Here is a 72,089-nt window from a genome sequence, read left to right on the forward strand (position 1 = left end):
CCGGATCCCGCTTAGACTCGCCGAGTCCCTCCTTGGACTCGCCGAGTCAACCCCTAAACTTAGGGTTTTCTTTCCTTTCTTGGTCTTCAAAACTTTGGGTGTTACAACTCTCCCCCACTTAAACTAAACTTCGTCCTCGAAGTTTGCTATGGCCCACCGCCTGTGATCTGCCTCCAATAACTCACCAATTAATCCAACACCAGCTGCCTACCTTCGCTGGCCTCCCGCTCGGTCATTCCGGCTAACACAAATCCTTGCGAATAATAGACTCGGGTCACCCTGACTCTGAACATCCTGGGAACACAACTTACTTACCGACAATCCTTCTGGTACTCACCGAGTACTGCACTGAACCTATAGGGGTTCACCCCTTCTTTCCTTGCACAATTCCTTGCCTTCCCAAGGCAAAGCTCCATAACCAACTATTTCTTCTGTCACTGTGAAAGCCCTATCCTTCACCAACTCCATCACCCCCGCTAATCCCGGTACGGGTCATCACCGTCAGTAACCACTGACACTCATCTCTGCCAAAACTTGGTGCCGAGCACCCCTCGATTCAACTAACTGAATCCCACCATACACTGCTTACCCGCAGTACTACTGACTGAAAATTCTGCTATTCCTTGTCTGCCTTCCGGATGAACTGAGACCACCCTGGTCCCTACCAACCTATCAATGTTTGGATTACCGGCTCCCACCGGTAGCTGACCCAACGCAACTACTAGTCGCTCCCAGCGACTTTCGAAGAAACTTCGACCACCTAAAACTGCTCAATCTATCCTGCCCTACAGGCTCTACAATTTCCCTGGGATCACCGATCCCCTATCTTGACACTAAGGTCCTTACCAGGTCCCACCTGTGTTGCTAAAACTCACGGGCCTCGCCCACGGGTCTCACCCAACTATATCCTGGAGCGGCCTCTCCCAAAGTCTCACCTTTCTAGGGCTATACAGGCAAACTCCCTATCATTCACATCCACTACCCATTCCTGATCCCTATCTGATCACTAGGAGGTAGGGGCCTCGCCCCAACTCTGCTAACGAAGCTACTAAGGAATGCTACGGCTTACCCGTAGTCTTGCAACACTTCCACCACTGACTGGTAATATAAAGGCCCCCATGTGCCATTAGCTCCCAAGATCCTCATTCCGACTCCCTCGAGCCCTTCGGGCGATCCACAACCTGAATTCCCAACCACATACTAACCATTACCATCACACGCACTAGCTGATGGGGAGTTTCTCAAACTCCCAACCCTGAAATCCTCAATCCATCAAATGCTGAACTACTTCTTTTCCTTCTAGGAGGTCGCACACTCATTCTGGATCTACGTGCTCCTACCTTTGCACACTCGGAGGATTCTCCCCCACTTCGATCCTGCTTACCCCTTGTTGCTCAATACTCAAAAGAATTCCTTGCTACCATTTCATAATCAAACTGTTGAGGGACCCATGCTTACCATAGCTAGGGATCTAACCAACCCATTTCTAACACTATACAACCCCGATCTAGCGAGACATACCAAGTCCCTCCCAAGCATGCTACAGTTACTGCATCCTATGTAGCCTTCTCCAATAGGGTACATCCCCTTACTACCATTCGAATATCCAAGGTATGCAGATGACATATAACTCGATCACAATCAACCACTCGAAAAAATAAAATACTCATACCGATAATGATGCAGAACCATAACAATATAATCATGCACAAATAAAAGAACTGAAAACGGAAATCGCATACTTGCAACGTCCGGTGCTGATCGCGCCTCTAAGGTAGTCATCCGAAGAGCTCTGCCTCCTACCGTAGGCGCCTCTGCACGGCCCTGACGGCCGTCTGTGATCCTCAAAGTTGCAGGGACAGGTGCCATCACCCGCCCTGCTGAAAACAAACTGGGGCACTGGGCCTTCTTGTGACCCCGCTGATGGCAATGAAAACATAACAAGTCTGATCCCTGTGCGGTGGTAACAGTAGAATCCCTGCTGAAATGACCAGTCCGACCGCACTTGAAACAGCCAGACTCACCACCGCTACCACTCCTGCACGCGCCCCCGTGCGCCCTGCCACATTTCCCGCACCGACTGCGGTCCTGATAATCCCTCGATCTCGAATCCGATCCCTTGGACCTTTTGCCCGAACCTGCAGCTACCTGAACCTCATCCGACTTCCTCTTCCGGATCGGCTCCAAATCAATTTCCCTCTCTCTAGCCCGAGAAATCATATCTTCCAGCGTCTTACAGCTGGAACTGCTCACGAACTCCCTGATGTCATCCCTCAACATCTCATGGCATCGGGCTTTCTTCATCTCCTCATCCGCGACGTACTGCGGTACAAGAAGAGCCCTCTCCCTGAGCTTGACGGTGATCTCCGCCACAGTCTCTGTGGTATGCGTCAAATCCTGAAACTCCCGTGCCAACTGCTGCACCTCAATAATCGGCGAAAACTCCGCCCTGAACCTGGGCGAGAAATCGCTCCAAGTCATCGCGTCCAACGCGACATCATCCCCCAAAGCATGACCAATCTCCTCCCACCAATCCCTCGCTCTGTCCCTCAGAAGACAGGAAGCGAGTATGACCTTGTCCCCCTCAGGACACCGGCTCATACGGAATGCGTTGGCAACATCAGCCAACCATCTGCTTCTAGCGATGGGGTCCCTAGCCCCATGATAATCTGGTGCCCCGCAAGCCCTGAACTCTCGAAATGTCAAGGTACGCGCTCCCATCAAAGCCATCATCTCAGTACAGAAGGCTCCCAGCCTCTCATCCAAAATCTCCAATATACCCTCCTTGACCATGCCAAAGGTCACAGAAGTCTGATTCAAAATATTGTGCGTAACCTCGGCGGATATCAACTCCCTCATTCGCTCCTCGAGCTGCTCGGCCCCTGAACCCGAGCCTGATCCCTCTCCGGCGCCTGATCCGCCCGCTGGTCTCTCTCACAATGTCACCATGCTGACAATATACCACAACCACTATCAGAATACTCATCACTGATGCGAGACCAAACACACCCTACCAGGTTCCCGGTCTTGTCTCGACCTTTCCCAAATCGAGTACTGATCCTCTACTTTCAGTAGTACGGGCCCATACTACCTTCCACATCTATCCGTACTTTCCTCCGAAATTGCTTTGACTCCACCAGGTCCCTTATCCACTACTACTGCTCCTAGCACTATCTCATCCTAGGCTGGCCCTAAGGAAACCTCTGACTCAACTCAAACCCGTCCTCAGCTGCTGAAGGCCTCCTCGCGATGCCAGTTAGCCATCACCTGGATACCATCACATGTGACGAGGCTCAGATAATCCTTCGAGTAAAAGACTCGTCCCTACAATGGTTAGACTCAGACGAGAGCTGCGCAATAGGGCCAAATCCAGCACTCTGAGATTATTCAACCCTGATCACATGTGACGTGGCGTATCCATTTAATGGCTAACTCCCATCACTCAGAATCCCATAATGCACAAAGCAAGCAGCATTCAGACAAGGGAAAATCTAACCATAACATACTCAAACAATCATATCCACAAGGCAAGAAACTGAACTAGCATGCAACACAAGATCATAGACTCACACAAACTCATAAACTCAGGCATAACCTAAACAGGCTATCCTACTACTGTCTAATCAACACTACTATGCAGCTCAAAAGCACAAATAACAGGCACATAAGGCATCATCCCTAGATCCTTAGTCCTATTCTAGCATGCTGTTCTATCAACTGATAATCATAACATAAGCTTGTATGGGTATTTTGGGGTACTTACTTGAGCTCGGTTGATTGCATGCACCACACCCTTTTTCTCTTTTCAAAGTTCTTTTCTTTCTGAATTATTTTTGCCTTTCTAAAACTGTTTTCTTTCCCAAAACTCTCTTTTTACAAAACTGTCTTTTCATTTTGAAAACTTCTATACCAATTCCTCAGTTTGAGTTCAGACACACCCGAGAGCATGTCCGAATCCCTCAAACCAAAGCTCTGATACCAACTTGTAACGTCCCAAAATTTCAGACTAAAAATTTCTTTTAAGAAAACATTACTTTAAGCAAATTCATCATTTCAAAACATAAACAAATTATTAGTTTCCAAAATACATGTTCGTTATTAGAGTAAACATCCCCAGGCTGTCTAAACTATGGTGTGTGCCATGCGATCACCCTAAGCTCTTCCCTCCGCTACCGGAAGTACCTGAAACCTAAACTGAAAACCATAAGCACGAAGCTCAGTGAGTTCCCCACCCTACCACATACCATGCAAGCATATAACATACAACATTCAGCTAGGAGTTACGGGCCTCGCCCACACTCGTGAAGATACGGGCCCTGCCCACACTTCACTAGCCGGGAGATACGGGCCTCGCCCACACTCGTGAAGATACGAGCCCTGCCCACACTTCGCTAGCTGGGAGATATGGGCCTCACCCACACTCTACTATCTGGGAGACACGGTCCTAGCCCACACTCCTCTCTCGGAGAGATACGGGCCTTGCCCACGGTCAACCGCTAACTCATAATATACAAGTATATACAATCATATACTAATCAGCTAGGAGATACGGGCCTCGCCCACACTCATGGAGGTACGGGCCTCGCCCACACTCTGCTATCTATGAGATACGGGCCTTGCCCACACTCAACTACTATCACAAATATCATAACATAACATATTATCATACATATCTGGGGTGTCCGATCTACCCTTCGGTCCTAACGACTGAACTTGGAGACTATTCCCCCTCCTACTACCACTATCACATATAACATAACTGCCAGCATATAAACATATCATCACATACTGTCAGACATTTCTGGGGCGTCTGACTATCCTCCGGTCCTAACAACCGAACTCTACTGATGAGTCATGGAACCCCATCCATGCTCCTACTGATAGTGAGATACGGGCCCAACCCACACTCACTCTTTCCCTAACTTGGGCCTCACCCCTGATCTGCTGCTAATGAGATGCGGAACACCATCCACACTCTGCAATTGGTGAGACACAGGACCTCGCCCACACTCACCTCCCTACAAGGCACATACAAGTATCACGCAGACAACAAGTATAAACTATCACATAACCATTCCTTGGGCACCCGCCCTCTGTCATTGGACCTCATCCCGAATATCATACTAGCATATTGTGCCTAGGGTTAACCCCCGGGTCTTCTACTCATAACTACATGGGCCGACATTGTGGCCGTAGACCCATTCATACAAAGGGAAACTCACCTGCACTGGCTGAACTGGTTGATGAACCCACTAGCTGCTGCTCGGCAACTCTCTGAACTCCTGCTCCACTCGCTCCCCGAGCTACCAATGTCAAAGCAACACTAAGTCTAACTGACCCCCGAAAGACAACCAAATCAACTATGGTCAAGGTCAAAGTCCTGGTCAAAGTCAACCTTCCAGGTCAACCCTACTCGCCGAGTCACCCTATTGACTCGCCGAGTTCATATGTTCAGAGTCCTTCTATTCGCGACTCGACTCGTCGAGTCAGTCCATGACTCGCCGAGTCTACCGATTTCCCAGTCCTGACCTGTCCAACTCACCGAGTCTCCATTCGACTCACTGATTCGGCTCTCAACTTGAAGGGTTTGGGGTTTTCACGACCTGACTCGTCGAGTCCAAGAACAGAATCGCCGAGTCCAAGACAACCTTCAATAGACTCGCCGAGTTGTTCATCCAACTCGCCGAGTTCCTGCCCAACTTCATCTGACTCGACGAGCTGTTCATCCCACTCGTCGAGTTTCTCCAAATCTTCATGCTACTCGCCGAGTCCACTCAAAGGACTCGCCGAGTCCATTCAGATCTCCATACATGCAGAGGACTTTTGAGTCATGCATGGACTCCAAACTGTAGATCTACCCTTCCCAATCCCATTCCTCACGTAAAGTTGCAAACTTTACGTGTAGAGAAGGAGATCTAGGCAAAATACACCACAAACTAGGGTTTAAGGCAAGGAGGCTCCATAATCAACTCAAGGGCTGCTACTTTATGCTTCTCAAGACCATAATATGCTTAGATCTGAAGTAGCTACTTCAGATCTGGCTTCTAACTCAAAATAATAACATTATGGCTAAAAAGCCCCAACAACCACACATAGATCTAGGTGCAAAAAGGGTCCAGGAACTAGTTTATTACCTCCAAATGCTCAGAATGAACTCATAATCCCTGATCTATGGTCCCTTCTTGCTCCTCCAAGTTCCTTCTTCCTTCTCCAAGCTTTAATGCACCTTCCAAGGCAACAAATGGCTCAAATAGAGGATATGACGGCTAGGGTTTAATGTTCTGGGTGAAAGAGGCAGTAAAGGAACCCTAGGGGAGAGAATGAGGTGCTTAAATAGGCTCCAAGTCCCGAATTTAGGGTTTTCCTTGCACAGACCAGACTCGTCGAGTCCACTTGGCCGAGTCGCCGAGTTGGTCACTTACACCTCGACCCGGATCCCGCTCGGACTCGCCGAGTCCCTCCTTGGACTCGCCGAGTCGACCCCTAAACTTAGGGTTTTCTTTCCTTTCTTGGTCTTCAAAACTTTGGGTGTTACAAATTCCATAGCTGCTATGGTTCATTCATCGGGTACTAAATCCATAGCTACCATTGTAGATACTAAGTCCATAGCTACCAACGTTTATCTAACAGTACTAAATCTATAGCTACCAACGTTCATCTATACGGTACTAAATCAATAGCTACCAAGGTTCGTCTTTCGCCTCATCCTCAAACTCATCCGTCATCACACACCAACTAATTCGTCTACCCATGTTCTACCCAACATATATGTAGATATAACATACATATATAGTTTAACTCATTTAAAACCTATATAAAACATCCATTCCACACTTATCTCAAATAAACAACAATATATAAACACATAACACGTATTTCGTTGCAAATACTTAATATTTATGTGTTAGAAGAAAGTGACCACACACTCACCCAAAACATATACTTAATACATTCAAACAATACTTGTATTAAAATCGTGTTTATGAAAGTGACTATACACTCACACATATAAACAACTTTATATTATACACATAGCATGTGTTTCATAGCAAATACTTAATATTTATGTGTTTGAAGAAAGTGAACACACACTCACCCAAAACATATATACTTAATACATTCAAACAATACTTGTATTAAAATCGTGTTTATGAAAGTGACTATACACTCACACATATAAACAACTTTATATTATACACATAACACGTATTTCATAGCAAATACTTAATATTTATGTGTTAGAAGAAAGTGACCACACACTCACTTGATTAGAAGATGATCGAACAGCGCTACGGCTCTTAAAATAATCTTTTGCGACGAAACCGGGATGTTTCTTCCAAAACCGGGCTTCTCGCAGGCAGAGCTTCGGCTTGAAAACTATTTTTCTCGGGATCTTCGGGCTTCGGGACTTTCTTCGTGTCTCGGGGTTGATACCGGGGCTTCGGGATATTTCTTGCACAAAAAACGAGGTAAAACAGGAGAGAGAGAGATAGATAGAGAGAGAGAGAAGAGAAAATGAGCACAAAGGCTGGTTGTCCTCGCATGCTTTATATAGGGCCTGAACCCTCGCATTACGCTGGACGTAACGCTCAGTACGCGGGGCGTATCGGAGCACTAAAGTCCGAGGTGGTTCATGCACCGGGGTACGCTAGGCGTACTTCGGATAAGATCAATGACTCATTCGGATATCTATCCGATTTAAAGATTAATTAATAAATATTAATTATTTAAAAACTTCAGAAATTCATATCTTCCTCATACGAACTCCGTTTTCGACGTTCTTTATATCCACGCGTAGGTGAGACTACTCTCTACAACTTTCGTTAAGACTCCGTCGGCTAATTTTGAATTTATTTTTATTATTTACTTTTAGTAGGCCGGGACAAGAAAATTCCGTTATAAATTCATAACTTCTTCATCTGACGTCCGTTTTCGTCTTTCTTTTTACCGTTGCACTACTATCAACAAGATCTTCGATTCTCGTTTAGATTGTTTTGGCCAAAAAAAACCGCTCGATCTCAAATCGAGTATTCGGGCTGCATACCGCTAAGTCAAAACTTAGAAAAACCATAACTTCTTTATACGAAGTCAGATTTTGACATTCTTTTTATGCACGCTCACGGTTTAACGAAATCTACGACTTTCGTTTAGATCGCTAAGGCTAAATATCGCTCTAACGTAAATTCACTATTTACGTCGCGTTGTGTCGTGCCGGTTCTGTCGCGAAACTTTGACATGTTATAACTTCTTCGTTATAACTCGGATTTCGGCATTCTTTATATGTACGAAATCCTTGTAACATATACTACAACTTAGTTAAGATTATTCATTATAAATAATCTTCTATCAAAAAATCATTTTTGACGCTTATCGTCTCTAAATTGACTAGCCCTGATCTACGGACGTTACAATAAATATATGGTAACACCGAATGGAAAATGGAGGATAAGGGTATAACAGGAATAAAGATATATTATTTTAGTGTTTGAATGTAAATTAATATCTTAATATGATGGTTGAATTACAACATTTTTAACTTTAAATTGAAATCATAACTAAAGGTTATTGATATTGTTGGATGGATTTTTTTTAAATGTTAAGTATGATTTTAAGGTTTAGGGGCAGAAATGTAATTTTATTTGGGATAAAATAAAGAAGGAAGATTCGAATTTACCTTTTGAAGGTATCAATAAACTCCTAAATTTATGTGATTTATTTTAATTTGATTACAATTAGATGCATGAAACCTTTAAGTAAAGAAACATAAGGGTAAAAGGGTAATTCGACTTAGGAAACTAGAAAAGCATTGGGCTGGAAAAACAATTCAACAATAGATATTGAGATGACATGTGTACTAAAATGATTCTTTTTGCATGATACTTCCATTTTTCTCCGAAGGCTAAATCATTAATTTAGTATGGACAATGTTCATCAGAAGGGTAAATCAGTAATTTAATTTAAAAATGGATCAAATCGGTTGTTGCTACTATTTCTGTTTGTTTGATTATCTCGACTTGGTTACTGTTTCTAACCTTATTGTCGACTATACTAACTTCATATTATATCATTTTTAGGAATGTACTTTTAAAATACATTGTTATATCATTTTTAAGAGTAACCTGTTGTGATTTTTTCATGTTTTAAATGTCACTTTTAATTTATCTTTTATTCACTATTAAGTGGATAGATTTTATAAACAATTTAATCTAGAAAAGGTTAAACTATAATTATTCTAATTTGTATATATTTCTATACAGTAAATACAACCATTCAAAGATTGCTTTCTATGACTAACAAAATTATGTTTCTATTTTTGAAATCTCATAAAACATTACATAAGGTTTTTTGGCTTAACACATTACATCATTCACTCTTGATTAAGTCAAACAAAACAACAATGTATAACTTTTCATATTAAATGCTTAACCTATTAACTTTGACTCGATCCTCAACAACCTCTATAAACTACAATAGCTGTGGTTTTATTTTACAAATTATAGCAACATACTTACCATGAAGAAAAAACTTTAATTTTAAAATAAAACTTAGTTTTTTAACGGTAACAACAATATAAAACACTTGATATCAACATGTAACATCCGGATTCCCATGTATAATATTTTAGTCCTTTATTTTTGGAAGTTGTGAGGAGACTCGGTGAGTTGGTGTTTAAACTCGCCGAGTATGGTCACGGATTCGTATCCGGGTTCACAGCCGGACTTGGCGAGTCCATGAGTGGACTCGGTGAGTCCATACTGTTTAATAAATCCCTAATTTCTTGGGTTTGGGAGCTATTTAAAGGCCCTTAGGGCCGTCATTTGCGGCTACCAAACCCCAGAGAGAAACCCTAAGAGATCTAGAGCGTTTGTGAGGAAGGAGAGGTCATTCTTGATCCTTTTGTTGGTGTATTTGAAAGTAGGAGGTGACCAAGGCAAGATGAGGCTGAAGGAGGTGCGATTTTGGTGAATTCTGAGTTCATAGAGATCATATTGAGGTATTTGTTCGGACCTTCTTCAGTTTTGGTGTTGATTCTTAGAGTTAGGGTTTTCTAACCCCTTTAGAGGATGGATAAGTGGAGCAATTGGTACCTTCTCGGGTCTATGCTTTGGATCTGGACCCAAAGAGGTCCAGAGACCTTAACCCTTGGAGCTTTATGAGTTATTTTGGGAGCCATGAGCTTGGAATGCCATTTTTGGGGCTAAATCACCAAGTTAGACCATTTAGATGTTATATGAGTGTCAAGGTCTGAACTTTTCGTGATTATCATGCTTGGGAAGGCCATATCTATGAATTTGAGGAACAGATCTGACCTCATGAGGTCTATGGAGTTTGTGCATGGCATGAACTCGCTGAGTCCAAAGATCAGACTCGGCGAGTAGGATGAGGGTTTCCCGTAAATCACTCAGTGAGTAGACTTACCGAGTTGGGGAAATAACTCGGTGAGTCAGGGAGAGTTAGGGGACTGGAGTTCAAGGCGGAACTCGCCGAGTTGTTCTTGAGACTCGGCGAGTTGAGTCGGGGTGGCCCTGTGATTCATGCCAGGTGTAACTCGTCGAGTAAGGGGAAGGACTCGACGTGCCAAGAGAGGGACTAAGAGAGTCAGTGGACACGTGTAGACTCGCCGAGTCGCCCAAGTGCACTCGACGAGTCGGGTCAAAGTTTGACCGTTGACTTTTGTTGACTTTTAGGGTTTGGTCAACAGTGAGGCCTTTAAGCCAAGAGAGGGGTAAAATGGTCTTTTACCCTTCTGAGGGTGTTAAGAAAGGTTTGAGTATAGTTCTATTTATGAGAGTATTTACTTTTGTGATTAGGCGGAGGCTAGATCACAGTTCTACCGAGTCAAAGACTTACCGAGACACCTGAGGTGAGTCTTCTCACTATACATTACCTAGAGTGGTATCTATGTGCAGACTGGAGGGTCTTATATGTTACGTATGAGATTATGTGCTATGTGATATATGTATGTTGTATGATGATATAGACCGGACCGGAGGGTCCAACGAGCTATGAGCGGACCAGAGGGTCCAACGAGCTATGGTTTGGAGGGTTCCGCTGAGACACATCGACCGGAGGGTCGTACAGTAGCCTCGAGTGGCGTATGTGTTGTATGTGGTATTTTGGGAAACTCACTAAGCATTTATGCTTACAGTTGTTGTGTTATGTGTTTCAGGTACTAGCAAGGACCGTGGAAAGGCGCCGTCGTGATTCATACACACTAGAGAGAGAGATTTTGATTTTGTGATCTTGGGATATTTTTTGTTTCAAAAACTAATATTGGAAATATTTGAGAATGTTTTTACCTGAATTTGGTTGATGAAAAATGAAAATTTTGTTTTGAAATTTACGTTGTTACACAACATCCTTGACTACCGGTTTCTCTGAATATTAATACATGAACCATATCAAAAGTAGACTAAGAAGTTAGAATCTAAATTATGAATTATCTTATTTCCTTGAATATCAAATTTACGGTATTATAGACAAATTTTTTATTTGATTCTTAAGCTTTATATGTGGTCGTATTTATATGGTAGAATCAAATTGCATAATTACAATTAACATTTTTTATTAAACTTTATATGTAGGTATGAAACAATTATAAATATATTTTTGAAGGAAAATTGTTCAAAATAATTCGCATAATCTAAATATATGTTAATTTAGTTTATTTCCTACACTTTCCTATAACATTGGACTTTATTTGTCATGTTATATTCAAAAGATGAGTTATTAGAACAGGCACCTTAGGCGTTTGACGAAATGTCTCAAAGAATTTGACAAAAGTTCTTTACGCTCACCTCACAACCTTGTATAAATTTTGGTTTTATTTTTTTCTAGATTTTTAGCATCATGTGTTTTTGTTGTTTGCAACTTTGTAGTGTTGCATGCTTTTTTTTGTCTCGTCCTTAGGTTTTTATATCTCTGAGGCTTCATTTTTTATATGTAATGTAAATTATCGATTCAATCTATTGCATTTTGTTATGACTTTTATCAACATGATAAGATTATAATAAATTGTCCATTTCTTGATCTTTTAGAAAAAGATGTTCTAACCGGATTACCATCTATGATTGTGGTCTTCTATTTTGTTGATTAAGCGTTCTATGATTTGGCTAGGATGAGTTTTACGGATGTTTGGCCTGATAACTGTTCCTGTCATCAAAAAAATACATCCAACAAAAAAGTGAATGACGATTTTTTAAATTAATACATTTATCTAACTTTAAAGGATCTTTTTTCAACTTTGATGACATGTAACAGAGTTTTGGTTGAAAATTTCAATTTTTCGGCATATAACGGGTTATGACTTAAATATTGATATTAGATATTTGAGCAATCATGTTTTCTTCGGTTCTTAAATTATTTTGCAGAAAGTGGTCTAATTTGGTATTATTGATCTCACAAAAGGCAAGTGTCATGTCTCTTTTAGCGTATCCATTGAGTTTAAAAGTTTGTTGTCTATATTTGTTTTTAAAAACATGTTAAATCTTGATTTAATGAAAACAAATCACCAGGTAGTAAAGGTGCAAAAAGAGCAAAGTGTTAAATATAGGATGTTCATGGCTATGTCAAACCAAGATAAAATTCTAAAGTAACAAATGATAAATTCAAAAGGTAAGTACTTCTAATGCAAAATATATATTATGTTTCCCAAATAAATAACCAAAAACTAACATCTTCCCCAAATAAATTACATTTTAACTAACATCAATAAATTATGATTACACTGTCTTGATTTTTAATTATACATTATAGGGAGCCGGTTAATATATAGTTAATATTTTTGTATTCGTATCGATTTTGAACTACAAAAGCTATATTCAAATAATAAAAATGAAATGGAACATATACGATGGTAATAATGCGAAAATAACCTTCAAATTTGGTCTGATACAAAAAATTGTCTAAAACTTATTTCTAAAAGTAACAAGAAATAACAACGAACTTTCAAAAAGAAATGAGAAATTGCAATGAATTTTTCAAAACTATCAAGAATGTATAATATAGGATGATAATAATGCTAAAAAACACCGAGTTTGGTCCGATGCGAAAAAAATAATTTTATATGAAAGTAAGATTGCGGTAATACTAAAATAACCTATATGTTTTTTATCTGATGCAAAAGTGGTTGAAACATACTTCTAAACCGACAAGAAACAGCAATGAACTTTTAATTCATCCTGGATAACCATTTAATAGCTATATCTAAAAGATATGAATACTCAGCAGTTAAGACCACATACCTTACTCAAACGTCCACATATGTCTTGAAGTAAACATTCTTTTTTCCATTATTTTATTATTATCATAAAATAAATAAAAAAAAAGATATCCTCATGTGTTTAAATTGTTTAATTTGTATCATAATAACAAGTAAGTTGTGTGTTAATTATGTATTTTGACATTTTCAATGAGTCACGAACAATAATTAAATCGAGCAAACATAACTATTTTTATATTTATTTGTTAGAGTTTCTTTATATTTAATATTGTGGGGGGTTTATGTGGTTCATTTCGAATGAACATAAATAAACTGCTATTTTTCGAAATAAACAATTATATTTCGCAATATAGCCATAAAATAACAATGTATTTTAAAAGTACGTCGTCAAATGCTGGATTATACTTGTGTAGACCCGTTTTCGCGCATGGTAAGCTATATGTAGTTGTTTCCCGTGTCACAAGTAAAAATGGTCTGAAGTTACTTTGTGACGAAGACGATCGTTCAACTAATAAAAAAAATATTGTCTACAAAGAAGTTTTTCAACAATTATATATATTTACCGATTTCAATGTATTTTTTATACATTTCAATAATACCACTAACCCTGTTTTTTTTTTTAATTATTTTGCAATATCTATATACATTTATATTTTATTTATACGTTCCCCCGCATTTAACACGGATCATAATCTAGTTCTTACTGATAACTCATTCTTTAAGTTCAAAAATGAAATAATTATATCTTCTTATCTTTGTTAGTTTTATGGAAACTAATTAAACTTTGGTTTAAAATACTATGATTTTGCTATGTTTATTGCTATAAAGTTTATCGTCGTTTTAAAAATCTTTCAGTTTATATAATTTAATTCATTACACGTTAAAGTCTAAGAGATTTTTTTTTTTCTGAATCGTCCTAGATATTTGAATCCTCATGAGTAACCCTAGTCGAGATTGATACAAATGTTACAGTCTAATTTTTAGAATTTGATGATGACAAACTTTGTAATAATCCGAACTTGTAAATTCTAACAAATCTATAAGTTCGAACAACATCGTATCTCAACCTAAGTAGCTGATTTAGAGTGTGCCTTAACTTCATATTAAGTAATTTATGATATACATTTGTTTGATAGAAAGCTACAACTTAATTTGTTTCATTATACAATATTTAAGTAGGAAAAGCCAGGTTTTGAGTTCGATTAACCCTAGCTTCCTAATGAATAGCATAAGTACTCTACAAGAGATGAAATCCACCAAAATGATGATATCGAAATCGTGAATAATGACATGAAAAATGAAATGAAATTGTATAAGTCAAAGATACAAGTTGAAGTTTTAATCATTAGACTTGAATTGGAAAAATAAATAAGCCAAACATATTGTAATGAAATCCAGTTATATATCCTTCCAACACTTTGAACTTTCTCAAACAAACACCCTTATTTTTTTGCGGCAAGTCATTGTAGGAAGGTGTAGTAGAAATATATGAAAGAACATTAGACAAATAGAAAGAAGTTGAGACATGATGTGTTGCACATAGGGTCTTTAAAACAAAGTTGTCCCATTATCAAAACGTTTGTTTCTTAGATAAAACAGCTACAACAATCTTTATAGAATGCTTGAACCAAACCATGCATGAACTTTACCTTAGCAACAACAAGGAAACACAGTAGCAGAGGGAGAAGAAAAGAGAGTAAAATCGTTTTTTGATGAGTAAAAATAGTTACAGGGAAGTTGTATTTATATAATAAAATTTGTAACTAGTCTTGTTGAATCAAACGTAACTGATCGAAAATGGAACAAAATACTGAAACAAAAATTTGTATTTAATTCCATTTTTAATTAAAACTAAAAATGTTATCAAATTTTCATAAAAAATACTAGAACTTTTTTTATTAAGCACGTACAAAAGAGAGTTTGGTGTTGTTTGCTCTTGTAATCTTTAGAAATCTTTATACATATAAATACATTTTCTTTTCACTCCAACAAATACGAGACAAATTTAAACCCATTCAATCACTTAAACATCTTTTTCAATCACCACTCATAGAACTGTTTTGAACGTTCTATATATCAAAAGGACGATGATACAAATGAGAACACAAATACATAACTATTTAGCTATTTTTAGATTATGCAAGGTCCATAATTTATGTTCAAAATGGACAAAACTTTTTTTTTCCAAGGGTAAATGCCTCTCTAGATGTGAAGTTAGCAAACTTTTCTTCCTCTCGGAAATTATGTTACAATTTGAGTAGAGTTTAGAGTTAGCAAAAACGGACCATGATATATTAGCATGTTAAAACTTAAAACATATGAGGCTAGATTAGGTGGATATGTGAACGTTATTTTGTTATTGTTTTGTATTTTATGTTACATCTAATCTACACATGTATTTATTTTTTTAACTAAAAATGTTAGTTACATCCACTTGACTCTTTTAAATAGGAAAGATTCCACCATTCCAATTAACTTTTCAAACACGCGGGTGTGTCACTGATTCTCACTTCTAGTCAAATCTATATGTTGAAATGCGTTGAATAAATTCTACATATGTATTTATGTCTATGTATATATAGAGCGATCGATACACTCCTCAGCATTCGTGCTTTCTTCTTTTATTGCATGAGCTTACAGGAGACAAAAAGGGCAGTGATGAAGCTCGCTTTCTTCTTCTTCTTCACTCTCTATACTCTTCTTGGAGCTTACAATGCTCGTCATTTACATGGTATTCAATTAATTGACTCATTTTTCGAATTCATAGCTTCATTACTTAATTAACCTCTATAGCTAGCTAGTTTCTGTATTAATTGTGGTGGTTTTGCTAATTTGTTCTCAGATGGATGTGTATACCATAGCTTTAATGGACGACCACCTGCTAAGACGTCGGAGATAATTCAGATGGTAACCGGTGAAGAAGAACCCCAGTCACCACCACCTCCTCCACTTTCATCGTCACAGGAACAGACCAATTACAGCCGAGACAATCTGGAAGGACGCCCTTCACCTAAAATACCACCGTCTGATGGCCAAACGATTTACGGCGGAGATAACCCAGAAGCAAGATTACCGTCAGAAGGCCAGACTGTATACGGCGGTGACAAACTGGAAGGATCACCTTCACCTGTAGGACCATTGCCTGAAGGCCAGACAAATCATGGTAGAACTAACCCAAAAGCACCACCGCCACCAAAAGTAGCACCGTCTCGGGGTCAATCGACTTACGGCGGAGAGAATCCAAACTCAAACAGTCCGACCATATATGGTGGAGCCAAGAAGAGGCTAGCAGGTATATATGTATACGATCTTTTACGTTTATATCAAATTATTAGTTTAAAATTTTCGACCAACTAACAATAAAAATCCTAATGAATTTGTAAACTTTATCATTTCCACAGATTTTCTAGCTCAAATAATTCCGTCATACGATGAGATTGTATACGGCCGGGATTATCTAAACGCTCGGCCATCACCTAAAGGAGGACCGAGTGAGGGTGACGCGGTTTACGGTAGAGATAACCCGAAAGCACCACCACCACCGGTAGCGCCGTGTCGGGGAGCTCCGCCGTCATTAAAACCAGATAGTGCAAAGGACCGGTCAACATACGGCCGTGATGACCCAACAACACCACCGATTCCGGACCCAAATGATCCAGAAAACCAAGGAATGTATGGTAGAGTTGCCCCGAGTGTACCAACCCCTCCACAACCAGCTGACCCAACACGGCCGATGTTAGTCGATGGCGGGAGGCGGGAGGAATGGAAATTCGCTTCGAGCTCTGGCGTTTAGTTGTGACATTCAAATAAAACAAGATGATCAGTTGCTCTCTATTGCCTCTTTACACCACTAGAATATTTAATAATTGGTGCTGACGTGGAATTTAATTATTTGACAGATGTAACCTTTTATTTTTATTTTTTTGTGTATTTGACTAAAATAGTTTTGTTAAACAAAATAGAATAATAGAATAATAGAATATATGTTCGTATTCGTTTCTTTATAAATTTAATAGAGACACGAATTAAAGGGCGACTATGTAACGTCGCTTCAAAATTTTAATAGAGACACGATTTCAAGGGGAGATTATTATGTAACGTGTAATACGTATGGATATGAATAAAGGGACGGCTATGTAAAGTCTAATATGTATCGATATGAAAACTCAGAAAAGATTTATACCTATCGAATAGTTTTGAGAATTTGACTTATCACGATAATTATTTTTTTGTTTTCTTCGTCTAGGTAATTTAGTATTTTTTAAATATTTAGGTAAATTTTTTTGGAAGTGTATGACCAGGGTCGAAGCCAGGATTTAAGAATAACGGGGGTTGCGCATAGATCCATAGGGCCACTAATGGATACTTTAATTTTTGAAGTTGCTATGGCCTAAGTTTAGTACATAATCGTCTAATCTTTTCATGTTGGTTACTTGGATAGTTGGATAGCTTAAGATTGAATGTCGTTTTCCTGGATTACGAATCAAAAAATCTAATTTTACCCCTCCTATATCTGGAATATCACTTTATTCTGGTTCAATATTATTGTACTCTTCCATGTTAGTATTCATATGAGGTTGTGGGTGTGCATTATGAATATCCTATTTAGTATTATTACTAACCGAATGCAGTTGAGGCTCACATGTATCCTCTATTCGTTTGAAAAAAGAATCGATGGTTCTTTTCTTGCTCGTAATTTACCCTATAATTATAATAAACCAAATTATCAAATTATAATTAAATTATTATTTACAAGTATTATTAAATAGCATATGCAATAAGAAATAAAATTTACCTTTTTAATTAAAGAATTGAAATCGTTTCAGTGTAGACGAAAACAATCCGTTAACTGAAAGCTAACCAATTCGACGAATAAAAATAGCTACGCTTAGACTCTTAATAATCGTCTATTAACCCACACTATTTATAAATAAATGGTGGTAATATAGCTATAACAAATGGGGATAATATAACTACTACGGATTGATATAAATGGGATATTAATCAAAATAGTCAATTAAAAATAAAATAAATTGGGTGATACAGTCGTTTTAAATAATTAAAGTGAAACTGGGCCTTAAGTTTAGACAATTCTCATACCAACTTCATTAACAAAATGTTTTTTAATATATGATAATTGTTTTTTTAAATAATTGGAAGGGGCTAAGTGTTATTAACTATTCAATGTGGGCCAAAGTTTAATGATCAGTAACTCTTTTTATCGACAATATTGCTACAATTTTAAAAGTGATTGGGGGTGGCCAAGCATCCGGCAGCCCCCCTATTCACTCCGCCTCTATGTATGACCATTATAATCGGTTATAACAAATTATAGTCAGTCATAATGGTCACGTATGAATATGGCCGGTCCAGACTGTGATCGACCCGGGCGACCGCCCATGGCCCACGCCTCTAGTGGGCCCAAAATTTCTAGGCATGTAGTGTATATATGTAAATTTGAGTTATGTATATGTTTTTAGGGCCCAATGTTGGCCTAAACTCAATTTAGCCCAACAAAACAAATTACTTTGCTTCTATTTGAATGTGTATGTGGGAATGGGAAAGACCGAAGGAGACAAGAATTAGCCAATTAGAGCGTCTTATGAATCATTAATCGAATCGACATACTCGATAACTTAATCGACATCTCCACCTTGACATCATGAATCGACATACCTCTGAAAACAGATTCAAGAATTAATCAAATGAGTCGCACGCATCTTTCCAACTCACTCTGTTCCCTCTTACAGTCACAATCGACTTCCCCGCTTCTAATCCCTATTTCTCTCAAACTCTCACAATTTCATTATGATTCGTACTCTCGATTCTTTATGTTGATTTCAAATCCTTGCGACTTGCGTGATATTAGATAAGAATTTGAGAAGGTATGATTTTTCTTTCAGATTTTTCGTTTCTCAAAGCTTATAGGCTTGTGTATCATTTTTTTCCTGATTTTTTCTGGTCATTCTATGTTATATCAGATTTCTGAAGTTGATTTATTTAGAAAATTTTGATAATCAATGTTTTAGGTTTAAGAATTTCCACTCAATTAGGTATTATGTTTCTAGATATTTGTATATAATTTTATAAAGAGAAGTTTTATGTTCCAATTTTTCTACTGTTTTTCTTATGACTTTATTTTTTCAGAGTTCCGAATTTTCTAATATTGTAATTAGAGGAGCTGTTTATCAGATTTTTTATTTTATTTTAGTTATCATTTTTATGACTTTTGTTACATAGTGGTTTTATTTAACAGCTTGCATTTGTAGATGCATCTCTACAACTGTATAAAGAAGTTAGAAGTTTTCAAGAACTTAAAATTACCTAAGGTCAATAGGCATCTATAGAGAGAAGTTTACTTTGAAGTTGTTCAAAGCTGGCTAAAGTTATTGAAGAATCACTTTAGGTGAATATTATGTATAGATGTACAAAGAAAGATATTGGCAATATTATGTTCTGTATAGAGAAAAAAATGCTAGATTAAATTGATCTTATTAGTTTTGTATCTAATAAAGCTAGAAATTTATTGTAATTTGTAAATATTAGTGGTGTTTTTGTAAATACTATGACTATATTTATGGTTTGGATGATATTATTGATTATTATTATAAATGATATTTTTTTTCAAAATTTTATCATATTTGGCATTGAGATATTTGACACTCGAGGCCTTTTTTCTTATCGCCCCGGGCCCAATATGTGTTCAAACCGCCTTGTATATGAACACTTCCAATAAAATTTTTACCTAGATCTACACAAAAAACAAACTTACCAAGATGTGAACAAAAAGATAATTACCCTAGAATTCAATTTGCTTTTTTGTACTTCTAAATTTAACATAAATGCTAAATATTTTTAATACCATACTATTTTAGTAAATATCTTTTTAAAATACATTATTTTGGCAAAAAAAAAACCCTTCAAATTTGACGGAAAAAAACACATCGTTATTTTATAGAATTTTATTATTTAAGATATTCAATATATAAAAATTAAAATTTAGTAGATAATAAAAGTAAAAGAGATGGAGACCAATAACATTAAATAGAACGGCCATCTTCAATGAAATTTGCTCCACGTATTACATGAATTTAAAATACAAAAAATAAAAGTATCTTTTATCTACATCGACAACATTACTTTTGTCTTTTATATATATATATATATATATATATATATATATATATATATATATATATATATATATATATATATGTTACAAAAATCGAACCCCAACATGTCGTGGTGAATTTAAATGCTCATAAATGGTCATAAATATTGTCTCAAGGAAATTTAACTGAACATATTAATATTGCAAATATTATGATCGGCCGTTTTAATAAAGAGTGAAATTGAGTTAAAAGGGTAATTACCTTTTTGTTTTGTTCACATGCGGTAACTTCGTTTTTTTTACACAATTAAGTAATGAACTTGTTGGTGTGTGTACATATGACCATTATGATCGGTTGTAACTTGCTACAACCGGTCATAATGGTCGCATGTGAACACTTCTAAAAAGTTCGTTACTTATATGTGTACATAAAAAAAAAGATATCCAGATATGAACAAAACGAAAATGTAATTATCCTGATAAGTCAATTCTCTTAATAGTTTTGATTTTTATGCTATTTTATGGTTAAACTCAAGTTCTGATAATGATTAGAATTTTTGATAGTTGAATTGTTTGATTAGACCAAGCGGAGTGGCTCAACATGTTGGTCAGCATTTGCTCGGCGTACACTGTCCCTCAATGTCAGCATGTCGAAGAAAGAGGAAGCAAACGACAATGCATTGCAGAGGATATATATATATATATATATATATATATATATATATATATATATATATATATCCTCTGTTCTAATAAAACAATACTTTGTGTCAGGTGTCATTTTCTCAGCCCTTCCGAATGTTTTTTTCCCGCTCAAATTTACAAAGTGAAATTATGATTTTACCCCTCTGCTCCTTTACACTCTTTTACACTCTGATTATCATAAAATCACGTCCAAAAATAATCACGGACTTTTAATGATTCAATTTCAAATCCTGAGTAACTGGTATCCCAAATAATCAGGGATTTTGTTTCCTTTCTAAATTCCATTTGAGAACGATGTAACATACAATAAATACTTAATCTTCTTAAAATTTAAAATCCATTGGCTAGGGCTTCAAGCTGCATATATCTAATGCATACTCGCTATGTATTTCATATACATCTCCATCGAAACCATCTCCCTCACCTTTGTCTCTCTCATCCCAATACACTCATCCGGTTCTCACATCTTTGTAAGTGTTCCTGTCACTTACACTCTGTTTTGCCCTAACCACTTCATACATAAACTCTAGCAAGCAACAACAGCAGTAATCCTCTTCTTGATTACAAAAATGAGAGGTCCAATATGAGGGGGTATGTTTCTCCCTGTAATGCCAACAATCATTTTATTTTCTTTATTGGTGTCAACAATCGTTCCTATCACGTCGAACCAACGGTCGGTCGAATTCGATTAAGGAACTAACGCCCTTATCAAAACCGCCGGAAATTAACATTGTTGTTGTTCCCGAAGACGATGACGTCGTTGGTGAACAGAACTTCGACAAGAATAATGGAAGAGGTTCGTGGTCTAATTTATTGCCAGAGCTCTTAGGTGAGATAATCATACGAGTGGAAACGAGTGATGACGGGTGGCCGCTCCGTCGGAATCTGATTGCTTGTGGATGTGTTTGTAAAAGTTGGAGAGAAGTTACGAGAGATATCGTAAAGCCTCCTATTCACAGCGGGAAGATCACATTCCTTTCTTTGTCTTAAGAAGGTACGATATGGCTGTATATTATCTGATTTTATTTGTTTCAAGCTATATACCTTAATTTTTATGTCGTTGATTCCACAGAGGCTTGAATCAATGAATTAAATGTAGTTAGTTTATTTTTTTCAATTTTTTGTTAAATTGCTTTAGATTCTTATGTTTAGACAGATGATTATCTGGTTTGTTATGGAGAAGCTTTTGATTAGCTCACACAACTGAAAGCAAGCCGCAGAAGTCAAAAGTCCATAAATTCAATTCTATTGTGATAATGATTAGGAACAGTTTGATAGATGCTCACCTGTGGTCATGGTTGCCAATTTTGACTTGGTCTTATTTTGAGGTATTCTCCAGTAACCACGTCGTTCATTATAATATTGCTTACTTCATCGTCGAATCCACATGGTAAATTAGGGAATATATGCCTAATGATGCTTCGTATATAATTTTTGCAAATTGTTACCTTCTAGGTTTCCATTATTCACTTATTACGCTATAATAGATCCTTGAAATTTATCAATGTTGTTAATAGATGAACATGCTTGACTTATCTAACGAATTTCCATGTCTTTGCAGCCTGGTTCAGGTGATTCTCCAATTCAATGCCTGATTAAAAAAAACAAGAAGAACTCAGTGTTTTACCTCTATCTTGCTGCTACTCCATGTAAGCATCATTGATAACTTTATTCTGTTTGTTAATCATGTATTATACAACCAGACATGCCAGAAAATATATTTCTGGTAACTTGTAATTGAAGTATTAATCATTTGGATTCCATTTTTGCAGCATTTACAAACAAGGGTAAGTTTCTTTTAGCTGTAAGAAGATATAGACATGGTGCTCACATGGAATACATAATATCACTTAATCTAGATGATTCATCTCAAGGAAGTAATGCTTATGTTGGCAAATTAAGGTAAGTGACTATTTCTTTTTTTGTACTTAATGAGCTTAATGGGTTAAGCACTTAATCTATACACCTATGCATTGATGCTTCTTTATGACATAATGACTATTTTACCCTTCATAGGTCAGATTTTCTTGGCACAAACTTCACAATATATGACAGCCAACCACGACATAATGGTGCAAAACACTTAAGTAGCAAATTCGTGAGTCAAATTGCAAGCAAACAAATAAGCCTACAAGTTCCATGAAGCAACTTTGAGATTGAAGAAACTTCGTACAAATTTAATCTTTTGAAATCAAGGGGTTCAAGAAGAATAATGTGTTCTCTAACATCCACATCAACATCACCAGATCAACAAATCAACAGTATGACTCTGGTCAAACTCAAATCCTTTTGAGAAACAAAGCTCCAAGGTGGCATGAACATTGGCAGTGTTGGTGCTTGAATTTCCATGGGTGGGTGACAGTTGAATAGGTTAAGAATTTTCAGTTGGTGGAAACATTGGACCCGAGTCAACCAGGTGGGAAAGGTGATGGTGAAACGGTTTTGCTTCAGTTTGGAAAAGTTGGTGTTGATATGTTCACCATGGATTATAACTATAAATAAATAGTTCAAAGTTTTCAAAGTATAATGTTTTAATAAAAAAATTTAGAGAATAAAATAATTGTTTGCATATAGTTTTTTTGTCATATATTTGAGTAGTCATTATGATTCCAAATTACAAAGTGTTCTTTTTGTTATTTTTCTTTTTTCTTTTTAATCTGTGGTTTCCACGGGTTTTAAACCGTGTGTGTGTATATATATATATATATATATATATCAAGGTTGTAAAAAGCGTTCGACATTAGCTAGTCGATGGACTGGGGATAAGTGATTAATCAGTTGGGGGGGGGGGGGTTAATCGAGGATCATTAATTGCTAATTTGTTGATTTTAAAAAATTAAATATGACTATTATCATATAAAAGTTGTAAATACCACTATTACCATAACAAAATTGATTAATATGATTATTACAACTCTAATCATATCACAAATAGTTTCTGTTTACATATAACTTCTTCAAGGTGTTAAAATTTCATCTGGTTCTATTATTTTACTCATTATGTATATAGGAATTAATCGTTAAACGCCCTCTAATCGGTCGACTAGCGCCTACGGATTAATCGAAGATTAATTGGGACTTAGTCGAGATTTTTATAACACTAGTTAAAATATGATCTAGAACAATGAAAAGATAAATTAAATGACTAATCTTACTAAATTAATTGAATAAGATGATCTACAACCTTCAGATCTTCAGGAATTGATGAAAAAGTGCAGAAATCACATCCAAAAGTCGTCTTTGGTCGTTTGTGAACGTCTAGGGTTTAAACTGATTAAATAGGGAGTCTTTATATACGAGCCAACAACAAAAACACAATTTTTCAAAAACATGATAGTGTTTTAAGGAAAAACACAATCGTGTTCTTGCACAAAAGTAATGTTTTAAAAACTGGTTTGAACCGGCCGGTCGAAACAGTTGGACCGGGAATCGAGAGAGGGAGCGGTTCAACTATCATCGGGTTTACATTGATTTCTGAACCGGATTGAACCGGCCGGTTTTAGAAAAAACCGGTTGGACCGGTCAAAATAAACCGGTTAAACCGAATAAAAACAAATGAAAAAGAATCATTTACATAATAAACTTTGGTGATTTTTTTCAAATCTATTTAGTTATCTCTAAATAAAAACATATGGTAAATGTTATAAATTCTTTTGATATGTTTGTATTCATCAAAAACTATATTTCGTTTCGGTATTATATATTTTTTTTACATATATGGATTGATTAAAACACTAAAACTTATGGTTATGTGTTATTTTAATGTATTTGGATTCATCTACAACTTATTTTAATGTGTATTTTTAATATTTGAACTTGTAAACATCAAATTTATAATTTCTACATGTATGTATGAGTAGGAAAATAGAAAAAAAAACATGAAAAATATAAAAACCGGTTCATCCGGCGGTCAGTGGCGAATCTAGAACAAAATATCACGTGGTTCCTAAATTTAGTGAAGCCGATGAAAAAATCAACACTTGTGGAGGTCGGGTCGGGTCGTGTATGATTCAATGAAATATAACTGAAAAAACCGATCAGCCACCATCGATTAAAATTAAAAAAAAAAAAACGATTAAAATATAACTGAAAAAACTAAATGATTTGATGAAAAACTAGTTGATTATTAGTACATTGATACCTTATTCTTTGATAAAAACTATATATTATATTTAACCCTATATATTTAACAACATAATTGCCCATTGTAACTTATTTTTTCTCCTTTTAAAATGGTTTTTTAGGATATTTGTTAGCTTATTTTATTTCCTTATTTTTATTAGTTTATTTTAGATTTTTAGCGCACGGTTTTGGAGCTTATCGCAATTGTGGATTAGAGTGAAGACGGACTTGTGGGCTCTCGAGGCGCTATTGGACTTGGCAGATCCATAAAAGGAGATTTGGGCTTAAAAAGATAAAGGCTTGGATGAAGTGGGCTTGTGAAGATGGATCATGGATAATTAATTTGGACTTGAAGCATCCATATTTGAAGCTAAATGATGATCGGTTGGTTTAAATCACATGGATATGGAGGGGACCAAAGGAATCTTTGGTGGTGGAAGGGTGGAGTGGAGGAATGAGGAGCCAATAGCATTACAACAACACTTGCGCGGGTGGAATTTTCGTCGCACGGGTACCCGTGCAACTGCCCAGTTTGGGCATTTTGGTCATTTGGCTTGCCATTACCTTGGGGGATCAGATCTATCAGCTACATTCTCGATTTTTCACCATTGGAGACCTGGTGGAGGCAATTTTGGAGCTTGAAGACTCATTTTTTTTTTTATCTTTCCAAGATATTGGTAGTTTCTTTATGCAATTAGACTTTTGTGATTGTTTTTCTATTGCTATGAGTGACTAAACTCTCTATATTGGTTAACTTTGGTTAAAACCTTTGAATGTTTGTGGGTTTTTTAAGGATTCATGCTAGATTATCAATTATCATATGTTTATGGTTCTAGATCATATTTCTTATGCTTGTTTAATGCTTTGATCATGAGCTTGGCATTTGAATGAGCTATTGTTAGTTTATTTCTTTGGTTTTGCATTGAATCATTGAATTAACTTAGAACAAGGGCTTTATGATGGTAAAAATCATCTCTAGTTTATGAATCGTAACTCCTTTATGGATGTGTAAGCATTGACACCCTCTAGGAATTGGGGATTCCTTATTTCTTAAGGCTAATTAACTTCTTGGGTTTAATTGCTTCAATTAAACCCTTGATGTTGATTAAGAATGTGTGTTGTGGGCTTCCCCAACCTCCATACTACCTAAGAGGAATCTTGGCATATCATGCTTCATGATTGCTATAACCAATTTGGGATGAATGAGAAGCTTCATGTTGAATCCTAATGATAAACACACAAATGTTCACTGTGTTGAATTGCCTTAGTTAACCAACTCTCTCCAATATTTGAGCATCTCACTATCTTGCTTAATTGCAAGTTTTTAGTTATTCAAGTCTTTTAGTTTTCAAGTAATCAAACACCCCCTTTTTAGTTTAATATTAGTTAGTTAGTTTATTTACGATAGTTCTTTTAGATTGCATTGATGATTGAATACAACCATTTCCCCGAGGATCGATACCCCTTTTTACCATTATATTACGTTTTATTTGCAAGCAAAAGGGTGTAATTTGCTTGGTAGGGTTGACATCCCATCAATATTTTTGTAAAAAACAAACTCAAGGTAGGTCCTCTACTTTTTCTAAAGTAGTTCCTAATTTTTGTGATACATATATTATAAATGAAACTGAAAGTTTAGGTAGGTCCTAGGACCTACCTTCTTCCTTCTTAGACACGCCCCTGCCGGCGGTCGAACCGGTTAAACCATTTGAACCAGGAACCGGTCACCATACCGGTTCAACTAAAAAACCGGTTTTTAAAACATTGCACAAAAGTCCCAAAAATCCCCGTTTTTCGCGTTTAACGAAGTGCGATGCTATTTTGGACACTTTTCTCAAACACACAATCATGCTTTATGGAAAATCAAAAGCCTGATCACGTATATCCTTTCGAACTCTTGAAAATTGATTTTGAGCTTAAAAAGGTTGCATAAGAGAAGCACGATCAAAAACACGATTGTGTAAACTCAAAAATACACGTTTCATACGCAAACTCTTCAGTTTCAGCAAATCTAATCCAACTTCCAGCTTCCTCAGGTGTTTTAGCTCATTTAACTTCCAAATATACATCCGACTGCTTCTAAAGTACCGCTCCACTTGAAATATCTAAAAATGACATAAAAACATGAGTAGTACGTGAATTTTGACAAAATACATGAGTTGAACATCATTTAAACTAATTCACACACAAATGCCTAAAATATGATACAAAATGCAAATAAAAACTATTATAACAAATGCATACAATGACATCTATCAGGTCGTGACTATTCTGTTATGGAGCTGCCACGATGTGGCCAGTGGGTGGTTACGACATGATAGTTAGTTGTTGACTTTCATCATTGACTTTTTGACCCTCAAGTTGACTTTTGGTCAACTTGAGGGTTTTTAGGGTGTAGAATTAAAGGGTACTTTTATATTGTTGGTTAAGTGATTCTTAGTACCAGTCTTCACTGTCATAGAGCTGTTGTGTTTGTTTGTTGTTTGCGATGTGAGTCTTCTCACTATATTACGTATGTCATAGTGGTGTGCATGCTCGACTAGCTGAGTCTTATTTGTTGATTGTTTTTATGTGTATTTATCGAGTTGCTGATAAATCTAGGACCGTTGATAGTCCACATGGTTGCTGATAACCGATAGGGTTGTTGTGACTTGTGAGACCACATGACTGCTAATAGTCCCATGGTTGCTGATAACACATGTTGTTTATTATGCTATGTTGTATGTGACATTTTGGGACTCACTAAGATTCGTGCTTACAAATGTAGATTTAAATGTGTTTCAAGAGCTTGAGATAATCGTGGAAATGTGAATGCTTAGTTATACACACACTCATCAACAGTTTTTGTGATTCTGCATTTTATGATGCTCTGATTTTTAGGATGACTGTATTTTGATGCATATGGAAACAATGTTTTTTACTTAATCTAAAAATGAAATATATGGTTGTGAAAAATGGGACGTTATATATCAACTTGTTTTCAAGATCAAAAAACAAAAAGAAATTCTAAAATGCAAAATAAATGAATTTTTTTGAATTTTAAAAATATTAATTTCTTCATTTTAAAAAAAAATAGAAAAAAAGTTTACATTTTTTAAATATATGTGAAATATTCTAACAGAATTTTACATATATATTTCTAGTAGAATATATAACATATTTTAACAATTCTAATAGAATATTAAAATAATCTAACAATTCTACAAGAATCTTAGAATATTATATAATTCTATTTGAATATTTATAATATAATATGTAATAGAATATTAAAATATTCTAAAAATTCTAAAATTTTCCATACAAGGTAATTGTGTTTTATTTTTTAATAAAAAGTAATGAACATAATACCTTTTTTACGAATTTTTCTATTTGTTTTGTTTTTTAGAATTTTTTTTTTTAATTTTCAAAATGAATAAATAAGATTTCGTCATCATGTCTCACAAAATCTCATGGTCTCATTTAAACTCATATATGTATATATATATATATATATATATATATATATATATATATATATATATATATATATATATATATATATATATATATATATATATATATATATATATATATAATTTTCATTGTTTTTGTTTTGATATTTAAAATTTTGTAATTTTACAGCTTTTTGTTTAGTTTTCTTTTCCAGATTTCCAATTGCTTTGAACAATAAAATTAACGATTAAATATATATTTAATTGAAGTCATTTCATAAAAAATATTTGAGGAGACCAAATTTTGGTAAAAATAAAAATTATAATATGGACTTGTTGAAGTCGGACAAATCCATGAGAACATAGAAGAAAATTTTGATGAATGGCAATATATATTAGCAAAAAAAAAATCTATAAATTTCTGGCATTTTTATTTTTTGGTTTGTTTTTTTTTCCCATTGCATAAATTTCTAAATAGCAATAAAATGCAGGGAAAATGACCTTTGAGGGTAATAAAGTATTCGTCTTGTATTCATTAGGTCCCTTATCTTTTTTTTTTTGTCTTTATTATACCATTGAACTTATAATCCCTGTTCACCAAAACCACCGCGACCGGTTATCACCTGTTTTACCGGTTACCACATTTAATTAGAGATGACATGTCTTATTACGTGGAATTAGAACACATTTAATTACCGTTTCTCTTTCACCCGTTTGTCCTTACAGTTAGGGTTCGTTTTAATTGAGGGAAGAAAAAGTTCAATCGAAGCATACGGTTAGGAAATTGAAGAGAAGTGGTGAATGCGAGTGTTATAGTGAAGAAGATGGCCTCTGATTCCAAACAAAGTGAGTATTTAACAGTTTATATACATTATAATGGTTTATTCGCACGAAAACCATTAGTGTACTTGAACGCTGTTGTTGTTTCAATCTGTGATGTCGATTTTGGTGCAATGGATTTCAAAGACTTTAACTTGTTCATTGCAAAGTTGATTGAAGGCAGTTGTGATAATGTATATTATTGCACTAGAAATGAACCATTGGCAGAGGGTATTAGGAGAATTAGGAATGATGCTGACTACTTTGAGTTTATTGAAACGGGTTATAGTGATGAAGCCGGTCTAAGAATGAATGTGTATATAGACCACGAAAATGAACCTGTACTTGATTGGGCTGATATGGAAGTAATGGAAGATGATGAAGGGCATTATTCTAAGGAAGACCTGGATGATGATAAAGATTCACAACTTTCTGATGATGTTCCATATGAGCATGAAGCAGATGATTACATTCCTTCTCTTGACAAGACTATTGGTGATGAATTCTTACATCGGGTGTCAGGTATGTGTAAGGATATAGATGATGAGGCTGAAACTGATGAGGTTGAAACCAAGAATGGAGATGACAAACCAGTGTACCCTATCCATAATGAGAACCAGAAATGGGACAAAATGGTGCCAATTCTAGGTATGAGATTCTCTAACCCCATGGAATTGAAAAATTGTTTGACTAACTATGCAGTGAAGAATGGGTACAACCTTTATTTTGAGAAAAATGATAGTCAGAGGTTATTAGTGAGATGTTGTAAAGAGAACAAGAACCCCTCTTGTCCTTTTAGACCGTGGGCTTCCTGAATGAGCAGTGAAAGGTCTTTCCAAATTAAGTCATTAGTTGATGAACATAACTGTTCAAGAGTCTTCAAACTTGGTTCCATTGTAACATTTAAATGGATTGGAATGCATTTTAAGAATCAACTTGTGAAGAACCCTAAAATGAGCATAAGGAAAATGAAGGCCAAAGTGAGTACAAAGTTTAACTTGATTGTTAGTGTCACTCAATGTAGAAATGCTAGGAGATATGCTTTGGATGAGATAGAGGGTAGTTTGATAGAACATTATGGTAAAGTATGGAGTTATGGAGAAGAAATAATGAGGACAAATCCTGGTTCAACAGTAAAGATAGATGTGAATGTCATGCCTGATTCCACAACCTACTTTTCTAAAATGTATGTTTGTTTTAAGGGTGTGAAGGATGGTTGGATTGCAGCATGTAGGAGGGTAATAGGGGTAGATGGTTGTTTTTTAAAGGGTATATGTAGAGGCCAACTGTTAGCAGCTATGGGTAGGGATGCAAACAACCACATCTTCCCTATTGCATGGGCTGTGGTGGAAGTTGAAAATAAGGAAACATGGAAGTGGTTTCTTGACCTCCTTCTGGATGACATTGAAATGGGAATTGGTCATGGATTGACCCTCATATCAGACCAACACAAGGTATATTTCTGTTTTGTTTTGTTTAAGTTGAATGTTTTTGTTATGTCATCTATTTCATGCTTTCTTTCAGGGATTAATAGAGGTTGTCAAAGAAAGGGTTCCAGCAGCAGAGCATAGACAATGTGCTAGGCACATCTATGCTAACTTCAAGAAAAGATTCAAAGGTGAACAATATAGGAAGTTGTTTTGGGCAGCAGCTGCTAGTACTACTCAACCAAAATTTGAGGCAGAAATGAATTCCATAAAAAAATTGACCCTTTGGCTTATGAACACCTCATGGAAAGGGACCCTAAAAGTTGGTGCAGGGCATTCTTTGAAGTGGACAGGGCTTGTGATGCTTATGAGAATGGCATATCAGAAAGTTTCAACTCTGTTATTGATCTTGCTAGGAAAAGGCCACTCATCACCATGTTGGAAGAGATAAGGATTTATGCAATGGAGAGGATGTATAAAATGTTGCAAGAGGGACAAAGTTGGGGGAATTTAAAAATATGTCCATCTATAAGGTTGAAGATATCAAAGCTAAAGAAACAGCAAAGGTATGATATAACTTCTATTATATTAATATTATATGTCTCATATATAAGATTAATAGAACTTCTTATTTTTTTGGGCAGATTTTGGGGTGTTATACCATCTGGGATACAACAATATGAAGTTAGGATTGGAAATGATGGATATGCTGTGGACCTTAACAACAACACATGTGGATGTAGATCTTGGCAAGTATCAGGTATCCCATGTGTGCATGCAGTGGCAGCCATTTCATACCTTAACAGGAATGCAGAGGATTATGTTGCACCATGGTTCCATACAACCATGTTCTTTACTTGTTACAACCATACCATTAACCCACTTAATGGTAGTTCCATGTGGCCTGAAGCTCCCTACATGAAGCCATTGCCTCCTCAAAAAAGAAGGTTACCAGGAAGGCCAACCCTTAAAAGGAAAAAAGATCAATCTGAGATGGAAAGCAAGGGGAAAACAAGGCATACTATCTCAAAAGCAGGTTCAGTTAATAGATGCACTATTCGTAGAGAAAGGGGCCACAATAGATCAACATGTCCTACTAGACCAGCAGATGTAGCATCCACTTCAAGGCCAAAAAACAAGAAACCTAAAAAATGTAAAAAAGAGAAAGGTATGCTATTAAAACAATATAATTTAAATGGAACATCCAACTCATTAGCTACATATTTGTATAGCAGGTAAAGTGGAACCAGTTCAAGTGGATCCAGTTCAAGCAGATCCAGTGGATCCAGTTCAAGTACCAGCTCCACAGGTTGATCCAGTTCAAGCAGATCTAGTGGATCCAGTTCAAGTACCAGCTCCACAGGTTGATCCAGTTCAAGCAGATCCAGTAGATCCAATTCAAGTACCAGCTCCACATGTTGAACCAGTTCAAGAAGATCCAGTGGATCCACTTCAAGTACCAGCTCCACATGTTGAACCAGTTCAAGCAGATCCAATGGATCCAGTTGATGTACCAGCTCCACATGTTGAACCAGTTCAAGTAGATGATCCACATCCAGATGTTGATGTCCCTGCTCAACCAGTTGCAACTAGACAGAGGATACGAAAATACTCAGAAAGAATTACCAAGATAGGGTTGAGGAGGAAGGTTTTGAAGAAATAAGGAAGCACTGGACACAACCCAATGGTGTTGGAATGATTTTATTTGGAAAGACAAACTTTTAGTCTTATAAATATGTAATTGGGAAAAATTTAAGAATCATGGCACATGGCACATCTTTTGACATATTAGGACAACTGTGGGCACAACTTTTGTAATAGTGCACATGCTGATGGAATATTACAACTTTGTCTTTTATCTATATGCTTTGGTGTACGGTTATTTGCATATAGATTGTTTAATCTTATATTATCTATCATAAATCAAGTAAATTTAGTATTACTACATTAAGCAAAGTTTGGTGTTGTTGTTGTTGTTAATCTGGACCATATTACCCTTGGATCACATCAACACATTGACAATTGATTACTGCCAAATTTAATATGGACCATTTTACCCTTGGATCACATCAAGACATTAACAATTGATTAATGCCAAGATTTAGTCTTAATACATTAAGAAATGTTTGATGTATCCAATGTGGTTAATCTGGACCATTTTACCCTTGGATCACATCAACACATTGACAATTGATTACTGCCAAATTTAATATGGACCATTTTACCCTTGGATCACATCAAGACATTAACAATTGATTAATGCCAAGATTTAGTCTTAATACATTAAGAAATGTTTGATGTATCCAATGTGGTTAATCTGGACCATTTTACCCTTGGATCACATCAACACAATAACAATTGACTGCCAAATTTAATCTGGACCATTTTACTCATGCATCATGTCCAATTCATTAACCTTTTAAACAAATTAATACTTCTTGGAAAGCACTCAAAACATCAAACTATCATTAATAAAAAAGATTTAGTCATAATACATCAAACAAATTACAACATTAAGGATTACATTTAGTCTTTGAATACAGCTAAACTAAGGGTTAAATTAAGGGCTAAACTACTTCTTAAACACAAACAACAGAAACAACACAATCATCACAACTTTATGAGTAAATAGCTTCCATTTGAGTTTTTCAAACTCTTGTCTAACAACCAAATTTTCTTGTTCCATCTTCATCTTACATATGCTGATCTCGTTTTCCAATATAGAAACTTTGAGGGTTAAATTGCACGGTTCTTTTTTGTCCTTCCCAGAATTGACTTCATTTTCAGGGGTTTCAGGCTCCATTCCCAGAACTTGCATTTTGGTCCTTCATTCTTGAAAAAAGTAACAAATTGGTTAAAGAAAGAAGATTAAACGAAAAGTAAAAAACAATTGCTTTACCATGGAGTTAGGGCACAATCTAAATTTTTTTCCTGGATTGTCTTTAGTTCGTGAAGTTCGTACACGAGATGGCAACCCACAGTAACAAGGGTTTTCAGGTTGAAATTCAACATTTCGTTTGGAAGAAATAGAAGAAGAAGAAGAAGACATGTCGATCTAGGGCAAGAACGGGCAAGAACGATGCAGTACTGTAACTTTGCAATTATTAAGCCCAATTTATGGCACATAATGCCACGTAATATCCACATAAGTAGTAACCTACAACAACCGGTATCAAGGGTTTTGGTGAACAGAGATTATAAGTTCAATGGTATAATAAAGACAAAAAAAAGATAAGGGACCTAATGAATACAAGACGAATACTTTATTACCCTCAAATGTTATTTTCCCTAAAATGCAGATACTTATTCACTTATTGGAGTAAGGTAATTAGGCCCAATACATTCATTCCACCCGGCCGAATACATTCCATATTAATGCCGCGTCAACGATTTCATTATAACAAATTTTCGAACTATAAAAATACATTTGTAACTATCTATGCTCCCCCTACCCCACCCCCAAACCACCACCGGCGCCCATCGGAACACTGTCTACGGATGATCCAGATTTCTGCAAACCGTAAGTCTATCTCTAAATCTCTCTCTCAATACCTTTCATTCATTGTTCGAAGAAGCGATTCTCAAATCTAATATCATGATTTGATTTTCGGTTCGCATGATATAATCATGCTCGTTATCCATCTCTCAATGTTTTAATTTTATTTTCCAATCATTGATCCATCAGTTATCGTTAGGGTTTTTTCTACACGATTTTTTTTTATTTGTGATTGGGACTACGTGTAGTTCGGTTATTGTTTCGTCAACCATGCAACGCATTTATGATTTCTTATTGTTTGTTGAATGGGTGATGTTGAGTGACGTGTGATGTGGTTAACTGTCTTCATTACACAATTTGTTGATTCAATTAAAAGAATTCGAGTCTATTACATGAAATCTGGTTGTTTCAGTTTACAGTTTCGATTAGGCGTAAAATTCTAATGGACAGTGTTTGAATCTGTGATTTTGTTTACCAATTCGAGTGTATTAATTGATGTTGTGCGTTTGGTTTAAATCGTTATTTCTGTCCCTGTGGTATATGTGCTTTTATCTGTGCATTTAGACTGTGTTAGTTTCTGATTCTTAATTGAGACAAGATACGATCAAATTTTATACTCTCAGCATTCTGTTTCATATCTGATTTTCATTTTTATTCGTATTTTTGGTGATATTGCAACCTTCAACAGGAAGATAGATAGAATGGGAATATACCTAAGCACGCCTAAAACTGACAAGCTTTCTCAGGATGGTGAGAATGATAACCTGAAATATGGGGTGTCATCCATGCAGGGTTGGCGTACATCAATGGAAGATGCTGTAAGTAGCTAGTATGCACTATGATGTTCTAGTTATGTAAAACTATTCTTCATGTTGGACTATTGGAGATCATAAAGTCTCTAAGATGATGGAATGTTTTGGATACTCAAATGTCATTCTGTATTTTTTGGGCAATGTAAAATTTGTTTATTCATATGGATCACTCAGAATTTTGTCTGCCTTCTTGGTATGAGGTGTTCGGTAGCATGCTGCTTATCTTGATTTGGACTGTTCAACATCTTTCTTTGGTGTTTATGATGGCCATGGAGGTATGACTACAAGCTTTAACACCCATGTATACTTATTTTATAATTCTTGATTTGATAACATCTTTACTACATTAACAGAGTTGTAGTATACTAGTATTTCAACGAATCTAATCATTGTGTTGTTTTTTTTGGGAAATTTCTGTACTAAGCCTTGTAGTTTGCAGGTCAGTCTGTCTCTAAGTTCTGTGCAAAGTATCTTCACCAACAACTGATGAAACATGAAGCTTATTCTAGTGGTGATATTGGAACTGCTGCCCAAAAAGCTTTCCTCAGGTTACCTATTTTTTTTGTAATATCAATAGCTGTTACACTTACACTGTTACACATCATGTCTATATATGAAAACAAGTTTGCATCTTTATGTAGAATGGATGAGATGATGTGTGGGCAACGTGGCTGGAGAGAGTTATCTGTTTTGGGAGACAAAAAAGATCAATTAAGCGGGAGGATGGAAGGGTTAATTTGTTCACCTAAAAGTGGTGAAGCAAAAAGTCAACATGATGATTGGCCTGTTGAGGAGGTACTTTAAAAGTTCAGATACTGAATCCATTAAAACCAACATGTTATTATAATCTTAAAATATTTAACCATGGTAGATAAATTTTACTGTTTTTATAGTATGTTGCTATTATAGGTCATATATTGTTTTTCTAATGATTCAGGGGCCACACTCTAACTATGAAGGGCCACAATGTGGTAGCACTGCTTGTGTGGCAATCATCCGTAACAACCAACTTGTTGTAGCTAATTCTGGTGATTCTCGTTGTGTGATATCTCGTAAGGGTCAGGTAATTAATTTATATATTTGTATTTTTTTTAAATATATGAATCATGGAACTTGTGGATAAGCATGGGTTTAATCTTATATACAGGCATATAATTTGTCAAAAGACCATAAGCCTGATCTTGATGCTGAAAAAGAAAGGATATCAAAAGCTGGTGGTTTTATTCATTGTGGTCGAGTTAATGGGACTCTAAACTTAACTAGGGCTATTGGTACTTTTCATACGTCGATTTTTATTTTTTATAATTATTTCCTAAAAGAGTAATTGTATGATTGTATCCTGTATTGGTCTTTGTGGTTCTTACTTCATCATATGTTCAGGGGACATGGAACTGAAGAAGGATAAATCACTGCCTGCTGAAAAACAAATTCTTACTGCTAATCCTGATATAAACATAGTGCGTAAAAGCATTTTAAATGCTTTTTTTTTTATCTAATATTCCTTATTTACATTTTTTCTGGAATTTTATAAGTTGCTTGTTGATTTCCTTTGATTAGGTTGAGCTTTGTGAGGATGATGATTTTCTTGTTATTGCTTGTGATGGAATATGGTAAGTTTTTCAATCTTGCTTTTGGTCATTATATAATGCGCTAGAATGAGATTACAGTTTTAACTAAATATGACTGGCTTACATTATATGTCATGTGACTGGAGATATATCTAATCTAAGATAAATTACAAAAATGGTACATGTGTTTTTTAATTTTAACCGTGTTTAGTTCAAAAATTGAAACCTTTTTCTGTTTTGGTCCCTGGAACCTTGAAATAAGGACAAATTTTGAAAACCCATTTTAACTTTGGACTAAACATGGTAAAAATTAGAAAGCACAAGGACCATTTTTGTAATTTACTCTAGAATGCTGAGATTTTTTTTTTCTCTTTTTACAGGGATTGCATGTCAAGCCAACAACTAGTGGATTTTGTACGCGAGCAAATAAAATCTGTACGTCCATTTCTACCTCACACTTGACAGTTTATTATTGATCCTACAATCTTGTGGGGCCCCTCTGTTACACAGGACAAAACAGAATAGAACATGACAGTCTTGTATTGTGTTTGACATGTATTAGACTGATGTCACCCAAACAGGATTCGTTTTGCTCTTGATTTGTTTGTGCAAAAGACGTAAATGCCCTCTTCATCAAAATTTGCCTTAAAAAGCTTGACCAGTCCCGTCCCTTGCAAAAGACGTAAATACCATTTTCATGATGATTATCGAAGATAGCATTAGACTCTCGTGAAAAAAGACGGAAACGCCCTCATGAATCTTGATAATGGTAAACCTAACAAGACTAAATTGATACACAGGAAAGTAAGCTATCGGTGGTGTGTGAGAAGGTATTCGACAGGTGTCTGGCACCTACCTCTGGTGGTGAAGGATGTGACAACATGACAATGGTTTTGGTGCAGTTTAAAACTTGCCCAAAGCCCGGCCCGGGTCCATCTACTTCTCAACAGACGTCCCCTGATCAAGACTCTGTCTCATCTGACTGCAAAGACAAACCTGGTTCAAACTAGCGGTAATACTTTTTTTTTTTTTTAATTCATCACAACCGTTTCATAGAAATACATAATATTCTTTTATATCCATAGGAAACATCGCTCTATTCATGTACAAATTGTTTTCTTCTTATTGAATTGGCCCATGGTATTTGAGACACCATTTGTTGATTTGAATTTTGCTCATGATAATCACAGATAATGTGACAGCCTCGAGTTCAAATTCTACGCTTGTATTTCACAAAATGGTTGTTGCTAGATGTGTTTGCTAGCATATATATTTTGCATCTAGTTGAGTACTAATTGACCCAAGAGAATCATGTTTGCTACCAGCCATATTGACAATAAAAAAAAAACAAATAAAAACCCCAAGCCAGAGTAGATAGCTAGTAGGAGTTGGATGCAAAATGCAATCAACAATCAAATACATGACTAGAGAACAGTTGGCAAATGGGTACATGTGAAACTGTTGCTCAACATGAAACCTTCTTCAATCAACAAATCGAAAAACTGTGAATTGATGTGTGCACTGGTACCATGAAGATTGGTGCCAAAACATGACCAAGGTTTTACTATCATAGAAAAGCTTACTTACAACATACAATGAAAGAAAAAAGGAAACTATATATAAGAAACAAGTAGGGTAAAACATATCTAAGAAATGACTAAACTACTCATAAACTTGAGAGCAGTATAATATTAAAGCCATTACATTTTGCCATTTTTTCGGTTTAACCGCAATATTTTATTCCTGGTCGATGAAAACTACCCATTTTTCAAAGAAATTCCCACTACGTCAATGGTGACCCCTATTAGTTATATGAGTTTTCATATACCTACATATATACCTACTTGACATCATACAAAAACAGACCATGCATATCCCATTAGAATGGAGTAGGGGCAATGCATAAATCAACAGTCAAGTCTCCTTGGATGGTAGATCGATTGTGTCACTAAGATGATCTCCGACATGTGCACAACGTAAACCTACAAAAGGGCAACGAGGAGTAAGTGATAGAGAGCAGTGCAACAATACATTAATAATCAAGTAACATAAGTGCAAGAAATCGTCATCAACAAATAAAAATCAAAAAACAAAGACATACAAGGTGGAGAGACTATTCATCAACACTAATGTTTGACTTCCAAACCTTCCTATATGAGGTCATGTCCTTGGTAAAAACAAGTTTCTTCATGTCAAACCTCACATTATCCCCTTATTTCCTTCTCAGACGTTCTCTCTTCCTTCTAACCATCGATCCTAAATGACTCTACCCTCCTTATTGTCACCGAAGGTAACCTTCTTATGACATGTCCAAACCATCTCAAACATCCTTCCCTCAGTTAATGAGTTCTTTATAACTCCATTCGGTATCCTATCCAGCAAAGTTCAACCACAAGTCCACCTTACTATCCTCACACTTGACATCATTTGTACTTCTAAAATAACATCTAACTTTCTAAAAATGATTATTATTTACCTACATTGTATGTGTATAACCTCCTAAACTAGCAAATGAGAATTCAACTCAGGAGATATGTTCTTTCATTAAGTACACATGATGTCATGTAGATAAACGATAAGTCATACAAGTTTTAACATATGCTAAACCGAAAATAGGTGGGCATAGTGGTTGTAGTTGAAATTTATTTTTAAATGTGTAACTTTCATTGACTGAAATAAAATATAGTGACTAAAAGGAAAAATGGTCTTGATATAGTGACTTTTATGTACATTGCCCTAAACTTATATAGCTAAATAAATGCTAAACTTAAAACTATGCAAAATATACCATAAACCATGCAAAATTTATGCTAATAGTTTTAATGGATGGAAGAAGTTAAAGTTTCTTAATGTTTCTAGTTTTATATGTTATGTGAGGTTGTGCATGATTCGGTCAAAACTCAATAAATTGGTTTAAACAAGACAATGTTTAACAAAATTTGAGCCTTTCATATATTTGTTGATACGTTGTTTTGCAAAAATAAATAAATAAATAAAAGAACTATGTTGGGTTTGAAGGAGGTGTTGTTTATTGTGTGTAAGTTGTGTTTGTTAATGCTGATGCATAAAAGATGTTAGATTTTGGTGTGAAAGCTTTTCTTGATTTGATTGAAAAATGATCTTGCAATGTAATGTGGCCATGACTTCCTATCACGGGGGGAAGCCGCATCACCCTCATATGTTGCCTTTTGTTGACCAGCTCTTTATGTTTGCTAAACACATTCCCCCTTCTTTTTTTTCTTTGTCGAACCAACACTAAAAATATAAAAAGTTGATACAGTTTTCTTCGGTATTGCTTCTTTCCAAAGTGACAAGTCATATATTAAGATACAGTTTCATCATTTACCTTTATTTGATCCTAAATTGTGTTTAGGGCTTGATGAATTTGGGAATTTGTTATAAATGTAAAACACGTATAATATCATTATTTGGTAATGATATTTAACAAATAATATGTTGATAATTTCATAAAATCTTAACCTAGTTGTTATTATTTATGAGCTTGGGTTAAGATTTGCAGTTAGAGTATATATCTATAAATATGTATTGTATTTGTGTATGAAGTTGTTTATATAAAATATGAACATTGATGCCTAAATTGGAGTTATAGTTTTGGTGTCTTGGCGATATAACAAACAGTTAGTGATTATTATTATATTATACACTAGTAAAGTGATGTTAACATGAACATGAAATAAAATCACATATCGGAAGTATGTTGCTATATGTGAAAGTATAGTATATGGTTTCCACCTGAAAAAAAAAAAAAAAAAGAAACGTTTTTAATAAAATTATCATTTTTTCGCAATATACGATTCTTTTTCAAAAAAAAAAAATAATAAATAAATAAATAAATCAGAACCATTAGAAATTTCATTTCATATCAAAAATTTGTCTCACATTGTGCCCTTTATAAGTTATATTATGATTATATTTTGCAAAGAATAAACAAGATAACTTTTAAACCTCCATCAATTCAATGCTTTTATGATGTTTTCTGATAATAATGTTCATTGATCAATAAATTAATGGGTTTATTACCGTTTCACAAAGGAAATCAAGGGGTATTTTGGTCGTTTACATGGATTTGATTATCGTATGATCTATTTGACAACAAAATTCCATAAAATTGTTTATCCAAAATAAAAAGATATAATATTCAAACTTTAGCATTTCCAAAATATTGTTAATGTTCGGTTAATATTTGAACAATGCTTTATCATCTAGTGATGTACCTTAAATGGGTTTGACATGATCGTCTAGTAGAAGTGCACATAAAAACTATATATCAAAGTTCAAAACCGGATTTGACCCAACCGGATTAGATACTCTTATCCACGAGATCCTAACTGGATGATGAATCCTGACCCAAAAATTGGATTGACACCCGAATCGTAAACCAGTTTATCGAGAATCCAAATCCAAAATCATACCCAAAATTGAATTCAACCCGGATCGGATTCTATGTGACATCATTTGAACCGGATCAATTAAAATCCAGATTGGATTTGTCAAAAACGCACCTCTAGCATCTTGACCTACGACTTACCATTTTTAACAGAAAGAAACAATAACAAGCTAGATGAAAAAGCATATACGATTACTTGTTAATTGTTACACCTTATCTTTTAACAAAATATATGGCAATACAAATATACATCAGTACGCTACTTCAAACCACCAATCACGAATAGACACGTCATCCTTAAGCATCTCTAATCTGACCACGATGGTCGATGGATAATGACCTCCCAAGTCCCAAGCAGCCTATCTCTCTCTATTATACTTGAATATATAAATGGAATGCCTCTATTATGTCTCTATATACATTGAAAAGATGCTTTGTCTTCTCCATTGATGACCATTTCTTCACTCAACAATCGACTTCCTTCACACACGATTACAAAATTCATATGGCGACTTTTAACACGTGGCAAGTTTGATCTCTATTTCATAGTTTCCCATACACATTTCACATACGCGCGTACCAACTATTAATTATATATATAGATCGATCTACAGAGCTTGATTTCGTATCTATTTCACAAAGGACTAATTTGATTTCCTTTGAAGTTAGCTTAGCTTTACAATAGATATAATAAAGTGCTAATGGCGTCTGTGGCTGGAGTTATCAACGGTTGCGTTTCATCTTCCACTTCATCTTCATCGTCGTGGGGAAAACTGAAGAAATCTCACGAGAAGATGACGACGACGACGAGTGCTGGTAAGAGGTTTCGAGTTAGCTGTGCTTTTACGAATTCTCTAGCTTCAGATCCATATAAAATATTGAGGATTCATCCTGGTGCTTCTGAATCTGAGATCAAAAAAGCTTTCAGACAGCTTGCTTTGAAGGTATTAATTACTTTCTTCTACTAGTGATTGCAGAACCTTCCGATTGATAGATCTTCCTCTTCCTAATTTTTTGAAGGCAGTAGTTTATTGATCGAATAGATGCTAATTTTAGTTTATCAATTGCACTGATCACACAAAAATACTATCACAACTCAAGGATTTAAAATTGGAGTTGCCGTTTTTTTCGGTGCAGATTTTAGTATGATTTTCGCTCAATTAAATTATGAATCTTTTCAAATTGCTATTCTCTTTGATCGAAACTCTTATTGTTCTAGTATCATCCGGACGTTTGCAAAGGAAGCGATTGTGGAATCCAATTTCAAGAAATTAACGAAGCATATGATGTAAGTTTACTCTTGATTCCACACTTTATTAAACATTGAAAATTAGAAATATGTACTGTTGTTTCAAAAACTCTGCAATATAACCCATACAATTTGAAACTATAAATATGAAAAATCAAATCAGAAAGTTCAAAATGTTTTGCACCCAATTTCTCAATCTAGTTTTATTTTATATAAGTTTCTGTTAAATAAAAATGGTAACAAATTATTGCAGAAATACTAGTAATCGAATATGGATATCAGAAGGCATATTCTTATCATTATCTCATATGCTAAAATTATTGCACATTTCAGTTATCAACTTATCATTTTGAAATTTGTCTTGAAATGATTGTATTACCTTAGAAATTTTAGTTATGTACATTTTTTAGGAACGTATTTTCAAATAAATATTTAAGAGATCGTTCTTTTATTTGGTATCTACGTTTCAAGATACATTACAAGCTTATATATTTATAATCAAATAAGCAACATATAAAGTATATATTATTTCTTTTATAATGATCATGTCTTTTAGTCCATTTAAACATATATTTTAAGTTTAAGTTTATAATAAAAAAAAAAGGACTTATTATTCGAAATTTTATTTATTGATTATCAGGTCCTTTATTTAATGTCAATAGTTTGAAATGTGTTATAAATTCGTAATCAAATAATTAAGTTGTAATTTAATTTTTTTATTTCGTTACCAGTTTTTGTTTGACATGATCAATAATTTACTTTGTTCAAATATTCGATTAAAAATGTTAAAACAACACTAATGGCTTTTTTTTTTGGTTTATTTCACCTTTTATAAATAATAAAAATGGCAGATGTAACATTAACAATTTATTTTGTCCAAGGATTTTTTTAACAATCAAGACAATAGACATAGTACTTTCTTTTTTCACCTTTTAGTGATTGTCAATTGATATGATTGATTAAAACATGATAAATAAGTTTTTGTTCAAGTTTTTAATTCTATATATTTTTATGTTTTTTTGAGATATTTAACCTAACAGTGCATACAATTTTTCTTTTTAAAAAAATAGTCCATATAATAGAAAATCATAGAAATGGTCAAAACAAATTACAAAAACGATCCTCTAATATACCAAAAAGTCCCTATGCAGAATTGTATTTTACAGATATGGTCGTTTTGTTTTACAAATTTACAGAAATGGTCCTTGCCTATTAGTAAATTTATAGAAATGGTTCTTATGTTTCATAAAACTGCAGAAATGGTTTCTGCCTATTATCAAATTTACATTATTGGTCCCTATGTTTCACAAAATTATAAAAACATGCCCTGCTTTTTGCAAAAAATACAAAAATAGTCCTTAACCATAAGCAAATATACATAAATTGTCCTGACATTTTATAAAATCATAGAAATCGTTACTTTCTAATAACTAATTTATAGAAATGGTCTATATATAAGATATCATTTGAAAATTTATGCTGAGAATATAAGATTGAGTAAATTACTGAAATCGTCCTTATGGTTTGGTCAAAATTACACGTTTTGTCCCTACTTTTGATCGTCCGGATCGTCCCTGATGTTTGATTTTGTTGTGTTTTTCGTCCCCATAGTTTGGTCAAATTTGTACATTTGGTCCCTAATTTTATGTATGTAAAGGACGAAAAACGCAATAAAATCAAACCATATGGATGATCCAAATGCAAAAAAATGGTTATAGACCAAACTAACCAAACCATAAGGACGATTTTAGTAACTTACGCTATAAGATTAATAAGCTCATGGCAACATGTATGTCATCCCATTAGTTTAAACTATGATAGACAACAATATCGTTTTTTGTATTTTAATAATATTTTACATATGAGCAGATAGTAATGAGTAATTTAAAGGGTGAAATGAGTGTAGAAGAAACACAGGATGAACCGTTAGATGAGACGATGAGAGGAATGGAGGACCCTGATTGGGACATGTGGGAGGAATGGATGGGTTGGGAAGGAGCGGGTATTCGTGATTACTCCTCACACATTAACCCTTATATCTAATTTTTTTCAATTCATCTCCCTAAAGTTATTTCCTTTCACATTATTTCTTCTCGTGTAAGGGAACCTAAATGTGCATGTATATATTTAGAAAACAATTGTAAATTTTGCTATATTCATTATGATAATATATATACATGTGTAATTATAATTCCTAGATACATTGTTGGTTTTGTGTACAAAAAATGGTGTACGGTTGGAATGATTGGAGCCACTTTTGGATATATTAAAATCTAATGTGATATATTAATTTTCATGTGTGTTTTTGGCATTGTATTAGACCATCTTTAACTCATTTCTATTTTTCCCCCATAAATGGAATAAAAAATGGAATAAATAGTGTTTCATTTCCAATCCTATTCCATTTTCTACCTTATTTTTTATTCCAAAAAGTATATTCCTAGAATATTTATTTTTTATAACTTATATATATTGTCAAATACACACCTCTACTAATTAAACTCTATATTTATGATTAATTAATATAAATTAGTATATAACATGATATTATAAATATTAAATATTGCATTTAAATTATAGTTAGTAGATAAAATAAACTAGAAATGTATAAAATAAAAATGAGAGAAAATAAAATTGGCAACCAAACTTCACATCTATTTTTAGAGATATGAATAGTATTCCCTCATATTCATATCTCCAAAAATTGAGGTAAAAATGGGGTAGAATTGGAGAAGAATGGGGGAATAAATAGAGTTTGGGGGTGGGTTGGAGATGCCTTATGTGATGATGAAAATACAAGTTTTGATATATGAATTGAAATATTTTGATGGGTTTCATTTATTATTACATTTATCGTAACAATTTAACTTATTTATGAAGTTCAGAGATTGAGGGTGGGTATTTTATACTGTCATAAGACATAAATTGTTTGTTTAAGGGTATATCTTGAGGATACAAAAATAAATTCAAGAAACAATATTATATCTAATGAGATCTGCTCTCATTATGTACAAAACAATATAAGACATGTGTATTATGTATTATAGGCTTTCAAATATGTTCTTTTTGATGTATTTATATGTTGTCAAAAGGCACTTAATAACTACCAACCAATTTCAATTATCCGATAAACTATCAAAAGTTGTTAAGCATCAATTAATATATTAAATGATTAATTTACAAAAATTAGCTTTGGATTTAATTATATATATATATATATATATATATATATATATATATATATATATATGTATGTATGTTAATTAGTCAAGAAAAACCCTAAGACCCAAAACATGTATCTTTGACCATTAATATATTAAATCAAAACCTAATTTAGCTAGTCCAAATCTAATTCAGCTTGCCCAACACTACAATCCAAGTCGAGTTTAACTCATTACTTTGTCCATTTGATAATTAAGGGGGTAAAGTCTTATATAAGGCTAGAAAATGTTATTGTCTTCCTATTTACACAAATTTATGCACCACTAATGTTATTGATTTTTGGGTGTGTTGGACTTACGTTAATGTACATTGACAATATACAAAAGTATTTGGTTGGCATGTTATTTTTCTTATACCGTAAGGTGGTTTTAGGCTCTCTCGCTTCATGTCCACAAAGTCTATAACATCCCGATGATGAGACAATTTCAATTTAAACCCTATGTTTGAAGAAATATCGCATTTGGGCCCATATGCATGATAAAGATTACAAAATGGCCCGCGGTGGCATTTTAGTAATTTTAGTCGAAGCTTAGTACAATGGGTGTACGCTTCGTACGCAAGGCGTACATGTGAGAGCGTAGAACGATCGGCGTACATTGCATACGTAGGGTATACGTGTGAGGGTTTCAAACCCTAAAACATAGGGTTTTGACCCTATTTAAAAATCTTTATCGCCTTAAGACCTTCACCCTCATCAACCCCCACCTAAAAACTGTCCCTCTAGCTAACCCTAAGTGTGAAGATTGCACCTTGAGCTCATTTGTGTGTTTTGGTGATGTTCTTAAAGAAGAAAAAAGTGGTAGAAGGATATTGGAGCTTGGAAGAAGTTTGGATATGGGATTCTCACCTTGCTAGCAACCTTTAGGAGGTAAAAAGCTCCTAGCTTGATTATCCTTTCTTATAGATCTGGATATTCCTTCATTTAGGGCATTTTTGGTCCCAACCTTTGTGATTCTTGAGCATGACATGCTCTTGATCAAATAAGTTGTCCTTTCAGACCCAGTGAGGGGCCTTGAGTCATAAAAATGAGATCTTGATGCTTAATTCTTCCCCATGCATGCTTTAGGAGGTCTTTAAGTGTTAAGAAGTTGGGATTGTTTGTATTAAGCACTTAATGGGCATGCAAAGTCATATAGTTGGAAACTTTATAACTCCTAGTGGTATTTTGGCCTTGGATATGCATTTAGACGTAAAAAGTCGAAGTATTAAGTTGTTAAGTGGTTAAGATGGAAAACCATTGCGTATGTTAGACGTACCAAATGGTACATTGCGTGTAAGCAGGTGGAGCCTTGATGCCTCGGACCACGAGTATGCCCCGCGTACATCCGAAGTACTGTAACGCCCGTAGATCAGGGCTAGTCAATTTAGAGACGATAAGCATCAAAAATGATTTTTTATGGAAGATTATTTAGAAGGATTAACCTTAACCAAGTTTTAGTATATGTCACAAGGTTTCTGTGCATATAAAGAACGCCAAAATCCGAGTTATAACGAAAAAGTTATGACCTATCGAAGTTTTGCGACAGAACCGACACGACCTAGCGTGACCCAGCGCGACGTAAATAGTGAATTTAAGGTAGATAGATATCTATCCTTAGTGATATAAATTAGAATTGAAGATCTCATCGATAGTAGTGCAACGACGGAAAGACGGACGAAAACGGAGTTCAGTTGAAGGAGTTATGAATTTCGAACGGAGTTTTCCTGTCCGGCCTACTAAAGATAATATATAAGTAATATATTTATAATATATTAAAAATAAATTCAAAATTAGCCAATGGAGTCTAAACGAGAGTTGTAGAGCAAAATCTTACCTTCGCATCGATATAAAGAACGTCGAAAACGGAGTTCGTATGCGAAAGTTATGAATTTCTGAAGTTCAGGGCGCGAAACCCCAAAACTGTCAGAGACCACGACGTGGCAAGTCTCCTGACACCTCCGGGAGTCCCCCAGATGCAACTTGCAATGACGCATGCAATGACGACCAAGCCCACGACATGGAAAAAGGTTGCCACGACGTGGCAAGGGCCAAATTTGCCCTATAAATACATTTGAAGGGCCACCCGACTATGGTTGCTCCATCCCTTCTCTCTCACTCCCGATACACCCTCTAAGCCCTATTTTAACTCCCCACCCCCGGAAGCCCCGATATCAACCCCGAGACCCGAAGCAAGTCCCGAAGCCCGAAGATCCCGAGAAGAAAAGAGTTTCCGAGCCGAAGCTCTTTCCGTGAGAAACCTGGTGTGTGAAGATATCCTGGTTTCACCGAAGAATACTACTCTTAGAGCTGTAGTGTTGTCCGATCATCTTCTGATCAAGTGAGTGTATAGTCCCTTTCATAAACACGATAATAATACAAGTATTGATTGAATGTATTAAGTATATTGTTGTTTATATGTGTGAGTGTGTGGTTACTTTCTTCTACCACATAGATATAAAGTATTTGCTATGAAATACGTGCTATGTGTTTATATGTTGTTGGTTTACTTGAGATGGTTGTTGAATGATTGTTTTATACAGGTTTTTAAATGATCTAAACTGTATATGTATGTTATATCTACAAATACGTTGGGTAGAACATGGGTAGACGAATTAGTTGGTGTGTGATGACGGATGAGCTTGAGGATGAGACGTATAGACAAACCTTGGTAGCTATGGATTTAGTACCGTATAGACAAACCTTGGTAGCTATGGATTTAGTACCGTATAGACAAACCTTGGTAGCTATGGATTTAGTACCGTATAGACAAATCTTGGTAGCTATGGATTTAGTACCGTAGAGACGAACGTTGGTAGCTATGGATATAGTACTGTTAGATAAACGTTGGTAGCTATGGACTTAGTACCTACACTAGTAGCTATGGATTTAGTACCCGATGAATGAACCACAACAGCTATGAAATTAGTGCTTTACGAAGGAACCTTGGCAACTATTGTCTTAGTGCCTAATACGGAGTAAACGAATAGATAACTCTTAGGGTAAACCCTTAAGAGTAAGGAAGATAATGGGGATGGGAAATTGAGTTGGTTGTTTGATAATTAATTATAATAATTATATTATTGTGGGTTGAAAACCCTATATGCTCACCAGGCTCCAAAGCCTGACCCACTCAGTTTTCTTTTCAATACAGGTAATGGCACAAGAGTATAAGTTGGTGGACTTGATGAGAGATTTCGGATTATAGATCAATAGTTATAAATAATTGTTGTAAGGTCTATTTTATATTGTTTATGCTTTTGGTCTGTATCGGAACATGACATCCCGAGGTTTTATTATTTAATGAAAATACATTCTCTTTGAGAAATGTTTTGATAAATGGTTATCATATTTTATTTTGGGAACAAATTCCGCAACCGTTTTCTTTAAACGATCACTCTGATTTATAAAACAAAGCATAAACAAATCGGTTTTTTTTAGCCGTGAAATTGGGGATGTCACAAGTACGCCCCGCGTACGAGGACTTAGTTGACTCGGTTGCTTTGTTGATTTTGTCCAGTATTGACCAAGGATATTTTGGGAAAGTTGTTATTAATTTAGAATGGGAAAATGTTTTGATGTTTAGGAGTCGGGTAGAGCCGGTTGTCGGAGCAGGGATTTATTCAAACTAAGAGGTGAGTTTCTTCACTGTACCTGTGGTTCGAATGCACTAATGCTGGCCCACTAGAGTGCTTATCATGGTTAGGATAGTGTTATGCTAGTTTGTAGGTGTTTAGTAGACCCGTATGATTATTTGTATTTGTTGGCTTTGTGTTTATGTATATTTGTTTCATATGTCGACATATTGTGTTGGCTTGAGGCAGTCCTGCTTTTTGTTGTAGGCCAAGACACCCGGGGACAGCCAAATAGGTTGTAGGCCCTACAAGGCGGTCCAGTCAAGCCAGCGTCCCGTAGAGTGATTCGAATAGGTTGTAGGCCTTGCAAGGCGGTCCAATCAGGTTGGCTGCTCATATTTGTATGCTTGTTTTTTTGTGGTGTGTTGGTACTTTGGGGAAACTCACTAAGTTTCGGCTTACATTTTTAGTTTATGGTTTCAAGTACTTCAAATGATTGTGGGAAAGCGAAGGTGTGACTGTGCACATCTTCCTATTTTATGTCACTAGGTCTTGGGAAAACTCTGATTTTGTAATAATGATTTTAAAACAATGACTCTTTTTTGTAAACAATGTTGGTTAATGGTTGATTTTGAACATTTTAAATTTCTTTTATTTTTTGGAGTGTTACAAAGTCTTAGGGGACATTCACTATTTGACAAAGGTATGGATCGATTCCTAGAATCACTCTTTGGTTTGAAATCTTTAGGGTAACCAATTAGTTTGTAACATTTATCAATTGTATGCCCTTTACGACCATAATTTTTGCATTGAATACATTGATTCCTACTTTTATTATTATTAAACATGTTATTAAACCTACTCTTAAAGGAACTATTTTGTGTCTTAGTGGAAGATTGAGAGGTCGAAAAGGAACCATTCTTTTGGTGAGATTCTTCATGAGAAATGATTGAAAAAACAGTTTTAGCATTTTGTAACGGATCCATATAAAGAATGCGATTCTTCACTTGATTATAGGAGTCATCAAGTCCACTTAGAAACTGCATGAGTGTCATGAGTTTGGAGTGATCATTCAAACGAGTAACATCTATACAAGTGCACTCAGTAAGACTAGTAAAACCATCAAATTCCTTCTAGAGAGCACCTAGTTTATTATAATAGTAAAAAAAAAAAGGGAAGATCCATTTTGATTTAAAGAATTAATTTGCTGATGGATATTAAACACAACAAAACCAACAACCTTATAATAAGTTTCAAATAATTATTTCCAAATATCTTATTCTACTTCAGAATAAGCATGACCAACATATATTGACTCATAAATTAAACCAAGAATCCATGAACACACAACATTAGCACGTTCCCATTGATTCAACACTTTCCTTTTTAAGAGTTCCATCAACGAAACCTAACTTATTTCTTGCTTTAAGACCCTTAATCATTGAACTACGCCACAACCGGAAGTTCTCATTTCTAGTCAGTTTAATTGTAACAATAGTAGTAATAGAGTTATCAGAAGGATGAATATATAATATATCATCAAAATCAATTATGTCATATTTTACCACTACCAACAGGATTAGTTGGGCCATTCATTATAGAAAGTAATCAAAAAAGAAAAGAACAAACTACTGTGAAGACAAAATTTTCAAGATGGCCACCGCAGTTTGTTGGATGCCCAAGATGAGTCAACTACAACGTCGAAAACAATAATAAGTAGTAAACTAATAAAGCAATCAAATAAGACCTTAAGCAACAACAAATAGAACAAACAATATCTTAGGAAAGAAAAGCACATAACCAAATAGAAAGTAGCTGGTGTACTCAAGACACCAGTGATATCCTATAACTACAATGGGAACTATAAGGGCTCACAGAGGTCTAATACTCACTTTTGAAGTTTACTGACACAATTAGGGCTTTTACCATAGAACCGATGTTTCAAATCAATTTTATTAGGTTCCTTTCTCTATTTAGAGTTAATCGGAACATATAGTTTCGTTCTTTATTAGAGTTAATCGGAACCAAACAGTTTTAGACTTGAACGACTTAAAGCGAGATACAAATTTCACAAAGAGGCCATAGATTATCACCAACATGGATGAAGACAAATCTTGCAACAATAAGAAACTCGCAATAGCGAAAAACTTAACAAAAAAAAAGGCGATCAAGGAGAAGGTCGAACCAAAAAACCCTAGATCGACACAATAGGTGTCGATTAAAAAGGATTCACACCAAAACCCTAGATTTGACACAATCGGTGTCAGATCTACAAGGTTTACAACACGAAAGACAAAGAAGAAAGCGGAAACAAAAATGAGTAACAAGTACTCTAACCTTTTACAAAGAACCTTTGAAGTATGTCGTTTAGCCAGAAATAGCAATTAGAGCAACCCCCCACTCCGATACCATGTAAAGAAAGAAGAAACTCAGGATTTCCCAACTTGATCAATTCACTCACTATGAATTAGATCGTTTATACTTCATACAATTAGAAGGAAACCTCACTATAGTATTCACTCACTCAATATTACAGAAATAAGCTAAAGAACAAAGCAAATATGGCATCCCTATTTTTACAGTGTGAAAAAGATATTTTTATTTATGCTAATTTGAAAACAAAGTATTTATTAAGTTGTAGAATTTTTCCCCTAAAATTTTTTCTGAAGAAAATGTTTTATTAATAAAATATTGGGATGTCATAACTAATACAAAACATAAGCATAAACTTTACAAACCTTACATTATTTATACTAATGGCTTAAAACTCCTTGAATCTCTCAACATAATGTACCTTCAAACCATTACTTGTGATACAGAGAAACTGAGTGGGTCAGGTTGGAGAACCTGATGAGTACATAGTGTGAGAAAGTGATAATTGTTCACCTTATTTGTTATTAATCAATAACGTGTACTTATACAAAATACAACAAGAATATAGGAGATATACATGGAATATTGTAAGCTAACTAAAGTAAACAAATAATCTAATTATGTATGAGATTTATCTCCAATACCCCCCCTCAAGCGCACAGGTGGTGGGCGAACTCGAAGCTGATCACGGAACTTTTCAAACAACGATCTTGGTAAAGGTTTGGTAAAGATGTCAGCCACTTGAAGCTTGGTAGGAACAAATTGTGTATGCAATTTGCCAGATAAAACAAGTTCCCTAATAAAATGATGATCAATGTCTATATGTTTTGCCCGCTTATGTGCAACAGGATTTTGACTCAAGAAAATAGCACTTAAGTTGTCACAAAGCAAGGTAGGGCGAGATGATGGCAAGGCATTCAGATCACGTAACAGATGTGTAATCCAAACCAATTCTGTTGCAGTATTTGCCATGGCACGATACTCAGATTCACAACTTGACCTGGAAACAGTAGGTTGTTTCTTGGCACTCCAAGAAACAAGATTACCACCAAAGAAGATGGAATAGCCATAAGTGGAGCGTCGGGTTTCAATACAACGAGCCCAATCGGCATCCGAATAACCAATGAGCATTGACTTTGTAGGAACTGAAAAATGAAGACCATGAGTTATAGTGCCTTTGACATAGCGTAAAATCCTTTTAACAAGGGTAAAATGGTCAACAGTAGGAGCATGAAGGAACTGACTTGCTTGATTAACAACATAAGAAAGATCAGGCCTTGTAATTGTCAAGTATTGTAATGCTCCAACAAAGGATCGATATAAGGTAGTGTCATGAAAAGGTGTGCCAGTAGTAGTAAAGACATCATTAGTGGCAAGAGGAGTACCAACAGGTTTGGAATCAAGAAGACCTGCACGACTTAAGATGTCATGAGCATATTTACTTTGATTGAGAAACAAACCATTCGAAGTATAGGTAACCTCAAGGCCAAGAAAATAACTCAATTTGCCTAGATCCTTAATAGCAAATTCAGTTTTCAACCGACTAATAAAGCGTGCAATGGATGGGGAATGATTTCCAGTTAGAATGATATCATCAACATAAACAAGGAGGTAGAGTAAGCATGGCCCTTGATGGAAAATAAAAAGTGATGTATCAGCTTGACTACATTTGAAGCCTTGAGCAACTAGGAAAGAACTAAGGCGTTGAAACCAAGCCCGTGGAGCTTGACGAAGGCCATATAACGCCTTGTTGAGACGACACACATGATTTGGATGCTTAGAATCAACATACCCTGGAGGTTGCTCCATATATATTGTTTCACGTAAATTACCATTTAAAAAGGCATTTTTAACATCAAGTTGATGAAGATTCCATCGATTTGTGACAGCCAAGGACAAAACAATTCGAACAGTTGTGGCCTTAACAACTGGACTAAAAGTGTGGGAAAAATCAAACCCCAGAATTTGGGTGAACCCTTGTGCTACTAGACGAGCTTTATGCCGATCAACAGAACCATCAACATGATATTTAGTGCGAAAGACCCACTTAGATCCAACAATATTGACATTTGATGGCCGTGGTACGAGAGTCCAGGTATGATTATCCCATAGAGCTCGAATTTCTTCATTCATGGCACGACACCAATGATCATGTTTGGATGCTGATTTAAAACCCTTAGGTTCTTTAGCAGCAAATAAGGCAGCATGTAAACATGTCGGAGCAATTGCGAGAAGATCAAAAATATGGCGGGGTTTAATAGTGCCAGCTTTCCTACGAGTGATCATCGAATGCCCAGGTGGTGAATGAGGAGCTGGTGGTGATGCCTGCGGTGGAGAGGGCTGCGGTGGAGGCGGAGGCGCAGGAGCAGGAGACGGTTGTGGTGAGGGCGGTGGCAGGGGTGCAGCAGCAGCAGTGATAGGATTATCAAGCAGGCACGAAATACATGGGGCTGTAGAAGAACTCGATGCTGATGATGGCGAGGACACGGGTGCTTCTGGTGTATCGAGTACAGTAGCAGGTATGTCATCCGAATAAGAACTTAAAAATAAAGTGAGCTCGTCTGTAGATGATGGACCACCAGCGAATGGGAAGAAGGTTTCGTTAAACTTGGCATGCCGAGTAATAAAAGTTTTTGTAGTAATGGGATCAAAACACTTGTATCCTTTGTACTGTGTGCAATAGCCGAGAAAGATGCATGCAATGCTTCGTGGTGCTAATTTATGTTCCACATAGGGTCGTAAGTAAGGAAAAACCCGACAACCAAAGGCCTTAAAGTTGTTGTAGTCAGGGACGACTTTGTAGAGAATCTCGAAAGGGGATTTATTTAGTAGTAACTTGGTTGGCAAACGATTTATGACATAGGTTGCAGAGGTGAAAGCTTCTAACCAACGATCTGCAGGGGCATTAGCACCAAATAACATGGCGAGTCCGGTTTCAGTGAGATGGCGATGCTTGCGTTCGACACGACCATTTTGTTGAGGAATGTAAGGACATGACATTTGATGGTGAGTGCCATTGTCAGCAAATAATTTAGCAACCCGATGATTAAGAAATTCTGTACCACCGTCACTTTGAAAGGTTTTCATCTTGCAAGAGAATTGGGTTTGAACAAATGTTAAGAATGTGACTAAAACCTCATAAAAGTCAGATTTCTTTTTAAGCGGATAAAACCAAGAAAACCGAGAGTAATCATCAACAAACAAGGCATAATATCTATAACCATCAACAGAAGTAACCGGAGCGGGTCCCCATAAATCATAGTGAACTAAATCAAGAACATGTAAAGAGCGTTTCTCATTCAACTTAAAGGGTAAACGATGTTGCTTGGAAAGTGCACAAGAAGAACAAATACTAGAACTTGGTAAAGTAGAAGTAACACTCAAATATCCATGGTTTTTAAGAAGAAAAACAATATCATAAGCAACATGGCCAAGTCTTTTATGCCATAAATCAAAATACGCTTTATTAGAAGAGACCACGGATGCCACCAGAGCTTGAGATGCGGAATGAAGCACATATAGACCATCCTTATGCTTGCCGGTTGCAAAGATCTTTTTTGTAACTTTGTCCTGAATAGCAAAGGAGGACCGAGACAATAGAAAATCAACCGGGTAATCATTAGTTAATTTGCTGACAGATAATAGTTGCTTTTTCATATGGGGAATGACAAGAACATCGCGCAATTTTAAGTGTGGAGCAATCGATAAAGTACCAGTATGAGAGATGGGAAGCATATTACCGTTTCCAAAAACAACCTTGTCTTTGCCATGATAAGGAGAAAATGAGTCAAGATTAGCCGAAGAAGGAGCCATGTGGGCAGTCGCACCTGAATCTACGTACCAATCCGCAGAAGATTCATTGATGTTGCAATCTGCATGAAAGGCTTGAGCGAGGTTGGCGGCAGAATGAGATGACCGGTGAGCATAGGTGCTGAGATCTGGACAGGCACTCGCATTGTAACACCCAAAGTTTGGAAAGCCAAGAAAGGAAAGAAAACCCCAAATTTTAAGGGGAGACTCGGCGAGTCCAAGGAGGGACTCGGCGAGTCCGAGCGGGATCCAGGTTGAGGTGTAAGCGACCGACTCGGCGAGTCGGCCAAGGTGACTCGGCGAGTCAGGCCTGAGCAAGGAAAACCCTAAATCCGGACTTGGAGCCTATTTAAACGTCTCATTCTCCTCCCTAGGGTTCCTTTACTGCCTCTCCACCCCAGAACACCAAACCCTAGCCACCATATTCGTTTTTGAGCTAGATCTTGCCTTGAAGAGTGCACTAAAGCTTGGAGAAGGAAGAAAGGCCTTGGAGGTGCAAGAAGGGACTGTAGATTCAGGATTGAGAAGACATTTCAGACCAATTGGAGGTAATAAGTTGTTGCTTGGACTCCCTTTGCACCTAGATCTATTCTTATGTGTGAGTTTTGGACATTTTTGGCATGATAAGTAACCATTTCGAGTTAGAGGTCTAGATCTGAAGTTGCTACCTCAGATCCATGCTTGTTTTGGTCTAGAATCCCCTAAAGTATCAACCCTTGGTATGTTGAAGAAGTATGTTTGCCATAAACCCTAGTTTGAATGTGTTTTGAGCCTAGATCTCTTGATCTACACGTAAAGTTTGCCACTTTATGTGGGGGATAGGCCTTAGAAGTATGGATCTATGAGTTGGAAGCCCTGGTTGGCTCGAAAAGCCACTGCATGGATTAAGGACTGGATAGACTCGGCGAGTCCTTCGAGTGGACTCGGCGAGTAGTTTGAAGATGAGGAGGAACTCGACGAGTGGGATGAACAGCTCGTCGAGTCGGATGAAGTTAGGCATGAACTCGGCGAGTTGGATGAACAACTCGACGAGTTGGATGAAGATTTCCTTGGGCTCGGCGAATCTATTCTTGGACTCGGCGAGTCAGGTCGCGAAAACCCCAAACCCTTCTAGTTGAAACTTGAATCAGCGAGTCGGGTGGAGACTCAGCGAGTTGGACAGGTCAGGACTCGGGAATAGTTGACTCGGCGAGTCATGGACTGACTCGGCGAGTCGAGTCGCGAATAGAAGGACCCTGAGCATATGAACTCGGCGAGTTATTAGGTGGACTCGGCGAGTAGGGTTGACCTGGAAGGTTGACTTTGACCAGGATTTTGACCTTGACTAGAGTTGGCCTAGTTGACCTTTTGGAGGTCAGTTGGACTAAGTGTTATCTTGGCATTGGTAGCTCGAGGAGCTAGTGGAGCAGTTGTTTGGAGTCGGAGGTCAAGTAGCAGTCAAAGGATTAGCAGCATCAGTTCAGCAATCTCAGGTGAGTTTCCTTCCAGAAGGAACGGGTCTAAGGCCACAATGCCGGCCCGTTCAGTTAGCCGTAGTTTCTGGACTTCAGTCCGATGCAGTAGTTAGCATGTTTGATGCCTTCGTGGCTCAGACAGGATTTATGTGTTATGTGATCCGGGCTACGACCTGATGTAGTATATGTGTGTTCATGCTAGTGGATATGTTCATGCTATGTTCAGTCAGCTTCGGACTTCGGTCCGATGTAGGGGACAAAGTCCCAGTCAGCTTCGGACTTTTGTCCGATGTAGGGGACAAGGTCCCAGTCAGCTTCAGACTTAGGTCCAATGTAGGGGGCAAGGCCCCAGTTAGCCCGGACTTCGGTCCGATGCAGTGGGAAAGGCCCAGTATGTGCTTTATATGTTATTGTGTGGTATGTGGTAGATTGGGGGAGCTCACTAAGCTTCGTGCTTACGGTTTTCAGTTTTGGTTTCAGGTACTCGGTTTTCAAAAGAGGAGCTCGGGAAGATTGCAGTGCACACACCATAGTCAGTTAGCTTGGGAACGTTTGACTCTGATAATGATGTTATGTTTTGATTTAATACTCGAGAAATTTTGTTATGACTTATGATACGGTTTTTATAAATATGATTTTAGTAATGTTTTAAAAGAAATTTTTAGTCGTGATTTTTGGGTCGTTACACGCGTAATGACCATCCGTGCGACATAGCTGGCAGTGAGGAGGTCGTCGACCAGACCGACCTATACCTCGATTTGAAGAGTTGCCACGGTTGTTTGATTGACCTGATCGGCCCCTTCCACGAGAGGTATTTGCAGTAAAAGCAGCAGGGGGAGGTGTCGATTCATGCAAGGAGGAGAGAAAGGGCTCGTGGCCTTCAGCATGAGCGACCAAATCACGAAATAGAGGACACGTAGGGAGAGCACGATGGGCAGTGGAAAAGGTCTCGAAGGTCGGTCCCAAACCACACAAGAACCAGTGACTTTTATCATCATTAGAAACAGGTTTTCCAATGGCCTGTAACTGATCACAGATACTCTTAAATTGCTTAGCATAATTAGAGACAGAGAGATTACCCTTTTTAAGTTGACGTAAAGAATCTTTAAGATTCTGGGATCGTTCCTGGGAATCATGGCTATAGGCAGATTCCAAAGTAGTCCACACTTCACGGGGGGTGGAAAGACCAAGAACTTCTGCCATGGATTCTTCAGAGAGGGACGATTGAAGGATCAAAAGAACCTTTTGATCGAGTTCCACCCAAGCATCATGGGCTGGGTTGGGAGCTGCTTTTCCGTCAACGATGGTGGTGGATGGCGGGATGGTAGAGGAACCATCGACATGACTCATCCATTTTTGATGAAGAAGAAGAGGTGTAATCTGATTCTTCCAGAGGAGGTAATTAGAAGAATTTAGCTTGATGGTCAGCATGTGAATGAGGGTATTACGAGAGAAGGTATTTTCAGAGGAGCCCATCGTCGATTTTAGAGAGGAACAAGAAGAGAGGAGGGGCGATTAGGGTTAGGAACGTGAGATGACTGATACCATGTGAGAAAGTGATAATTGTTCACCTTATTTGATATTAATCAATAACGTGTACTTATACAAAATACAACAAGAATATAGGAGATATACATGGAATATTGTAAGCTAACTAAAGTAAACAAATAATCTAATTATGTATGAGATTTATCTCCAATACATAGGGTTTTCAACCCACAATAATATAATTGTATATTTTATTTTACACAATTAACCAATTTACTCATTCCTGTTATTCTCACTCTCTGATCATAAGGTGGTGATCTTGTTGGATCTGTCCTAATGGATCTCTGGGAGTAGACAATATTACAATGGGATTTCGTAGCAATATATATATATATATATATATATATATATATATATATATATATATATATATATATATATATATATATATATATATATATATATAAAGCAACCCTGAGGGGGATTAAAGTACCTGAATGAACATCTTTTCTTTCCCTTAAAAGTATGATCATTAACACCACTAACCGGTGTTCCACCGGACTACCTAGAATAGTTAATGGTCGTCATGTTGCATTTTTACCCTTTTAGAATTGGAGAAAAGATACCTACAACATGATTCGAACTCTGGACATCTTAGGAAGACTTTATCCAAGATCGAAGGAGCTTACCACTATGCTGCCAAGCATAGACTTTTGTTCTAAATAATTTTATATACCATATAATCGTTTAATACTACAACTGTTACATAAAAATTTATTATTATTATTATGTTTATTACTATATATATTTTTATAAAAGAGTATTTATATATTTATACACATTATTTTCTGAAAAATATATTTATACAAATTTATATATTTTAAAAACGTATAAATAAATATAAATATGTTTTTAAATGCATAAACACATATAAATATGATTTTAAAACGTTAAAATACAAAAACATATTTTTAAGTTATATAAATACATATAAATATGTTTTTAATACGTGTAAAAACGCATTATTATGTTTTTAATGTATAAATAAGTCTTTATATGCTTTTTTAAATATAAATGATGTTTTTTATACGTATAATATTTTTATTTGAAAAGTACATATTCAAATGATAAAATTGACATATAATATGTATTAATACATAATGCTTTTATACATATTTGTATATAATTTATTAATACATTTTTATATTTTTTTATACGTATAAAAATGTTTTTGTACTCAATGTTACAGATAAATAGGCTAAGTATCTTTAAACAAGTTTATATACTTTTAAATGTATAAATATGTTTTTCCAAAGGGTACATATGCTTTTAAATATATCAATATCAATAATAATAATAATAATAATAATAATAATAATAATAATAATAATATACATATAAAAACGTTTATGTATTTAATGTTACAGATAAATAGGCTAAACATGTTTAAACAAGTTTATATACTTTTAAATGTATAATTACGTTTTTCCAAAGTGTATATATGTTTTCAATAACAATAATAATAATAATAATAATAATAATAATAATTATTGGTTTTTACGATATAAATCATATACGTAGGTATTTTCATATAAATATATGATAATTTCTATAGGAAATAAATATATATTACTAAATATAAATATAAATATATATATATATATATATATATATATATATATATATATATATATATATATACTTTTTTTAAAGCATTAATACGTTTTTAAATGTATAATAATGAATTTATAATATAAAAATACTTTCAAATATAAAAATACATATTTAAATATATAAATATGTTTTTAAACGTATATATACAATCATATTTTTTTAGCTTTAAAATTATATATATATATATATATTCAAATAATAATAATAATAATAATAATAATAATAATAATAATAATAATAGTAATAATTAATCAAAATAAATATAACCAAAGTAATTATTAAGTAATAATATTAATTAATATCAGTGTAACCCATTATATGTGACATCCCATTTTCACGGCCAGAAAAGACCGATTTTGTTTATGCTTTATAAAAATCAGAGTACTTCTTTCAATAAAAATGTTGCGGAATTTGTTCCCAGAAAAAACATGATAAATACGTTATCAAAGCATTTTCGAAGAAATGTATTTTTATTCATTTAATCATTTGGGATGTCATCGTCAATACACAAACATAAGCATAAACAGAACTTACATTCATTTACACTAGTGATCTACATTTCTTTTAAATCTCTCAGTGCAAAGGTGCTTCGTATCGACACCTGTGATACAAATAAGCTGGAGTGGGTCAGGTTGGGAAACCTAATGAGTACATAGGGTTTTCAACCTTCAATAATATAATTATTATATTTAAACATCAAACAATCCATCCAATTACCCATCCCCGTTATCTTCTTTAATATTCCTTAAAGAATTATCTTAAGGGTCATCTTCTATATCATATTTACCTCTCATCTTTTTACCTCACATTTCCTTATATGCTTGTTCCTAATGCATGAATACGTAGTTACAACGTCGCATGAACTCGTAATTCATAGTAATGGTTAGAGTATCATCACATGAATATACAGTCACAACATCACCTGGACTCGTAATTCATCACCTACAGTTTATAAGTCTGCTGGTGTTTCCACGGGTTGTCTAGAATAGTCCGTGGTCGCCATCACTCTAGTAGATTACTACATCTCCAAATTGCCGGACAAGGTTATAGTACCTTTCATCCTACATCACCGATTCATCATCACCTATCCATCACCTAATTATCATCACCTATCCATCACCTTCCTATCATCACCTATCTCTCATCATTTTATTTCATCACACACCAACTATTTCATCTACCCATGTTTTATCCCAACATATTTGTAGATATAAAACAAATATATATTTAAATCATTTAAAACATTATAAAATCATTCATCCATCATAGACAACAAGTATTCAGATAATATGCACACGTAGCATGGAATTTATATAAAACACTTCATATCTATGTGTAAGATGAAAGGAACCATGCACTCACTTGAAAAGGTGGTGAAACCGAACTCAGACAGCGGTTCGCTTCTTAAAAATAATTTCCTTCAACGAAACCTAGTATTATTACCACTAGAGTTTAGTCTATTATTCGCCGAGACTAATTAATAGTCTAGTTATTATTACTATTATATAAGCGTTAAACAATACTTATATAACTCATAATAATAGCCCAAGTACTTATTATAAGTTCCTAATAACGTTACTATAATTAAATAAACGATATATTAAAAATAGCGTAGGCATAGCTCACTTACAACGGGTTTTATAGAAAACCGGGATTTGCTTGGAGCAGCGTTCCCGAGCCGAAAATCTTTTCTTCTCGGAGCCATCGAGCACTCCGGGTCTTCCGCTTCGTGCTAGGGAGGTTCCCTAGGCTTTTCGGGGGGTTTCGGGGCTAGAGAGAGGTTCTAGAGAGAGAGTAAAGAGAAGAAAGAATGAGAAAGGTGTGAAGAAAATGAGGGTGAGAGAGGTTCTATTTATAGGGTGAAAAATGGCTGAACTTGGTGCCACATGTCACCATCTAGTGGCAAGACTTGGGGAGAAAGCAATGGCCAAGATTGTGCCACATCACCCATTGTCGCACAACACACTTCCGACTTCTAAAATCCGTAACTTTCACATACGAGCTCTGTTTTTGACGTTCTTTATATCCACGCGTAGGTAAAAATAAGATATGCAACTTTCATTTTGACTTTGTCGGCTAATTCTCGACCGATCTTAAATTTAACAGTACGAGAAGATTATACTGTTAAATGTCCGCGTAAAATTCATAACTTCTACATATGGACTTTGTTTTCGTCTGTCTTTTTACCGTTGAGTTCCTATTAATGAGATCTTCAATTCTCATTCAGGTCGCGTAGGCCAAAAACCTCTTGATCTAAAATTCGAGTTTCAGGTTGTGCACTGCTAAGCCAAATCTTAGAATATTCATAACTTCCTCATACGAAGTCAAATTTGGGCGTTCTTTTTATGGATGCTCTCGATTTAACGTATACTACAACTTTGGTTTAGATTATTAAGGCCAAAAAGTCCTCCATCATAAATTCACTATTTACATCTCCCAGTGTTGTGCCAGACTGCCGGTTTTCCCGTAAAACTTCGACAGACCATAACTTCTTCTTTATAACTCGAATTTCGGTGTTCTTTATATGTACGGAACCCTTGACATGTATTCTACAACTTGGTTAAGATTATTCTAAATAATCTTTTGTCGAAAAGTCATTTTCGACCCCTATTATCTCTAAATTAACTAGCCCGGATTTACGGGTGTTACATTATATAAATGAAGTCGGGTTCTTAATCACGAAATGACTTCGACCCCAGTGGTAAGGCGCTTGTGCCCTTTGTTAAGGGAACCGGTTGATTTCTATCAAGGAATGAATCGACGCCTTGTCATCAAAAGACACCCAATCAACGCCCACATGGCATGCCACCTGTCCATTTAACCGGAAGTTATCTGGTAAAACCCCTAAAAGGCTATAAATGCAACAATAAAACTAAATATCATGCTTTAATGAACCTAAAAAATCTCAAAGGGTAAAACCAAACATTTCTTGGAAACTCAAGGGCTTTTATGTCATTAACCCTAATTTATACAAGTAAAATCATATCACTTTATCACATACAAAACACATGTCAAGAAAACAGATATAAGCATGCATAGCATTTAAGAATACTTCATATCTATGTGTAAGCCGAAAGTAACTATGACAGATGTAGGTGACTCAAAGTTAGGGAAGCGCTTCGCCTTCACACTTTTTAAATACCTAAATGAATAACACTAAGTATTAGCCTAGTTTCACAATCCTGGCAACTATTTAAATAATCGCCTAGATTCCTCAATAATCTCAAGGTCTACATCAAGATTTATCAAGTAAGGAATAACCAGGTAGGATCATATCAGAGTTAGGGTGTGGTTGGTATTCAAAGTATACTATTTAGAAAGCTTACTTTAAACACCTCACTAAATCCAGCCTAGACATCATTCATGTAAGTAGATCAAGCAGTATAATGACTCAGAATCACTGATAAATCTTATTTACAGGTCCATAATAACGACTTATGACTCTAAATCTAAGTTATACTAAAAATTCTAGAGTGTAGATTAACTTACAAATATTTTGCTGACAAAAGTCTGGAAATTATATTGGCAGAGCTTCTACTTGATACATACTACTACTTCAGGGATCACAAGGATTTTTCGAATACTAAAACTAAGGGAATATAGGCAAAAATTGAAGGAAACTCGAGAGTGAGAGAGAGAAAGAGAGAATAAGAAGAAGAAAGGGAAGTGTAGAAAACAAATAAAGGTGGTTGGCTATTTATAGGGCCAAAATCAGACATGCACGTTGCACCCAGACTATGTGCACCACGCACACCTGTGACATTGATCATCTCGTTTTTCTGCCGCGTGTCGCGAATATGGTGGTCCACGCCCCCACCTTCTAGAAGGTGCACAACGTGCAACCTACCTGAGAGTGACGCTTCTCATAAAACTTCAGAAAATCATATCTTTTTCGTGCGAACTCTGATTTCAACGTTATTTATATCCACGCATAGCTATCGATAAGATCTACAACCTTCGTTTAGACTTCGTAGGCTAATTTTCAATTTATTTTTAAAGCTATATTTTTAATGGGCTTAAATTGTTAAAGTCTGTGTACAAATCATATTTCTTCCATACGACATTTGTTCTCGATTGTCTTTATATCGACGAACTGGTATTGAAGAGGTCTTCAACTTTCGTTTAGATTGTTAGGTTGATCCTAATAATCGATCGATTTGAATTTTGGTTTCTATGCTAACACAACTATGTTGAAACTAAGGGTGTGCAAAAAAACCGCAAAACCGAGCCAATCCGGCCAATCTGAAACCGAAAAAAATACGAAACCAAAAAAATCAACTATCTGTGGGTCGGTTTCGGTTTTGATATTTCGAAATCCACAGATACGAACCGTCATTGATATATATATATATATATATATATATATATATATATATATAGGGCTCGGTTATAATGTAGACGGATAACTATTGTGCGGACGTGTGGACAGTGCTATTCTATGATAATTACTAAGAGAATAAATTTTTTAGTAATGCGAATATTTCACCCTCACACAAATATCATCATTTTTATGCATTCTTACTAATTCTTATTCATTTTTGTTCTCACACATCGTTTTTCACTCATTTTCATTTTTACAGAATACGATTCAATAAACATTCTGACAGAATGCGAATAATAATAAAAAGTCTATAATAACCTTATAAACGATTTAATTAGTGAGGATGTGTGATAATAACAATAATTATGTAAGATTGAACGTATTAATATTATCAAATAACATATTTTATTTGTCATTCTCATGCAATAACACTATCCACGTGTTCACACAATAGATGTCAATCCATATTTGAACCTACCGCTCTCTCTCTCTCTCTCTCTCTCTCTCTCTCTCTCTCTCTCTCTTTCTATATATATATATATATATATATATATATATGTGTGTGTGTGTGTGTGTGTGTATGTATATATTAGTTAATATAAAAGTAACTAAATAAAATTAAAAATAATAATAAGAACTAGAAAGGTTACCCCCGCTACGCGGGGGCCAGAAGCTTTCAATGTTATTTCCAAATCGATAAATATGACAGACGTAGAAAGTGCAAGGATGAAAAGCCCGAGCTTTGCCTCGGACCGATTATTTCATGTTTTAATGAAAAAATATAAAAGTTTTGACTGCAAGGACCAAAAGTGTCAAAATGGCTAAAGAATTAAAGAGGTAGGAATTAACAACCTTTTAGAAAATGGATCAAATTTGTCAAACCGTTAAAGTTTTGTGGCCAAACTTTAAATATTAAAAGGTTCCTAAAAAATGTAAAATTATTAATTGAAAGGACCAAAAGTATCAAAATGGGTAAAGAATGAGGAGCAAAGTTGACAAAAAACATCCAAATATATTATTCATAACTTTAAAGCCTAACAATAATACAAAGACCAATTCTGCCAAAAAAAATGATAAGTTCACTATTCCTTTTCTTGAGAACTTTATATATATATATATATATATATATATATATATATATATATATATATATATATATATATATATATACTAGGAAACTTAGGGGGCCGTGATAATCACGGCCCTAAAGAATTGGTAAGTAAGCTAGTTTTAAGTGATTATGAGAAAAATACAGATTTCAAAGCTAAGTTTGATCAAAGATAAATCCCACAGCAACCTTCAAGTTAATGAAGTACTTATTTCCATATTTACCCTCATCAAAACAAATTGCAGAACACATACAATAACACCTATAGTAAATCCTCCAATCACAAGTTTTACTGCTAAAAGGAAAAACTTGAAACCAAAGTGTGGAAGACAAACTTAATATCAATATTTTTGGCTTTATTTTTTATATTATTCCTTAAGTTTTATCGATGCACATGAATCTAAGTCAACCCTTGTGCAGGTTTGACCCCTAAAACCAACAAAAATACATCATATCAAGAAACACTAAAGAGTAATGAAGCTACTAATGGTAGTTTTAAAATTAAAACCCCTTACCTTTGACCTAACTACAATAGTTGTGAAACAACTATACTGCTAATTACCATTTTGTTCTTATTTCTTGAACTTCACAAGCCAGGTGTAAGAATCAATATGTGAGGGAAAACTTGGGAATACTTGATCAACCCAAACTCGGCTTTGTGTCCCCACAATAGTCTTTTAGTTTATCAATAAGCATGAAGATATTGCTATACAGATCAAAGAACAAACACACCAGAAGCATCGACAAAATGCAAAAAAGTAGCAATGTACTGTCATTCGCTTGTCTAATATAGCATCTTATTTTCATTCTATTTCTTTAACTTTTAGAATTTTATTTTAATTCGCTTCTTATTAAACTATTGTACGATGAAAGTACAATTATATAATATTAATTACTTTAATCTCTATTTGTATAAGTTAATTTAAGTTATAAGTTAATTATAGTACTTTTCTTATAAAAGCATTTTCTTATAAAAGCATTGTACTCTCAAAGCCTGAAAGCACAATTCTATAATTGGGTGAGTTTTTTTCAAAATAGAGGCAATTATAGAATTGTAATTTCAAAGTGCAAAGCTTTAATGATAAAAATAAACTATGATTAAGAAATGTTAAGAAAGTTAACTAAAAGGAAGAAGGTGTGTTGTTATATCTTGCTGAAAATTGTCCCATGAATTAAGTGACTCATTTTTCTAATCATTCAATTAGACAAAAAATCTTCAAATTCTCACTTAGTGAAGGATGAAATCTAGTCATGGAGGAATCCCCGAATTGTTTTCACCCCTTTAGAATACCAAACCCATTGTACCCGACTACAATCTAATGGCATAAAATTCCAAGTCTGGTTCATTTGTGAAATCAACTATTTTTCATTTCACATGTGATTGCATCATTGGATTACATACCAGAAAAACATAGATTTTTCATTGCGTAAACGCAAATACTGGACATGTTCTAGGTAAGTCGGAATTAAAAAATATAACCTCTCGTTTACTTTAGTTGGTAAGGAAATTTTTAATGAATGATCAAGTAGTATAAAAAAAATTTGGGAAGAATTTTTTTTTCTAGTCGAAATTACCTAAAATAATACATTTTGAAAAAAAAACAGTTGTAATAATAGTTTTTAGTTCCAATAAACAAAGTATGTATAACTAAGGTATCTTCTGTATGCTAACAATTATGTTATTACGATTAGGATAATCTGCATGCATTGTATTCTTTGTTTTTAATTTTTTTTGTATGTTTTATTGAATGATATACTATTAAAAATATGATTAGCATAAAAAGATCCAAATCTATGTAAATCACGCTAATTACGCAACCACATTTCATCCGGTTAAACATATTTTACATATTTTAGGCATGGAATAAAATGTGGTTACATATTTCATCTACAAAAGCACTTTGTTGCATAAGTCGACAAAAGACTGGAAGTTGTAGCATATACAAGCATTTAATCCAAAACAAAATGTTATAAAAATAAGGAAGAAAATTTTACCCAATTTTTATGGTGGTCTCTACCACACAGTGTTGAGGAGGTAGAGCAACATATATAGGTTGGTAAAGTTGAATATAAGATTACTAACATATTGACTTCTCTTGTAACGGTACTCCTAAGGTAATTGATACATCTGACATGATAATCCAAGATCAATTCATTACTCAAGAATAATTGAAGATAGATTAAAAAAGAATTCATTTATTTGTCAAGATAACATAACAGATGGCACATCTAACAAGTTATGTTACCCTTTCTGTTGCACCAGTGTTGAGAATATTTCATGTGAGTATACGCAAAAACCAACAAACTTATTTAATGAGATGATCTCCACAACCATTAAACTCAATAAAAACACAACTTACTTACCTATTTAATATGTATAAAATGATACTTATTGAAACTCCCTACTTTATGGAGATATTATGGTAGGAAGTTCAAATAAATTAAGTTAGTTGATGCCCATTAGTTTACCTTAAGACTACCATGTGGGCCATGACTGCATCATTGCTTGTATCACAAGAAGGTTTACATTTTGATCCAGGGACATGGTATTATTCTGATGGTATCCAATAACGTCAACCTGAATTCTAACAGAAGCGAATTAAATGGAGGATAACAATTAGGCATTTAAAGTTAATTAAAAACAAAAGCTGAATCACAAATTCCAAATTATAGAACAAACAATTGATCCCTAAGTATATAAGAAACGCCCTATATCATGCAATTAAACAACAGATCAAATAAAAATTCCAATTGTCATAAAATTTTAGATTTACTTCATTTGCATTTCAACTTGAGGTTGTTAATATGGCCAAACCCCTACACTAAATGCCCTAAAGCAAATAAGTCCTCAAATTTCACGAAAAGAAAAATGTTCAACCCATAATCAAATATAGAAACCAAGAACAAGCTAAATATGTAATTCACATTACATCTCCCAGAATTGCACTCCATTAAGAAAATCAGGAAAAATGAAAACTGTTTTACTACCAAACCATTTAAGTTAATCAAACACATGAACCGATAAGATCTATCACATCGGAAACATATATTATTCCATCTTCAATTACTACTTACAACCATTACCTAATATAGGGTGCATGTGGTACCTTGATTCCAGAAACAAATACTTGAGTCTTGCATTGTTGTACACTGCCATATTCCTGCAACAAATAAATAAAACTTATTATCTTTCCTTTCTTTCATTTTTTTCATCAAACTTATTATAGGTGATAATCAATAGGGGGAATTGTTAATCAAGTGGAGTATCTGTACTATTTTTAGAAAACACTTTTGTAGAGGGATTCGTTTTGATTGAGAATGAGTGGAAAGAAGGGATATTGATGGTGGTAGAAACATGGTAGGAAGGAATTAAATTGGGGTATAAGCCCTTTACCTGGGTTAACTTCAGACCTGTGATCATTAAATCTTCAATTTAATTAGCAAAATAATGCAGAAAGGTGACAAAATTTACATTGGATATGGTTTATAAACCCATAGAGTTAAGAGCTTTAGGGCGCATGCACTTGAAACAAAGCATATGTGTCGTCAAAAGAAAAAGGCTGAACCATGATTCAGCCTCCAATCAAGCGTTAATTACTTGTGTACACGTATTTTAAGCATACAACTCACTGAAGCATGAAGCTTGAATGAGAACAGGATGCCAGCTACCCCGAAATCAGGTCAGAGAAAGGAGGGAACAACGACTTCTAATTAGAGATGTAAATCACAAATCCATTTCGAGATTCAATATATATGCAAATGAAAGGCTTTTATTTAAAGCTCCATAATTGATTTAGGGCTTCAGAAATAAATTCAGTCTCCAGCGTTCACAGTGAGAACGAAAATTAATCGATAGAAAACCTAAGTTTTGGAAACTGTAAATAAAAGATATGAAATAATACATACCTTAAATACGTAATAAAGATGGAGTCGGAGTCGGCAAAAGGTTTGAAATTGAGTAAAGAGGAGGTGGAAGAAGGAGAACGGTAAGGGGAAGAGATGGAGGAAATGTGGAGGGTAAAATAGAGGGTGCGGGCTTTAATAGGAAGCAGGTGGCAAGTAGCTTTGGAGGAAACGCCACCGACAAGTGAGATAAACTTAGAAGTCTTCTGCTCAGCGTGAGGTCAGGATAACCGGAGAAGGAAGCACGCAGGCAAGGAGCTTCCCACCGTATATGTTAAGAATCGCCACCCAACCTTATTGAGAAATCAACACGTTTTTTGACTTGGCGCCTGAAACCAAGCAAGAGCTGGCGAGTAGCTTTGGAGGAAATGTCGGGAAGGAAGAAAACCCAACGAAGTATGAGGCCAGGAAAGATGATGGTGAGGCGGTGGTATGTAGACGCCAGCATGAGAAAAGTATGACAAAGATGACGATGAGGCGGTGATGAGCAGTTGCAAATGGTCGTATACGTTAAAAATGGCCTCCAAGCTTTTTTATTGGAGGACGAAAGCGGCACATCGACGTGGACATGAACGCAACTCTTGAACATATAGGTTATATATATATATATATATATATATATATATATATATATATATATATATATATATATATATATAGAGAGAGAGAGAGAGAGTTAGGTTCAAATGTTTTCACTATCTATTGTGTGCATGTATGATTGATTCTGGACCAATCATTTTAGTTATTTTAAGAAAGTAATTAGTGCATATTAAATGCCGAAGATATAATTAATACACATTATATCTTCAACATGTAATATGCATTAATTACTTTCTTAAAATAAATAAAATGATTGGTCCAGAATCAATCATACATGCACACAATAGATAGTGAAAACAGAATAACCTAACCCTATATATATATATATATATATATATATATATATATATATATATATATATATATATATATATATATATATATATATATATATATATATATATATATATATATATATATATATATATATATATATATATATCGTTCCTCCATGCTCTGGTGTTCCTCGCTCATAGCACCCAACATTGTTTTTTAATTCATCCATCATACGCATACACTCCAATGACCCAAACAAAACTCAATCCATAATATAGAACTTTTATCACAGTTTAATTTTATTATTATAGTTATTATATAAATCATAATATATAATTTGAACTTCAACAAATTTTCTACTTGATGACTTATTGATAGTTTGTATTTTTTGATTAATGGTTTCAATTTTTTTGTATTTAGCGGGTACCCGTGAACCGAACCGTGGTTACCCGCTTTGACACGGTTCGGTTTGGTTCGATTTTTTTTATAATTCGGTTCGGTTTTGGTTAGTGCATCTTAGGTACTCGCCCCTATGGTCACGGTTTACAATTTTATTACTATCCGAGCCGAACCGTCCCGTAAACACCCCTAGCTAAAACTTTCGAAAAATCATAACTTCCCCTTTTAAAGTAAGATTTGGATGTTCTCTATTTTCCCAAGTTCGCTTTTACGACTACTACGACTTTCATTTAGAATATTTTCTCTAAATAATCGTCTATTGAAAACGCCTATTTTTTCCCGTGAAGAATAATTATCTTATTATTGTCTTAATCATTTAGTCCTATCTTGCGGACGATACAACAAACCCTTACACAAACTATGAAACCTTAATCTAAATCTATAAAGGAGACTAGAGAAAATATGTATGATAATGTATGTAAATCTATACCGAATAAAAGATACAACTAGAATAAATGGTTGGGTCAAAAAAGGACCCATGGAGTGACACACCCACATGTCAACTAGAATAAATGGCTGGGTCAAAGAATGACCTATGGAGCGACGCACCCGCATGTCAGTCTGAACATGTAAAAGAGAATTAACAAAACTATACCACAACAATACTGATATATTAGTTCTTATCCTTTTTATAAGTTTTTATACAAAAGATTGTTATTAGTTATATTAATGTTAAGTTTGTTATATAAAACTTTAAACCTTTTAACACTTATAAAGGAGACAACAAGGAAGAAACATACTCACAACAATATGCCGTTCTAATTCTTTATGTGAATATTGTTACCTGAAAGAAAACGATCAAGGGTGTTTTGCATAGTGTTTGCAAAATGGTGTCACGTAAAGAAACAAAACAAACATGTTAAATCAGTAGGAAATAATTTGAATTCCATTTTTCAAAACACAAAAGATCTAATAGTCAATACATAAAAAAAACTTCAAAACAAAATCTAATAGACGCTGATAAAGCGACCATTGCACTAAACAACAGACAAAATTCTTCCTAACCCGGTGCAAGTACAAGTGTTAGAAATGAGTCTGGAGCAGGTCTTCACAAGGGGCCGAGAAATCCAACCATTGATTAAAAGCATGGGTCTAAACATCTCCTCACGAGTCTTTTATCAGGCTCTCGATTTCTTCCATGTGTCTAATGTAAGATTTGGATTTGCCTTCAAGCTCAAAGATTGCCTTGTATCTTTGAGGTTGTCATTATCTAACAAAAAATAATCAACCAATGAAAACATTTAAGACGTTAAGTAAGTAAACAATCTCAAACATAAATAATGACCTTTCACTAAACCTTTTATTAAACCTAATATCCACAATGATAGTCTTAAATACCAGATGAATCAATACCAAGAGACCCAACATGTACTTTTTTTTGGAAAGGAAACTTCTTTAACGAAAGTACCAAATTGTCTTTTACGCATCGACTAATTCCCGTTGTAAATATAAAACTATGTCTTATGTTCTGGAGTTACC

The 72,089-nt window shown here is 35.1% G+C and overlaps 4 protein-coding genes and 1 pseudogene across 5 annotated transcripts; all 5 read left to right on the plus strand.

The window, feature by feature from the left end:
• Positions 1-15,793: 15,793 nt before the first annotated feature.
• Positions 15,794-17,054, plus strand: LOC111910375 (uncharacterized). The gene is made up of 3 exons (XM_023906222.2): positions 15,794-15,953; positions 16,065-16,514; positions 16,624-17,054. Exons 1-3 carry the CDS (start codon positions 15,851-15,853, stop codon positions 17,013-17,015), a joined length of 945 nt encoding a protein of 314 aa, XP_023761990.1. The 5' UTR covers positions 15,794-15,850; the 3' UTR covers positions 17,016-17,054.
• A 4,567-nt stretch (positions 17,055-21,621) lies between these two features.
• On the plus strand, positions 21,622-23,540 carry LOC111910753 (tubby-like F-box protein 7; annotated as a pseudogene).
• Positions 23,541-30,335: 6,795 nt separating this feature from the next.
• On the plus strand, positions 30,336-31,990 carry LOC111910359 (uncharacterized). The gene is made up of 3 exons (XM_023906204.3): positions 30,336-30,864; positions 30,935-31,403; positions 31,482-31,990. Exons 1-2 carry the CDS (start codon positions 30,364-30,366, stop codon positions 31,286-31,288), a joined length of 855 nt encoding a protein of 284 aa, XP_023761972.3. The 5' UTR covers positions 30,336-30,363; the 3' UTR covers positions 31,289-31,403; positions 31,482-31,990.
• A 2,213-nt stretch (positions 31,991-34,203) lies between these two features.
• LOC111910351 (probable protein phosphatase 2C 60) lies at positions 34,204-37,868 on the plus strand. Of its 2 annotated transcripts, XM_023906191.3 has the most exons (11): positions 34,204-34,357; positions 35,022-35,151; positions 35,357-35,420; positions 35,585-35,693; positions 35,787-35,940; positions 36,083-36,208; positions 36,293-36,416; positions 36,526-36,602; positions 36,703-36,755; positions 37,094-37,148; positions 37,514-37,868. In XM_023906191.3, the coding sequence occupies exons 2-11, from the start codon at positions 35,035-35,037 to the stop codon at positions 37,721-37,723; spliced, it is 1,089 nt and encodes a 362-aa protein (XP_023761959.1). In that variant the 5' UTR covers positions 34,204-34,357; positions 35,022-35,034; the 3' UTR covers positions 37,724-37,868. The 2 variants fall into 2 exon arrangements, with proteins under 2 accessions (XP_023761959.1, XP_042756049.1); XM_042900115.2 differs by lacking the exon at positions 34,204-34,357 and having other exon boundaries at positions 34,371-35,151.
• A 3,658-nt stretch (positions 37,869-41,526) lies between these two features.
• LOC111910342 (chaperone protein dnaJ 8, chloroplastic) lies at positions 41,527-44,567 on the plus strand. Its single transcript, XM_042900116.2, has 3 exons — positions 41,527-42,065; positions 42,341-42,409; positions 44,240-44,567. Exons 1-3 carry the CDS (start codon positions 41,823-41,825, stop codon positions 44,411-44,413), a joined length of 486 nt encoding a protein of 161 aa, XP_042756050.1. The 5' UTR covers positions 41,527-41,822; the 3' UTR covers positions 44,414-44,567.
• Positions 44,568-72,089: the final 27,522 nt, after the last annotated feature.

This window comes from Lactuca sativa, chromosome 1, assembly GCF_002870075.4.
Source record: "Lactuca sativa cultivar Salinas chromosome 1, Lsat_Salinas_v11, whole genome shotgun sequence".
In the NCBI taxonomy this organism is placed as follows: domain Eukaryota; kingdom Viridiplantae; phylum Streptophyta; class Magnoliopsida; order Asterales; family Asteraceae; genus Lactuca; species Lactuca sativa.

Excerpts from the sequence above, each read along its gene's own strand:
- LOC111910351 (XM_023906191.3), top strand. The coding sequence starts at position 35,035 with ATGGGAATATACCTAAGCACGCCTAAAACTGACAAGCTTTCTCAGGAT. Across the intron at positions 35,941-36,082 it reads ATGATTGGCCTGTTGAGGAG|GGGCCACACTCTAACTATGA; the intron begins GTACTTTAAAAG and ends CTAATGATTCAG. Across the intron at positions 36,417-36,525 it reads AAACTTAACTAGGGCTATTG|GGGACATGGAACTGAAGAAG; the intron begins GTACTTTTCATA and ends TCATATGTTCAG.
- LOC111910375 (XM_023906222.2), top strand. The coding sequence starts at position 15,851 with ATGAGCTTACAGGAGACAAAAAGGGCAGTGATGAAGCTCGCTTTCTTC. Across the intron at positions 15,954-16,064 it reads CAATGCTCGTCATTTACATG|ATGGATGTGTATACCATAGC; the intron begins GTATTCAATTAA and ends ATTTGTTCTCAG. Across the intron at positions 16,515-16,623 it reads AGCCAAGAAGAGGCTAGCAG|ATTTTCTAGCTCAAATAATT; the intron begins GTATATATGTAT and ends TCATTTCCACAG.
- LOC111910342 (XM_042900116.2), top strand. The coding sequence starts at position 41,823 with ATGGCGTCTGTGGCTGGAGTTATCAACGGTTGCGTTTCATCTTCCACT. Across the intron at positions 42,066-42,340 it reads TCAGACAGCTTGCTTTGAAG|TATCATCCGGACGTTTGCAA; the intron begins GTATTAATTACT and ends TTATTGTTCTAG. Across the intron at positions 42,410-44,239 it reads AAATTAACGAAGCATATGAT|ATAGTAATGAGTAATTTAAA; the intron begins GTAAGTTTACTC and ends ACATATGAGCAG.
- LOC111910359 (XM_023906204.3), top strand. The coding sequence starts at position 30,364 with ATGAGCATAAGGAAAATGAAGGCCAAAGTGAGTACAAAGTTTAACTTG. Across the intron at positions 30,865-30,934 it reads TCATATCAGACCAACACAAG|GGATTAATAGAGGTTGTCAA; the intron begins GTATATTTCTGT and ends GCTTTCTTTCAG.